We start from the raw sequence: 72,089 nt of genomic DNA, 5'->3' as shown, positions 1-72,089 counted from the left end.
CTTACTTCTGGGAGTTGGTTGCTTCCAACGTTGTTTACTCTTCACCACAGGCTAGGGACAAAGCCGTAAAATCTATTGAGTTTTGGGGTTTAAGCAGAGGGTCTATAAGTTCTTTATATGCAATTTTGTTCTCCTCTATACCAGTACCACCAATGCAATTTGCTGCTTATGTTGTTCTCTCAACCGAGCCTGTTTCACAGATGGCTATTGTTCAAGAAGATGCTGCTTCTTCTTCTGCTGGTAATGTGATGGGCGAAAAAAATTCAAGTATGCTTGAAGTATCATCAGAAAGAAATGTGCACTTGAAGGATGAATTATCTCACATGATTGAGAATCTACCTTATGAAGTTCTTGAAATGGATTTGATGGCACCTGAGCGGGTAACTTGCTGAATAAGGACTCTGGTTTTTTCTTTGATTTATAACTTTGCAGCCTTTAGGAATTTGTTTATTGCAATAAGCTTACATTTTTTTTAATTACTAATAAGCTTACATCTTCTATATGCAGGTAAATGTATATCTTGCTTGGTCTTTGTTGCTATCGCATTTATGGTCATTACCATCGTTATCAGCTGCAAGGGAGCAATTGGTCCAATATGTACAAGATTCGGCTAGTTCAGTGATACTAGATTGTCTCTTTCAGCATATTCCCTTAGAATTATGCACTGCACAGAGTCTGAAAAAGAAAGATGCTGATCTTCCTGCTGAGGCATTGGAGGCTGCTGAGGCAGCAAAAACTGCTATTTCAACGGGTTCATTGTTATTTAGTGTGGAACCGCTATGGCCTGTTACAACTGAGAAAATGGCTTCTCTTTCTGGAGCATTATTCGGTCTGATGCTTCGTGTTCTTCCTGCGTATGTTCGAGGCTGGTTTACCGACTTGCGTGACCGTTCAGCTTCATCTTCAATTGAAACTTTTACAAGATTGTGGTGCAGTCCTCCCCTAATTGTGAATGAATTATCACAGGTATGTGCTGTTTGATAGCAAATTTTATTTCATTGGAAAGTGACTCTTTTGTCCCCTTGTCATGATAGTTCAAGCTAAATATACTTTCAATTGCATTTTCTTGAATTCATTTGATTCAATATTCAATAAAAAAAGAAAAATAATAATAGGAAATAAATAAAAAATCGAAAAAACAATTGAGGAGATGGAATACTTCGATTAAGAGGAAGAAAGAGAGAACTAAACTTCTTGGCATCTAAGGCCATTACGTAACATTTTTGGACTCATAAGTTTGAATGCAAAAATGGTTGCTTCCATAGTATGTACCATATTTGAGTTGCCAAAGTTGGATAAGATAGAAGAGTGTATTCTATTCAAGTAAAATCACCTTTTTGAATCTTAAAACATTATTTAATTGGCGATATCATGTATGTAATTCACGATTTTGTTGATATAAGTGGAACAAAATCCACAAATTTTGCAGAATCCAATTCCCCATTGAATTGTCTCAAGATAAGGGACTATTTTGACATTGTAAGTTTTAGGAGCTTATCCCATGTTTAAATGAATGAAGGAATCTTTTTAGATCTGTTTTCCCCCCAAAAAAATACCCTTAATCTCTTACTGATCCTATAAAACACAAGCAGCAGCGTATCATAAAACAAAAAAAGTATTTTTTATATTTGATGCTTAATTTCATGGTTTTGTTGTCAAATCTATGGATTCTCAAGACCTTCTTCTAAACAGTTTATATTAATTAAAGATTTTGCATGGTGACAAATCAACTGGGAAAAGAAAAGCAAAAGTTGAATATGGGCTGGTTTGGTAATTTACAATAGTTGTTGGAATGCTTTGCTGATAAAATTTCACTGTTGCAGATAAAGACTGCCAATTTTGCTGATGAGAATTTCTCAGTCAGCGTAAGCAAATCAGCAAATGAGGTAGTGGCTACATATACAAAGGATGAGACAGGAATGGATCTAGTCATTCGTCTTCCTGCATCCTATCCTTTACGCCCTGTGGATGTTGACTGTATGAGAAGCCTTGGCATTAGCGAAGTGAAGCAAAGGAAATGGTTGATGTCTATGATGTTGTTTGTTCGTAATCAGGTACTTGCTAAGGATTTTTTATATTTTTTCTCTTATTTTCATCTTTTTGCTTTCTACCGGGGAGTGTTGATTTCTAAAGTTGTTCACCGGGTCTGATTATTAGTATCATACGATACGACAATCTAACTTTAAGTCACCCATCCATCTAGTGGAACCTAAGGATAAATAGAGAAAATTTATTCCGGAAGTGGCAGTGAATTGTTCAAATCAACAAAAACTTCTAGGTGTCTAAGTTTAACAGATAGGGGGTGATAGGGAGGAAAAGGAGGCTGTTTCACATACATGTGACTATAGAAATGGGAGAGGGAAGGAAGAAAATAGTACTAGCTCTAACATGGCAGTAAAAGGAAGTTTTGGTCCGGTCAGAGGAAAGACATTCTATATAATCATATCTTTAGAATTACTTGGATGCATGGTATATATACACATATTACACCTAGTTACCATCTATGTTACACCTAATCTCGTACAATATATGCACCCTACTTCCATTTTTTCTTGTGAAGTGGATGTTTCTGCACCTTGAACCCGTGACCAGTTGGTCAGTAAAGGAGAAACTTTACTGCCATGGAACCAATTGAATTAAAAGGTTAAGCTAAATAGTTAAAGGCCCAATTCCTATTAATATATGACACCCTTGCACACGAAAGCCAACTGGGCTTGAAGCTTGAACAACACAGGCCCATCTACCATGTGTTGAAACTAAATCAACAAATGGGGTTGCCAGGAATCGAACACTTGATCATCAACAAATGGGGTTGCTAGGAATCGAACCCTTGATCATCAACAAATGGGGTTGCCAGGAATCGAACCCTTGATCACTTGGTCAAAGAGGTTGTGATACCATGTCATAGAACCAATTGAAATAAAAGCTTAAGCTAATAGTTAAAGGCCCAATTCATATTAGTATCTGACATTTACCATTAAACCAAGGTTTGCACTCCTATATGATAACTTCATATATGTTAATGTGTTTCATTTGTTTTACATTGATATGTTGCACGGAAATAAGAAATAAGAACTATCCCCAACCGAAAGCTTAAAGCATAATGTTCTTGGATGTTACTTTGTGAGAAAATGTGATTAGTTATCAACATTATTGTAGCAAAAAAACTTAAAATAAGAAAAAGTTTATATTGCATCCTGGTCACTTCTTAATCTGCAATTACAGCAGATGCCTGAAAAGGCTTGTGTTCTCATGTAGTACAGATCCTGCTGTCAATTTGAGTTTGTGCTGTTAAATCTATATGAATTGAATTTCCAGTGAATAAATTTTGCTAAAATAAAATGAAAATTCTTTTTAGCTATTAATTTTCTGTGTTGTTGTTACGGGTGTTAACAAGCTGAACCGAGACCAAACCTAGGTAGGCTCGGCCCGGCTCAAGAATTGGTGAGGTCGAGCTCGAGAGGACCAAAAATAGGCTTGGCTCGAGTCTCGGCTCGAGACTCGTGAATGGCTCGATTCAGATGTACTCAAATTTATCTGTTTTAACATTTTATTATTTAATTCAGCCTTCTATCGAAGGAAACACCAAATTTAAACTTCATAAACGAAATTTAACATATAATATTACAACAAATTTAAATGATATAATTATAAAATAAAAAATTAATGATATATATATAGTAAGTAGGTCGAGCGTGTTCACGAGCTCTCGAGTTGAACCCGAGGATGCTTAGGCTCAGGCTAGTTAATGTTTGACCTAATCCCGAACTCGAACCGACCCGAGCTTGAATAGTTTGCGAACTACCCTGGCTCATTAACACCCCTAGTTGTTGTTACCTGGCTTCTGAACAAGAATATAGCAGCTTCAAATGCTCAACATGATTCAGTTGCTTGCTTTACAAAAGGGTACTGGGTTTGAGTTGACCATAATATTTTGTTGTGTCATGATGCAGAACGGAGCACTAGCTGAAGCTATACGAATATGGAAGAGAAATTTCGACAAAGAATTTGAAGGTGTTGAGGAGTGTCCTATATGTTACAGTGTCATCCACACTACAAATCACAGTCTTCCTCGTCTTGCATGCCGGACTTGCAAGCACAAGTTCCACGCTGCCTGCCTGTACAAGTGGTTCTCAACCTCACATAAATCATCATGCCCACTGTGCCAGTCTCCATTTTGAACTGTGCATAAAACTCGTTCTTTATGGCCTGACTTCTATTCCGAGAGGTCCAAGTGGTTCGGGAAATATATATTTTGTGTCTCGCCCTTACACAGGTTATCCGATGGACATGTTATCAGCATCAAACAAACATTGATCTGAGCTGTAGTGTAGCCGACTCCGCACCTCTCTTGGCAACAGATGCAGAGGTATAACTTATAAGCTGATGCTAACTTCGTGTTTTGCTGATGCGCAACTGCTATTCGTTTCAATACTTAGATGTTGCTGAATTTAGCAATCTGCTGAAAAAGTTCTATCTGTGTAACGGCTTTCAACCTTTCGACCTCTGCAATATCAGTTGTAGCAAGAGGATGAAACGGGCTGATATGAACAATGAAATTTTTGTGCAATGTTGAAGATTCGGCATTGGACAAGGGAGTTGGTCTTATCTGCTTCAATTCGTCGGAGATAGAAGCTGCCTGGGTTTCCTAAGGCGTCTTTGCGGTTTGTCACATTCGCAACGGACTTGTTAAAGGAGCTAATGAAGGGTAGAAGATTGATTAATGTACCTACAATAAACTGATCCGGTCAGATGGATTATGGCATTTTTGATTCGTTTTGAGAAGAAAATAGAATGTTTCATATCTATACAATATGTATTATTTGCTGTAAAATATCAAAACAAAATTTTGTGCAACTGATCCATTGAGGAAGAGCGAAAAAAAACCCGGAAAATGCTAACGTGAAATGGAAAATGGTTGGGGTGTGGTAGAAATACTTGTGTACCATGGAAAGAATGTCATTATTTATGAAACATTTAGATGTCGAGACTTAAAGATGTGAAGGTCTCATTTGATTTATTCAATAATTTGCTACCCTTGATGAATGTTGTTTGCTTTATCGAAAGAAGCATATCTCGTGATAAAAAAACAAAGGATAAGATGCAAAAATACGTTTAATAGTTACCGCTAGGAGCAATTTTACTTAAAATGGTTTACTCCTCGTAGTCAAGAGTAATTTTATTCCTAATGTTGACAAGTTGGATTAATTTCAGATATTATTGTAAAATGCAGATATTTTGTTTTTTATTCTATAGCCGAATTCTAAAAAAAAGAAATCATATTTTTTTTATTTAATAATAGAATAAAGATTAATATTTTTTAAATTCGGTGAAATATTTGAATTTTTTTTTTGTCAAATTCGTATAAAATATAATATTTTTTTATTTCTTTTCACGTCTGTTACTAATGATTGATGAATTATTTCTGAAATTAACCCAACTTGTCAATGTTAGGGGTAAAATTGTTCTTGGCTATCAACGTTAGACTTAAAATGATACAATTTTAGAGGTTAGAGATGAAATTGTTCCTGACTGTAAATGTTGGAGGTATTTTTACATCTTATCCTAAAAAAACAAACAAAAAGAAGAGTTGGACAAATAAGTTATATTGGTACTTTGGTATTTAATAAGGAGGTGCCTTCTATGGTTATTTTGTTTTTTACAAAGTAAAGTTTACTTTATTTTTTTCACCATTAGATGATGATGGACTTTAACAAAGTAAGTTCATCCAATGGTGGTAAAAACAAAGTAAGACTTACTTTGTCAAAAACAAAGTAACCATAGCCTAACCAATATTAAAAAAAAAAGAATCAATTTGGAAGACCAGAGCAGTTTTATAATACATCATTTGCTTCCTGAATTTGTTCAAGAAGCTTAATTGGTCCCCTGAACTTTCAAAAAAGTCCTGATAGCTCCTGAACTTGCATAAAATGTTCAGATAGTTCTCTGAACTTACATAAAATGTGATCAATTGATCATTCGATCACAAAAAAGTAAGTTAAATATGAAAGATGTATTCCATGCATCTTAAAATGTTATTACATAATTCAAAAATAGATTAAAAAGGAAGTTATCACTTGCTCAACTATAAAACTTGTCTTCTCTAATATTAGAACCGCATACCCCGATTTTGATCAGGGTACTTTTTTAGGACTCGTGCAATACATCTTCCGCATTTAACTTATTTTTTTGCAACCGAGTGATTAATTGATTACATTTTGTGCAAGTTAGAGGGCTTACGTAACATTTTATGCAAACTGAAGGGACTATTAGGATACTTTGAAAGTTCAGAGGGTCAATCAAACTTTTTGGATAAGTTCAGGGAGCAAATGATGTATTAAGCCAATTTTATCCCTGACATGATAAATAATGCGATTATGCTATATACGTTTGTAATTTGATTAATTTTATTCATAATTATAATCATACATTGTGCTGTTATTGTTATATCTACTCCACTTATACGTTATGTTAACATTCATTATCAAATCTGCAGATCAAATACAAAATTTTTTATTTAAAAAATATTTAAAAAGATATCCGTATCAAAGAAATGTTGATCAAATACAATCTTTTTTTTATTAAAAAAGATATCCATATTTACACGTGTTTCTGATTTGGTGTAGGATATGAGATAGTTTTTCTTTTAAATAATTTTTTTTATATGTGTTTTTGAGCCATTACTAATGAATGATAATAATAATACACATATGAAGTAGATATATGAGATTCATGACTTCATATGGTGTTTTGTTAATAATAGTTGAAAATTGGTCTAATTTTTAAACATGAAAAGTAAAATTCACTAGATTTTCTAATATTACTGGTAAAATTGGAATATTATAAATGTTAAGGGTAAAATCATTTAGATAGTATGTTCTTAGATGTCAATGATAAACATTACACTTCATCTCATTTGAAAGAAATTTTTAATGCCCTCTATTTTTTCGTGAATTTAAGTTTCTTAACTTTTTTTTAATGGAGCTAACTGAATTGTTACAAATTACAATGAGTGAAAATGAGCTGTTTAGAGTTTTTAATGTACTTATTTGAAAGATTAAAAATTAGTAGATTGGAGGCTTATATAATTAAAAAATAAAGACTAAAAAAACAAATTTATTTTTGATAATTCTTTAAATTATAGTTGCGGTTTCAGACTTTTATATATATATATATATATATATATATATATATATATATATATATATATATATATAATTAATTAATACTACATCCGTTCCATAATATACAAATTAAGAAATACAATTAATGTAGAACCTAATTAATAAATTTTATATTGGTTAATTTAAAAAAAAATTCTCTCATATAATGGTTGGGCAATAAGCATTGGAATGTGAAAAAACACATAGATCAAGACAAAATATTTAATGCTTAGACCAAAAAACTAAACTAAAAATTTTTGGAAAACCAAAACGACTTATATTTTGGGGAAAAAATCACATTCTAAAACGACTTATATAATGGGATGGAGGGAGTATATTTTTTCTTGGAATCCAATCCTTCGTTTTTTTTTATTGAAGTTTGAATAGAACTAAAATAACCAAATGCTTATTTAGACAAAAATTTAATTTTAAAACGACTTATATAATGAGATGAAGGGAGTATATTTTTTTTTATTGAAGTTTGAATAGAACTAAAATAACCAAATGCTTATTTAGATAAAAATTTAATTTTAAAATGACCGAGTTTAATGAAATTGATATTGGTATCAGCCTGGTCCAAATCCGTTAAAACTCGTCAAAAAACCTATTTTTGGGCGGACTGGACCGACCCGGGCCGACTTATCTTATTAATGTTAAGGCCTAATATATCTGCAACCTCACAAATTGTCCAAAAACGGTAACTGACTTCTGAACTTTAAATTATTACAACTAACTCTCTCAACTTGTTTATTTGGAACAAATAACCACTCAAATAGGTTAATATTTGTGATTTTCAGAATTTTTTTTTTTTTTTTACCATTGTGTTAATATATCAGTAGATTAGTTAGATGTAGTAACTGATATTTTGGAAATCTTTTATTTCTGATGTAATATTAAGTTGAATGTTTTTTTTTTTAGATTTAGGGGTTATTTATTCCAGTACAGTTTTGGGACAACTTGAGGAGACCGTGAATGTATTACGCCTAATGTTAATTATAAAATTTATATAATTACATGTTAAATGTAAATTGATTTTTTTTTTTTTTGTTAAAATTATATATTATCTTAAATGGATTTATATGGACTGAACTTGAAATTTGAAGTTTAAACTCAAGCGTAGTCAAATCCGAACTTGTCTAAATTAACAGTCCGCTCAACTGAACAGGCGGAACTTGAGTTGGGATTCTTAGATGAAAGTCCACTTGTCCTAGACTGAACCCAGTGCATGAACACGTCTACATATTTAACAGAAATATAATGTTCATTTTGGTAACAAAAAGTACAACATTTCTCTTTATTTGTAATTGTGAAACCATAACTTATTTAAATGGGTAAATATTAATCTCTTATTTTGAAAAACAAATTATAAACTCTATGTTCTTGTCATTGTTAAGAGTTTTATCCGTTATATCCAGCATAAATAGTTAGACAGAAAAAAACAACAACGTCATTTTGTATTCCCTATGAAAGCTAAAATATATTTAATTAAAAATCTAAAAAAACAGATAAAATGATTAACAGTGAAATGATAGAAACTTTATAATAATATGTTTTTTAAAATAAGAAGACTAAAAGATGTCGCATAAAAAGATGAAAACTAACTAATAAATTATTTAGGTGAAAAATGAAAAAAAAGAAACAAGAATAAAATTATGCTGAAAACTAAATACAAGAAATCTGAAATGTTTTGCAGAATAAAATCTCAGATAAGTCGGGTAAATTACACCCATAGCCACTGAACTTTGCTTTTTTTAACAGTATGAACACTAAATTTCAAAACTTAATATAACAGCCACTCAACTTTACACTTTTTTAACATTCCCACTAAGCTTTAACTAATTCCTCAAAATGATCCTTAACAACCTCCAAATGAAAGTATTTAAGAATTAAAGTTATCCAGAACAACATTTACCATAAAACCACATTTTCTATTTTATAAAATCACTATTTTTGGAACTTTCTCTCTAAAAATTCACTTTCTCTCCTAACCAAACAACATCTAAATAACCTCAAAACAAAAATTTTCAAGAATTAAAGTTGTTTAGAATATAATTAATTCCTAGAATTTTTCGTTTTGAAGCCGCTAACGGTCATTTTGAGGCGTTGAGTGGTCACATGTGTTAAAAAGTATAAAATTGAGTGGCTTTTATGTTAAGTTTTGAAGTTCAGTGGTCATACCATTAAAAAAAGCAAAGTTTCGTAGCCACGGGTGTATATTACCCAAAAAGAAGCATGAAAAATCAAATAAATCCCTATAAAAGAAGCATGAACAATCAAAATTCAAGCATGGAACTTGGATCACAGTTCCAGAATTCTTAAACACAGTTAATAAATCATGTATTACAATTCATACTGTTAAGAATTTCGGTTTCTAAAACATTAAATTTGAAAAACTAACACCTCATTTCTGAAAAAAAGTGAAAGAAGGTTATTTCTGAAAAGTGAGATTATTTTCTACAATCAAAATACATATCCTACCTCATCTACATGTTCAAAAGTTGAGGCTATGAAAAACTCAAAATTATCAAGTCAATCAATTTTCCGATTTCCGATTTATGATCTCAGATTTCCGTATATATAAATAACAAGATGTATTGTTATCTCATCAGAGGAACTAAACACCTCATTTCAGCTCCGTTTCCATTGGCTAAGTAATAAATTTTCTTCCAATTCTCGTCGGAGAATGCTTCTCGCCGTACTAATCTTTGCCTGCACATAACAACATTCACTTTCAATAAATCATTTTCCTCACAATAAATCAGCTTTCAGAAAATGAGAATATACATGGATAACATAGTCCACTTGGGAGGGTATAGTTAGTATTTTCTAACTCCTATAGAGGTAGTGAGCACCGAGCCGTGCTCAATTTTACGGGTAATTCAGGTATGTTGCAGGGTATTTCTAGAACGAGGAAAGCTTTGGCTCTACTCTTTGATTAGAGAACAACTTAGGTTCTGAGTAGGACTGAGCTCGGAGCTTGAAGATTGTTGAACTGGAGATTCTTCACAGACAGTATTATCACGACAAAAAGCTCTATGGCGACATGCTTTTAGTTGAAGCCTTAATGTTAAAATGGGTGAGAAAACAACTTGACAAAATTTCAAATAGTTACTCCGGGAAAAAGCTAATATTTGACCTTGTACTAGGCACAATTTGTCACTTTGATCCCTTAATACTTAAATCTCGGCGCAGTTCGCCTCTAATTGTCATAAATATAATTAGCCATTGACAGAAATTTTGGACAGTTCTGTATTACCCGTGTTCCTACACAATAGGAGAAAATAGTTTGACCCCTTGCTGATGGGTATAAATCTCTCAAGGGTCAAGTTTCTATCAAGGATCAAAATTCAGGAAAAGTTGAAATTCAGTGGCTAAATATATCGATATTAAAGTACAATGATCAAAGTGACAAACTGTGCCGAGTATTAGGGCTAAATTATACCATTTACCGTAATCTATACCTTATCATCGCTTAAAAATAAATCATTGCTTTGAGAGCAATCATAAAGTTAGCTATATTTTCATTACTAATAGATAACCCAGTAATCGCAATATTTCATTTACATACCTAAGGTAATAATGACAGACAGTAGCTGCTTCATCTAAAGTGTAGCGGGGCAAGTTGACACGAGCATCCGCAGGAACATCTGGCAAGTGTTGCCGCAGCTTTCCAATGGCTGTAGAATGAGAGAAAGCACCCACCATCATCTCATTATGCATCATCGACCTAAAAGCATTTACCTGCAAAGTGAAATAGCTTTTTCAAACAATGAAATGTACTAACAGTTGTACTATCGGACACAAGAATCCAAAAGTCAACCAAATAATAACACAGGTAAGCAGTTATACTAACCGTTGCAAGTTCTCTTGCATGAATTGGTCGACAAGAACGAATAGTTACTGGCTCTTCATACTCGCTGAACGTAAACCAGTTATTATACTGGACAAAAGTCGCAGAAAAAAAAATCAGGAATTAGATGCTTGCAATAGAACACTAAAAATGAAATCCTCCAACAAACTTAACAATTCAAAATTGAGGAATTATTTCAGCATCCATCTTACCTGGTCAACTGCAATGAGCACTGGAATATCCTTCACAAGTGACAATTCTTTTCTTAACCGAACTACCACTCCAACTGCTGCATGCGTGTGCTTGATTCCTATTTGAATCAAGTCATATAACGTTGATCCTTCGGGAATTTCCATGGAATCAACACCTTTCAGCCACCCCACACCAGCACCTTCTCCAAGTGGAATAGGATCGAATATATGACATGGTAATTGCTTTAACTTGGAATCATTGTATTTCAGAAAATCCTGGAAAAAAAATTGAACTATGTGACAAATAGACAACAACAAATGCTTATCGCGAAACTTAATTACATAGTAAAGATATGATCACTTCCTCTTCATAGTTAAGTCCTATGTTGCACGGACTGTCTTTAGTAGCGTTTCTGCAACTTGTGGCCCTATCCGTTTCGTGTCCATGTCTGTTTTCGTTTGTATGTTATTTTATGAAGATTATGTTTTAGAAATTGCGTTTCTTTTGTCAGTTTCTGTGTCCGTGCAAGATAAGTATAAGCCTAGGGTTATTCAAATCTGACAATCCAATAGTAAAGCAAACAACAGCTCTATAGATTATCATGAATTTCCTAATAGTGAAGAGGTTTGAAATTCTTGCCTTGAGAATATTTTCTGCCTGAACAGGTGTGTCCCAAAGACCAGTCTCTGGATTTTTGTAGAAAAAGCCACCATGAGTCCATTCCCGTCCTCTCGGTACATAAAGCACCAGCCAACCCTCATCACGAGCCCAATGAACAAGCATTGCAAGCGCAATACTCTTCCCACAGCTAACAGGACCATCCAATACAATTTGCCTTTTCACTTTTGGAGCTGAAAATTGAGCAAATAGTCAAAATTCAACAAGGCTGAGACATCAATACACAGAGAGAACAAAATACCTATTAATTAGAAGTACAAACTACCAAAAAAGCGAAACGATTAAGAAAAACAAGCACACCTTTAGCATTAGAAGAAACCAAGGGAGGATCAACAATTCGCCTAAAATTGTCTCGAAGATCCAAAAAACTCTGCCTAACAAGCAGAGCTCTACGCATAGATTCTTCAAATTCTTTCACCATTCCCGTCGGCAATCCCTCTGGTAATGCCCCATTCAGCACATCCTCACTTAATAAATAAAAAATCATTTTCAAAACAAGAAAGAAATCATAGACAAGTTAATTAAAATAGAGCAACGCCACAAAAAATACCTCAATTTAAAATAGGTGCAGGCATCTTTACGAGTGAGCTGAGAAAGAGAAGCAGTGGCAGTAAAAAGAGGACGATTATTAGGACCAACATCGAGTGAACGGTTTTTCTCATCCTCAGCTAGACGGCGGGCTCGCATAGCCCCTTCGTCGGTGAGGGTAGGATTAAGATCATCGGCGGCGGCAGAATGTTCATCATTGGATTTCTTAGATTTCTTAGTGGGTTTCTGATCAGATTTCTTGGCTTTAGAGACGGGGGATTTGGTAGAGAAGAAGAAGATGTGATTGTAATCGAAAGAAGAAATTGAAGAAATAGGTTTTGGAGTCGATAGGAGATTGATTTGGGGTTTCCTGAGTGCGGCTCGAAGAATGTGAGCGAACATGTCTCCTCTTCGTCGTAGAGACGAAGTGAGAGAGAGGTTTTGGGTTTTTAGTTGAGTGACTGATGCGGACACTGTAAAAAAGCTCTCTCAATGTAAATTTCACTGATTCTTATTCCAATTTTCAGAATTGTATTAGATTAAAGGCATAACACCCATTTAGGTCCGTGAACTAAGGTTTTAAAATCAATTAGAACTTTAAACTATCAAAATCATCAATCGAGTCTTTGAACTAATCCAAAATCATCAATTGAGTCCCCATTTTAAACAAAAATCATCAATTGAGGCCTCGTCGAAAATCATTCGGATGAATAATTTTAGACCTTTTCCCGAACTCATTTTGAACCAACACAAATACTATTAAAATCTATATTAAATAATCACGATTTCTGATTTTAGATTAGGATGAGGGACTCAATTGGTGATTTTTTCTTAGTTCAAGGATATGATTGGTGATTTTGATAGTTTAGGGTTTTAATTGACTTTGAAGCTTTAGTTTGGGGACCTAAAAGAGTATTATGCCTAGACTAAATTCATTTTAAATACGCTTAATGCATATTTACATAGTTAAATTTGTCAAGTTTTATCTATTGATACCTTTACGGGTGTATATAGGTTCGGTTTAAACCGCATATCGAACCAAATTGATTAAATTTTTCAGTTCATTTTTTTTTACATTTCGATTTGGCATCGATATTAATTTTAAGTGTATTTCAGTATTCAGTTCGGTTTGATAAAAAAATGTAAAAAAACCGAACCGCACTGAATTACACATATTTTACGTTCTTATATATACATACATACATACATACATATATATATATATATATATTTGATTTACAAGTTTTTTTTTTATTATTGAAAGTATTTCAATTTTTGTTTATTGAGGTAAATTTAATGAGAAAATGTAATGGTTTTTATTTGTTATTTTTAACTTTATTTGGTTTATTCAATTTAAACCGAACTGAATATTTTGGTTCAGGTTTAACTATTATTCAGTTCGGTGCTGGTTTATTTTGATCATTTCGGTGTTCGGTTTTTTCGGTTTAGTTTGGTTTGGTTCGGTTTTGCACCGATGCACACCCCTACCCTTAACTTTTAAAAACACACACTTATAGTTGATTTTAAAAACCTATCAGACATGGGTATTGAAGGCATAACGGACCACCAAAACTTTTTAGAGAGAGAGAGGCTCCTCCTTCTCTCTACTTATCTTCTTTTTTTTCCTTTTCTTCTTCTTCTCAGATCCTGTCATTGCTGATATCATCATAGTCACTTTCTCCGGTCTAGCTTCCTAAACAGGTCTAGTTAGAGAAGGAACATTTACATTCTAATCTTCGTTTTTAGTTTCAAATTTATCTTTTCTCGTTAGTTTGAAATCTATATACCTTCTTAAACTTCCATTTCCGTCAGATCTACAATTGTTCGCCGTATTTCTATCTTTTAGTCTTTTTTCAGTCTTAGCAAGAGTAGAAAAGGTTCATCTTATCCGTGGATCTATAGATCTGCGTGGTTGAAAAAACAGAAAGGACTCAGATCTGAACGTCCGGAAAAACCTAAATGATAAAGCATGGATTACAGCGGTCTTTCAACGGAATTTGACTTACGAGAAGAATATGATTTCTATGTTTGTTGTATTTGTACCTTTTATGGCTTTTATTGCTCTTTGTAGTCCATTTTTTCCCTTTGTGGATGTTGTAGCCTGTATGAGTTTATTTTCGTGTTGTATTTGTACCTTTCAAATTAATGAAATGAGATATGACATTTTTATAAAAAAAAAACATATCACACCTCTAATTGGTTTTAAAAACCTATTGCACACCTATAGTTGGCTTATTCGGACCTCATGTACACAAAATCGTTGATCTGTCATCTTTGACTGATGAGGTGGCATATGCGTCTTATAGAAAAAAAGGAAACGTGTTAGTTCGTTTCGTTCTGTATGCCACCCATTTGTTAAAGATTAACGATTTTGTGTACAAGAGGTCAGAATGAGCCAAATATAGGTGTGCGATAGGTTATTTTAAAAGTTCAGTGTGTTAAGATAAAATTTGCCAAGTTTAAGGGTGTAAATATACATTAAGCCATTTTATATATAGATGGACGAAGCTTCAAACTTACTCGTGTAATTTTTGAAAAAGTGTAAATTTACATTTTCAACGTATGAAATAGCAAAAATTTACAGCTAACGTTTTCAAATAAGATCAATTTTAATTATATAAAATTTGAATGGATTGGTTTGATAATTATTTTATTGTTTTTTAAAGAATTATTTTATTGTTATATCAGATTTCCAAACAAGTTTATCAATAACCTAAAAAAGTCTTATGCTTTTTGACAAGTTGTTTATAATTGTAGTTCAAGAGATAAAGAATAAAATTACATACATCAAACATTACACTTTGATTCCTATAAAAGGTTTGATTCAAGTTGTCGAAAAGGAATAAGTCCATAGTAGGCACTCTATAACAGGACATACTATTGAAATACAGTCTTATCTGTAACAACACTCTACTTGATGAACTTGTCTTGGGTGGTTACAACGTCTACTTGATGAACTTGACTTTATTCAAACAAAAGCAATGACGTTATGGTATGATAATAAAACAACCATCTATATTACAAACAATTATGTGTTTAATGAGAAAACCAAACATATAAAAGTTGACTGTTATTTTACGCATGCATTTGAATCATTATAGCCCGGGTGGCTTCTAACAAATGTTGATTCTTACGTTCAGCCACACCATTTTGTTAAGGGGTGACAACACACGATGTTTGATGAATAATTTCACGCTTTGAGTGGTACGACTAAAAAGTGCCAGATTGTCACTTTGCAAAATGCAAATATTCTTACTAAATTGATTTTTAATTTCAATATGAAAGTAACAAAAGACAATGAATAAATCGGTATGATGCTTTAAAGGATAAAGCCAAGTTACTCTAGAAGTCACCCACAAAGATCACAAAATATTGATAACCAAGTTTAGACACAATGGACATGGACCCCACACGTCAAGTGTGACCTAAATCGAAAACAGACTCAACACGGTTATTTATTAAAGAGGAAACACTCTGTGGTGTTTATCAATCTCACAAGCTTCACATTCCAAAGTAGATTCCCGTTGAAGACTAGGACACATTTTCTGCAACGTAAGAAAAGACGGATGACTAAACTGATAATGAACTTGTAGTAGGGAAGAGCTTCTGCATGCAATCGGTTTTGGCACCAGGAGTCAAGAACATACAAGCTATTCACCAGATTCCCTCTACCAATAGTATGTTTTATACCAATATCTTGAAAGAGGCAATAAGTGGGAAAGAAAACAGCACAACGATTAAGAGCTTTGGTGAGTTGACTAACATATAGTAAATTAACTAAAATTGAGACAAACACAAATAGAGGATAAGTAAATTTTGGAGGTTGGATGAGTTGTTCCATGTCCAATTATAGGAGTTCTAGCCCCATTGGCTAAAGTAACAGATGGTAGATTGGCAGAAGCATGAAAAGAAGAAAGAATACATGTGTTGCCAGTCATATGTAGCACCAGAATCAATAACCCAACTGCAGGATGATGTGGAGAGGCAAACAACATGATTACCTATGTCATCCAAAGCCGTGGTGGAAGACTAGGGAACACCATGATGATGCTGAAGGCGAGCATATCCATCAATTGAAATTGTGACGGTGGGAGCATAGGATTGCGGGATGGTAGGATACCATTATGAGTAGCCACATTTGCAAATTTCTTCGAACTGTTCTGCCCAGGGTGACCATATAGCTTCCAACAATAATTCTTGATATGTCTATCACCTCTATAGCGATGGCATATCCTAGGATTCCGAGATGTATGATTACCAGTTGAAATCTGAGAACCTCCCTTAACCCCCTGATTCACATTACTCACAAAAGCCATTGTCTCTTGAGATACCATATCGAAAGTATTTTCACCATCCTTATAAATAGGAAGAAGCCGACTATAAAGATCAGAGAAATGGAAGTTTCCCACAACCAAGAACAAATATATGATCATCATCATCTTGGATACTTTTAACGTCGGCTGCAATGGGAAATCGAGTTCGCTTCTCCTCACAAATTTGTTTACAATCATTGTAATACTAGAAGAAGGTGTGATCCTTTTTTTCAGGACGATATTATAAGGACCACAAATTGTGAACATGAGTCAAACCCTATTTACTAGCATGCATAGACTCCATATATTCCCACATTTCTTTGACCGTATAATAGTGAGTCACAATATAATCATGGTGGAATATAACGTATTCTGAATCATATCAAATAGTTTATAATATGTAATCATCCACTTCTTTCTGTTTCCATCCTCGTCTCGAGGTGGAGGATTACTAGTCAAGTGATATGCCAAATCAACACTGTTCACATACCCAATAATAGTACGTTTCTACTGAGTAAAATCCTTAACACTAGTCAATTTTCGATCAATAATTTTAGCATTATCAATAGTAACTTCAGTCATAACCTTCTTAGCCTTTTCGCCAGACATGCTTATTTGAATAAATAAATAGCAATTCTCTAATCACAATGTCCACAGAAGTAGAAAATTCAACAAGGAACAGAGCAACTCAACGCAGGAGTAGAAATGAAAATCACCAACTAGCGAAACTAACCAGACAGATAAGCCAGAATAAGTGACACAACAACAACAACAGATGAAAGACAGCGACGAACAGATCTTTCACGCGCTGTCACGCGCCGGCGAGTGGGGCGGCACGTTGGACTTTAGGCGGAATGTGTGGCGGACTGGCGGTGGTTCTTGTCACTGGACTCCGGAGGAGCACTAGTTGATGGTAGAAGAACCTTATGGAGTGGGAGCTGAGATAAACGGAGGTGTTGAAACTCTTAAACATAGACCACCATTCTTGACACACAGTTCTGAGAACCGATTCTCAGAAGAAGAAAAAATTGAAAAAAATTCACAAAGCCAAAAAATCTTGCTCTAATACCATGTAATTTAAGAGAGAAAGAATAAAATTACATACATCAACATTACACTTTGATTCCTATTTATGCACACCTAACTACACACATCAATACTACTGATAAGGAGACAGGGTAAGAGAACCCATGTTGGGACTCTATAATACGACAAACAAGTATTTTTGTAAAAACAATCTATTCTGTAAGAATAATTATGTTACTAACACAATAAATATTTTAGTCATAGCTCAAATTTTCCTTTATCGTTTTTAGAGAAGTGCAAATTTACCATTAACAATCGGGGGAAAAACACAAGAATACAAGAAAAATGAAAAAAAAAATCCTGAAAAACAAAAAAAACAACACATTTCTCTTGTTCTTACTGTTGAGTGATTTCCGCAAGTGCACGGTATACGCTTGTAGTAATAAAAGATATCGAACCCACAGGGAACGCTTTTTAACTAAAAACTTATTTAATTCAGTTTTATTTACGTCTTTAGGTTTAACTAAAGAAAATCGTTAAATTGATTGTATTGCTTTGGATAAATTAGGATTAGATAAGAATATTATATTGAACTTAGAGAACAATTCTGACTTGAGATTTTGATTACAAGATAGATGCTTCCGTAGTTGGAATAAATAGAAGGTATAAAACTTATTTTCATTAAGCAAAGAAAACAACTATAACTTTGGTAAGATTATGAACATGTAATAATACAAGAATTTATGCAATTAAATGGCTTTGAACCGTAGAAATCTCTCTGGATCGGAGCAGATTTCTACCTTAATCAAATTAGTATTTTATATCCGATAAGCCGCGCTAACGATCATATCATCCATAAAAACTAATTCTTTCAAGTGTTCATCAAAGTTTCTATATAAATATGATTGTATAAAACGTTTTAATAAAAACATCAATTTATCATTTTGAAAATCATTTTGTCAGAACAATATCAAAATAATCAACAAGAAGAATGTATTGAATAAAATAAATATATCATTAATGAATTGTGAATCTTCACAAGTTAATAGAGAAGAAGAAACATGGATAGCATTTTAACGAAAACTTTGAGATCCAGGTTGTCAATCTTTCCCTCAAACTCCGTAGGCTTGTCAGACCTCTTTGCGTTTCAGCCGTTAGTTCTTCTCGCTGAATCTTCGGAATAGAGACCGCTAGGTCCACTACTAGAGTGAAAACTTGTCTCTGATCAACTTTGAAACGAAACTAATACTACTGTGTTTATAACTAATCTAATAACAACTTGTGTACATCAAGTTTGTTTACACAGAAATGAAATCTAACTTTATGACTCTTTCTGAATCAGAAACTCAACATAATAACTCTCTCATTTCTCTAACTTTTCTAACTTAGCCAACAACATTGATTTCTGAAATGGATCACTTATTTATAGTTGGTGAAGGGTTGTAATTGAAGGGTCATGTCCGCTGGTGAAGGGTCGCTTTTATCCAAACGAACAGACGCGTTTTTGGGAATTAAACATGTGAAATATGTGCAGAATTCTTCGCTGTCTCATATGAGATTCCAAGAATCTCAGTCGCGACAGGGGGTGAAGGGGCGAGCTGAAGACTTCGAATTTCCGGCGACTGGTGATCGTATGTCGCGACTGAGATTTTAAAAATCTCAGTCGCGACAGGGGCTTTCTTCCCCGTCTCTCGGCTGCTTCTTGTCTTCTTGAGTCAGTCTCCTGATTGATACGTATTCTTGGCACGTAATTTAGGTTTTTCCTCCGTTTTAGCTCCGTTTTAGCTCCTATTTGGATTTAACCAAATAATTAAGTACCTTGCATTAAAGAAGTAAATAAAGACGTAAAAGTACTCTAAATGAATATAATTAGCACGATTTCAATGTAAATTTAATGTATTTATATATGATATTTTAGGTATATTTTGGGTTTAACAAACTCCCACACTTAAGCTTTTGCTAGTCCCGAGCAAAATTTCACTGAATTTATTCTTTAATCAATCTCTTTATAAAATAGAACATATATCCATATATTCCTTTTTAAATTAGTTAAACTGAAAAGAAAAACTTTTCATGGTAAATTTATACGCAAAGTATCAAACTAGCTAGTGTAAAAGAGATATATCATTCGTCTTGTATCTCAATTTTTATATGAAGTATTCGGGACGGTGTAAGCACGCATGTTTTTGAATCTTTCGTCTCAAGACATTTCAAAGCACAAAATTTCCTTTCCCAAACCTAAACTATTACAAATATAGATTTATTAAGGACTTAGGTTTGATATATTTACTTAGTCATGCCCGTGATAAGGGTGGTGTCGTCCGTGACTTTATATGAATTAATTTGCTTTTGTGTTCGTTTAAGAGGTACCGACCATGCCATGGGTGGACGCAATCGTTACTTAAAACTTTAAACACATTTAATTTTGCTTTAATTTCTAACGTTCCTTTCATACCTCGACCGTGATAAGGGTGGTCGCAATCGTGGCCAAAAGTAAACGGTACTTAATGTTCTTCCCTTTCATACCTCAATTGTGATAAGGTTGGCCTCAATCGTGGCCAAAAGTTAAGAATACGACTACTTGATTTAATTAACACGAGTTATAAAAATTAAAATTATAAATTGGGAAAAGAAAAATAGCACATTCATCCTATATTGACTTGAAATTCAACATGTATTATGGCTAAAGTTTCCTTAAAAACTTCAATCGGTTTTTAATGTAAGACGAAAATTATACCGAGCTAAAAAGCTAAAGTTGTTAGTTTGATTTATGCCTATAAACCTAATTGAAAATTGAAAATAAGATTTATATTTATCATGAATTCATGATATAAAATAGAGATTTGAAACTAAAGAAATTTTACTTATATACATTTACTCGAGACGTTTTTTAGAAAACCGTATCGGAGATTTGTAAAAACATTTGTAAAAAAATATTGCCCGTATAGAAATATTATTTCTATCAATAATGATAACCTTAAAATATGCTTAACATTATTTTGAAAGTTAAATTGTTTGAATCATATGAAATATATACTTAACAAAAAATATATGTTTATGAAAAATTGCTATTATTTTTGAAAAATGTTGCACTTTATAAAAAAAATGTTGCAATTGTTTTTGAAAAATGTTGCATATTATACTTTACTTAAAATTGAATAACAATATGCATTTATACTTTAAATAAATACCATTCATTCTCATTCGTTGCATTCATTCGTACTTAAAATTAAAACGAATATGAAATATCTCCTCCCACACTTAATTTGGACCATGTCCTCATTGGTGCAAAAAGCGATAAAACACGAAAAATAGTACGAAATAAACCATACGAATTAGAATTGAAAAATATAGTACGATAACATTCAAACAAAATAATAAAAATAATTGTACCAAACATAATTAAAAATATTGTACCAAATCGAATAAAACAGAATAACAAAAATGAGGTAAAAGATAGAAAGGATAAAACCTATCAAGGTGAACTCGGTGGAGAAGGCGTAGTCTCAACTCCTTGGCGTCGGAAGAAAGATAGCAACCAGTGACGAGTAGATTTGTGCTCACGTCTCAATGTAGTGATATTGGCATCCACCGTGTTTATCCTCGAACTCATTTCGGTATTGTTGGCAACGACTTCATCTAACCGCAAATTCATGTGACGATTATGCTCGTTCATTTGTGTCAAAACACGTTGCCAACCAACTTGCTCTTCAACATTCGGTTCCACATTTGCTTGCTCTTGACCATGAACATCAACATTCTCCTCCTCCTCCTCTTCATCAAAGTCCTCATTATCCTCTTCATCATCATCTTGGGCACCTAAACCTTGAGAACTTGAAGCTTCACCACCCAAAGTAGCAAAAACACGTCTTGTACGATCTTCATAGGAGATAAATGCGGGTGGTCCCAATTTCTTCAATAAATTGGCTCTTTGAAGTGCCGTAATATCCAAGGAAGGTAAACCAACATGAGGCATATTTTGATAATCCGCTAATTCACCCCGAGCACCCAAAACAATGCCTGTAATTAAATTACCCATTGGCACTTGCTTATTGCGGGACTTGGAAGCTCGAACTAAATTAGTAAATATCATCTCAATACTATCAACGGTCAAATTCTTAAAAATACTATCCAACACAAACAAATCACGGACTTGCACCTTTGAACTTTCAACCCGACCAAATAAAGAAAAGGATAAAAACTTGTGAAAGAAAAAGATACAATTATCCTTAAGTAACTTACTAGAAGTGTTCTTCGGATGAAAAACATCTAGGCCGGTTAAAGTGTGCCAAACCGTGTGTGTATTAAAAGTCTTTGGTTTGGAATAAAAATTCCGAGTAGGAAAACCAAACCATCGGTTCGTTGCCGCATACCCGACTTCAAAACGAGTCCCATTATTTCGAAAAGAGATAATACCTTTCTTCTTATCACAAGTTAGAGTGACCAAAAATTCCAAAATATGCGATTTATTACTAGGAAAACGCATACTAGCAAATCTTGTCCAACCAAGAACGGATAGATATTCATCAATACGGTCGGTAAAAGAAAATATGTTTACCGTTTCAGTGTCAAGGAAAGGCATGTCGACGAACACCACTTTGCTATTAGAAAAACGGCAAAATTTTCGTCCTTCGGCCTCCATCGCAATATCGAACGGTGCGCCATGTTGAATACGTAATCTAGTGACCTCGGAGGCTTTGGTGTTGTTAGCAACTGTCTTTTGTCTAGGCATTTTTTTGTTTGTGAAATTTGGTGAAAGAGATGAAGAAATTTGAAAGAATGAAAGGAAGAGTAAAAGATAATGGTGGTGATTTAGGGAAGAAGAAGATGAATAGGGTAAAGATTTATGGGGAAGGTGAGTGAATCTTTGTGTTGGGAAGAGTAAAAGATGAGTGATTGGTGAAAATAGAGGTGATATAAATAGGTGTGAGTAATAGGTATTGATTAGGATAGAGTAATAGGTAATGAATTAGAGTAGGAATATGATTAAATGCAAAAAACCATCCAAATCCCGTCACTCAAGTCGCGACAGCAAGCTTGCTAGGGGGCGGATTTTTCCTGAAAGTTGCTCTTTTGCTGTCTCAACTGAGATTTCAGAATCTCAACTGAGATTCTGGAATTTTTGGGTAAAAATTGGACTGTTTTTGACAATTTGAACATGACTAATTCAATTCCTCTTGAAATTAAGTGACATTAATGCAAATTTTAATTCCTGAAACTGAGATAAACAAAACTGAAACATTAAATTAAAGGAAAACCAAAGGTTGTTCCTTAAATAAAAGAAATGAATTAAAGAATTAATGCACTTTATTAATCATAATTAAAGGAAATACAATAAAATACCTTATTACATATGTACAGAAAAACATCTATGCATAAAAACAACAAACATATACTCACTATTTACAAACAAACTATATAAACTCAAATTGTATCCCTATGAATTGGAATACGACGAACAGTGGCCCGGTCAATCTTCGCTTGAATGAAGATTTCTCTTTCTGTAGGAGAAAGAAATTTTGGACCAGAACGAAACTCTCTTTTCACAAGTCCCTCATTTTCCAGAAACTCGTAATTCATTATGGGAAATGGTTCCTTATCAGTCCAAGGAACAGAAACTGATCCTTTGGTTCCTAGGATTATCCCACATATAATATTCTCAAACCCAATTGTCGGATTCTTCGAACGGGAAGCGGCAACTAATCCCTCCATCAAATTTTTTGAGGAATTAACTGTGTTACCTTGGAAAATATCACCTAGCACATATAAATCAGTATCCTGGACGACACTGCTTCTGACTCGACCAAATAGACTATCACAGAGAAATTTGTGCAAAAACAGCATGGAGTTAGAATTTATTGATTTGTTGTAGGCAAGACGTGGATTGAATCGCCAAAATCCTGTCAACATTCTCCATATATCTGTAAAAGTCATATCTCTGCCAGGATGATGCGGAGTGGTGTCCCGTGGTGGAAAACCAAACCAATTATGAAGTTCAGGATATCCAAAAGTGAACATCTTCCCTTCACAATGAAAACTGAGACGAACACGCCTCTTATTGACGAACCGAACGGTAGACAGAAACTCTAGAACCCAATTCCCAATTATAGGAAACTTCATAGAAGCAAACTTGGTCCATCCCAAATTTGTCAGATAACGATTTATGTCATCGCTTATCCCGAGTTCTTCGTTCAGGGACTCATCCAGATACAGCATGCCACATAATTGTGCATATCTAAACTGCAAATAACGTTTCCCCTCATCATGATTGTAGATTGGAAACCATGCTCCATAGCGAGAAGAGATATCAACTCTCTTGCTTCGAGCAGAAGTGTTCTTCCTAACATTTTTCAGAGATTTGGTCATGTTTGTGAGATAAGATGGTGTCTGTAGGATTTAAGAAAGAAAGAAATTCAGAATTCTGAAAGATGAAATGAAATGGAATAATTCTGAGCCTACAGGAATATATAAGATAGATACATGAAAGGTTGTGTCTGTTTAAAAATAAAAGATGCCAAAATGATACCTCTTGGATTTAACTGACAGAATTTTTGAAATCAGATGTCTGTAATCCCTTACAGTTATTTCAAAATGTTAAAATTCAGAAAATCTCAACTGAGATTTTCCAAATCCTGAAACATGGAGAATCTCAACTGAGATTTCTGGATATATATTTTCAAAAACACTTAACACTTAATGAAAATTTTCAAAACATGACTAGATTAGAATTTTAATTTTACAAAACTTATTTGTACACAAATTCAAAAATAAAAGTAAATAAAAAAAATAAAAAATAAAAACAAAAATAAATTAACCTAAAAATAAAAATAAATAAATTAAAAAGAAAGAAAAATAAAAATTATGAACATATAATAAGAAAAACTAAAAATTTAAAAATATGAAAACTAAATAAATTAATTTTCATAGAATTCGTCCACGAATTCAATTGCTTGAATTGGAGCTCATTCGTAATAAATTTTGCATCAATTACAATTAACCTTAAATCGATCGCCATTGGACTTTTCTAGCTCTAAAGCTCCATAATCAAACGTTTTAACAACCAAATATGGTCCACTCCATCTAGACTTGAGCTTACCTGGAAATAACTTTAATCTGAAATTAAAAAGTAAAACTTTATCCCCAACATTAAAGCTTTTAATTTTGATTCTGGCATCATGCCATTTTTTAACTTTTTCCTTATAAACTCTTGCATTTTGCGTAAGACAAATAGCGTAATTCATCCAACTCGTTTAAGTCGAACAAACGCTTCTTTCCTGCGCTTTGCAAATCATAATTAAGGGTTTTTATAGCCCAATATGATTTATGTTCTAACTCTACCGGCAAATGACAAGCTTTACCGTAGACTAATCTATAAGGTGTCATTCCTATAGGTGTTTTAAATGCAGTACGGTACGCCCATAACGCATCGTTAAGTTTATGTGCCCAGTCTCTTCTAGAAGACGAAACTGTTTTCTCAAGTATCCATTTGAGTTCTCTATTTGATATTTCCGCTTGACCATTCGTTTGAGGATGGTATGTCGTAGATACACGGTGGTGTACTCCGTATTTTCTCATAAGTGACTCAAAGCTTCTATTTACGAAATGAGTACCTCCATCGCTTACCATAACTCTAAGGACTCCAAATCGACAGAATATTGCATTCAAAAACTTAACAACTACTTTAGAATCATTTGTCGGGGTTGCAATTGCTTCAACCCACTTTGAAACATAATCTACGGCTACTAATATATAATTTTTGCCAAAAGAAGTAGGAAAAGGACCCATGAAATCGATTCCCCACACGTTGAAGATTTCAACTTCCAACATGTTCGTGAGAGGCATCTCATCTTTCCTTCCTAAATTCCCGGCTCTTTGACACTTATCACAATGGATAATAAATGAATGGACGTCTTTAAACAGAGTAGGCCAAAAGAATCCGCATTCTAATATTCTAGCTACTGTTTTGCTTACGCTGTTATGACCTCCATAAGAGCTTGCATGACATTCCAACATTATAGAGTTATATTCAAACGCATTAACACATCTCCTAAGCATTCCATCACCGCATGTTTTGAACAAAAATGGATCTTCCCAAAAATATTTCTTAACTTCCGAAAAGAATTTCTTCCTTTCCTGAGAATTTAATCCATCTGGCACAACATGTGCAGCTAAGTAATTGGCTATATCCGCATACCATGGTGCTATGACACTTTGTACTTGCATGAGATATTCATCGGGGAAATCATCTCGAATGCCTAATGTTTCACCGATGGGACCGTTTTCATCTTCAAGTCTTGATAGATGATCGGCGACAAGGTTTTCAACTCCCTTTTTATCTTTAATCTCTATGTCAAATTCTTGCAATAATAAGACCCATCTAATAAGACGTGGTTTTGCATCTTTCTTAGCAAATAAATATCTTAAAGCTGCATGATCTGTATAAATGATGACTTTAGATCCTAACAGGTATGATCTAAACTTATCACATGCAAAAACTACCGCTAGCATTTCTTTTTCAGTTGTGGTGTAATTTAACTGTGCACCGGACAATGTGTGACTCGCATAATATATAACATGAAGTTTCTTATCCTTCCTTTGACCTAATACACACCCTACAGCTAAGTCACTTGCATCGCACATAATTTAGAAAGGTAAATTCCAATCGGGTTTCGATATTATAGGTGTACTGACTAAAGCTGTTTTCAATATATTGAAAGCTTGTAAACAATCCTCATTAAAATCAAAAGTTGAATCTTTCATAAGCAAATTAGTAAGTGGTTTGGAGATTACAGAAAAGTTTTTTATAAACCTTCTATAAAAGCCTGCATGACCTAAAAATGATCTTACTCCCTTAACAGTAGTTGGTGGGGGTAATTTTTCTATAACTGAAGTCTTTGCTCTATCCACTTCTAAACCTTTTTCAGATATCTTATGACCTAAAACAATTCCTTCGTCTACCATGAAATGACATTTTCCCAATTTAATACTAAATTCGTTTCTTCACATCTAGACAGTACTTTATCTAAGTTCTGTAAACATGCATCGAAAGAATCTCCATAAACTGAAAAATCATCCATGAAAACTTCCATTATATCTTCAATGAAATCATTAAATATTGCTGTCATACATCGTTGAAACGTTGCTGGTGCATTACATAGACCAAATGGCATTCTCCTATATGCAAATGTTCCATAAGGACACGTGAAGGTTGTTTTGTCTTGGTCATCCGGGTAAATGTAAATTTGAAAGAATCCAGAATAACCGTCTAGGAAACAATAAAATGCATGATCGGCTATCCTTTCGATCATTTGATCAATGAAAGGTAGAGGAAAATGATCTTTCCTAGTTGCTTTGTTTAGGTTCCTATAGTCTATACAAACCCTCCAACCGGTGGTGGTTCGCGTAGGTATTAATTCACCTTCGTCATTCCTTACAACAGTTATGCCTCCCTTTTTAGGTACACAATGGATTGGACTAACCCATTCACTATCCGAGATCAGATAAATGATTCCATTGTCAAGAAGTTTAGTAATCTCATTTTTGACTACTTCTTTCATGTTCGGATTTAATCGTCTTTGCCTATCCGCTTTAGGTGGCTTATCTTCTTCTAAGTGAATTCTATGCATTACGATACTAGGATTAATTCCTTTTAAGTCTGAAATTTGCCATCCCATACTTCCTATCCTATTTCTAACAACTTCTTTCAATTTTTCTTCTTGATCATTTGTTAATTTGTTAGAGATAATTATAGGTAGAGAATCGCATTCGCCTAAGAAAGCGTACCTCAAATGACTGGGTAATTCTTTAAGTTCTAATTTAGGGGGTATTACAATCGAAGGCGGAACTGGTCCATCTTCTCGAATCAAAGGCTCTGGGTCCTTATCTTCTAATTCCTCACCCATTATACGTTTTATTATTTCTTCTCTTTGAATAACGTCATTGACACATTCTTCAACTAAATCAAGTTTCATACAAGCGAATTCCTCCATAGGATATTTCATCGCTTTGTTCATATTAAACTCGATCTTATCTTCTCCTATCCTCAAAACTACTTTCCCTTCCGACACATCTACTAGAGCACGTCCTGTGTTCATAAACGGTCTACTAAAAATTAGTGGACAATTAACGTCATATGCAAAATCCAATATAACAAAATCGGTAGGAAAAATAAATTTATCGACTTTGACTAAAACATCTTCAATTATACCATATGGTCTCTTAGTGGTTTGATCCGCTAATTGCAAAACCATATTGGTACGTTTGATATCTTCTTCTAAACCTAACTTGTTAAAAATAGACAATGGCATTAAGTTTATACTTGCTCCTAAATCACAAAGACAACTTGAGAATTCAATATCTCCCAACTTACACAGAATAGTAAAACATCCGGGATCTTTGAGTTTAGTGGGCAAATTACTTGACACTATTGAACTACAATCTTCAGTTAATGAAATGGATGAAATTCCTTCCCAACTGATTTTCTTTGAAATTAAATCCTTTAAAAACTTACCATAGTTAGGAATTTGCGTAATTGCATCCATGAACGTCAAATTAATGTGCAAATTTTTAAGTTTGTCTAAAAACGTTAAAAGTTGTTTGTCATAGTCCTTATTTCGGACTTTGTGCGGAAAAGGTGGTTTGGGTACAAATGGTTTTATACCTAAGTCAATTGGTGAACTTTTTGTGTTTAAGATATCTTCTTTGGGCTTTGGTAAATCAGTTCCTGGTAATGTTGCATTTCCGGGCATTTCCAGACCTAGATAATTTTTCCCTGAACGAAGAGTGATAGCCTTTACCTGCTCTTTCAGATTTTCTTCCGTATGGCTGGGAAGACTTCCCTCTTTTTGGGATGGAATTGATTTAGCAAGTTGACTAATTTGGACCTCCAAATTATAGATGCTAGATGAGTGGTTTTTAATAAGCTGATCGAATTTATTTTCGATCCGTTTAAAACCATCGTCGTGATTACTTATTTTTCCACTGATAGCATCTATGAATTTGTCGATTTTAGAAGATAAAGTGCTAATCGTATCTCTTGACTGATTTTGATAATTACTAGTACGATTTTGATTAGCACTTGCATTATTATTATCTTTCCAGTTAAAGTTAGGATGATTCTGTTGAAACACCTTTCTATAAGATTTTGATTTGACAAAATCATTTAAGTTTAATCAATGATTAAGAGACAATTAAATTTAAGTGCTTTGATTTAATTGTACTAATCCGTTTGTTCAATATTGAGTATAAATGCAAAAAGAAATAAAGATTAAGACAGGACAAAGTCAGCATGAGAACACAACACAAGCTGAGTGAAGAGCAACTCAGCATAAGAGAAGATAAGTCATCTTCAGAACAACAGCTTCAGAATAAAGCTAATCAAAGAAGCTGAGTTAAACGAAGCTCAGCACATAAGAAGTCTGCTCCAAGAAATAGATTCTACAGAACGAAGCTGACCATGGAAGCTGAGTGGAAAAAGAAATCAGTATGAGTATTGGTGAAAATCAAAGACAATAACTATCGAAGTAAAGCTGGGTGATCTTCAAGACAGCTTGAAGGATCCGTTAACTAAAAGACAACTTCGACAACTGTCTGCACCAATAATAGAAGCCTTGAATTACGCAAAAGCCAAATTCCAAGATGCATGGGTCAACTGTCCGATGCTGTAAGACAAACTGCCGCAAGAAGACAAAGTCTGTAGGAAGAAGGCAAATTTGACGTCTGAAGAATTCAGAAGACAGGATTGGCCTGCACATCTGAAGATGACCAGAGGTTTGTCCCCCCAAAAAAGAGACGTTTTAGACTCAACGGACAAATCAATTTCAAATGATCTATTCCTCTCATTTCAACTATAAAAGGGACAAAGATATCATTTGGAAGATTGCCGATTTCACAGAAAATTACAAGTGAGAAAGATACAAATTCAAAGCACTCAAAACAAAAGAGAAAGCTTACACCAATCTTCTATTCTTTGTGTAAATGCTAGATTGATTGTCTGTAATCATCTAAAGTGTTCTTTATTTTAAAAGGAATAAGTTTGTAATCAATTGTAATATTGAGAGTGTGCGTGCTGAGTACTCGGTCTTAAGTACTTAGTGGTAGAGAAATCTAAGTGCTGGGTTGTAGCGCTTAGTAGGAGTTGAGTAGACGAATAGAGGAAGGTACTCTTGCATATTCAACTGCCTGTAATCGGTTTGTGCTCTACCCTTAAAGAGCTCAGTATTGGATTCTAAAAGCCCGGAGGATTCTGGGGACTGGACGTAGGCGGAGAGGCCGAACCAGGATAAGTGATACTGAGTAATTTCTAACTCTCTCAAATATATATATATATATATATATATATATATATAAGTGCTTGTGTTGCTTGTTATATTTACTCAGCATATAAACTGTTTGAAACTGACACTAAGTAAATTGGAGTGCTGAGTTGGAAGCTGACCACAAGTGTCAATTCCCAACTCTCTAGTGAAACAGTCTTAGTCAGCATCTGACTAAAGTTGTCTTGCATTAAAATCAGCCAAGCTGACCAAAGCTGAGTTAATAAACTCACCAAAATTATTAAGTCAGCAAGATTAATTAACGAAAAAGTTATATTAGTTCCTAACCCCCCCCCCCCTTGGAACTAATCACACTGGACCAACAGATTCCTCCATCCAGAATTATAAGTAGAGGAATAAGGATTATTAGTTTGGTTTTGCCCTTGGACAAAATTTACCTGTTCGATCTCACTCATATTTTCATAATCCACATCCGTTTGGATTGGATTACCATTGGTATTGCACGGTGCCATAAACCTATCAATTCTGTGCGATAAGGCAGAAAATTGGGCTTGTAACATTGCGACTGGATCAAGTTCCACTATACCTTTAACTGATGATGTGGTCGAGGATGATGGTTTCGCCACCGGTACATGTCCATGTTCCGCGGCCCACATACTACTGTTGATTGCCATTTCCTCTAAAAGTTCTCTTGCTTGGGCTGATGTTTTCTTCATAAATAGCCCTCCCGACATGGCATCTAATGAGCTTCTAGTTGTAGGATTTAGTCCATTGTAAAATGTTCGCATTAAAAGTTCAGCGGGTAATTGGTGGTGTGGGCATAAACGTTGAAGTTCTTTAAAACGTTCCCAAGTCTCATAAAGAGTCTCATTATCATTTTGGGAAAAAGATGTTAACTCTTTTATGACTCTTGCGGTTTTTGCTAAAGGAAAATATTTTGATAAAAATGCTTGGGCTAATTGTTTCCAAGTTGCAAACGTTGCGCCTGGCATCGAAGTTAACCACTCTTTGGCTCTATCCTTCAAAGTGAAAGGAAAAAGTCGAAGTTTGATTGCTTCGGCAATCACATCTGGGATTTTAAAAGTGTCACAAATTTCAAGGAAATTTGTCAGATGGGTGTTAGGATTTTCGTTAGGTAACCCGTAAAATGTTACATTATTTTGCAACATATTAAGCAAAGTTGGCTTAATTTCAAATTGGATTGCGGTAATTCTAGGTCTAACGATACTATTGGTTACACCGGCCACACCTGGCCTAGCGTAATCCATAAGTGTTGGTGGGTCTGCCATTTTTTCTGGCTCAGAGTTTGTTTTTACTGGAGTCTTATTTTTGTTTTTCTTGTTTTTCTTGTTCTTTCTAATGGTTTTTTCAATTTCTGGGTCTATAGGGTCTGGTACAATGCCCGAACTTCGAGAACTGCGCATGAACCTGAAATCTTGCACAAACCGAAACTACCTTCAAAACAGAATTTGAAAAATAAATAAATTAGTAAATTAAAATTAATAAATTATAATCTCGGAATGCGAATACAGTGATCCGAGCCCTTGCTGAAGAGGTCTGATGCTTTGGACGTTCGTCTCTGCGTCGGGAAGGGTCCCTGTGGGCACTCCGACGATCAAGACAGTTAGTAGCTCAAGAGTGTATATTAATCAAATGTGTGAGAGTTAGAAAGAGTTACCCGCCCTTCACTTCCCAGATGAGCTGTGTATTTATAGAGGGTGCTTGGGCCTTGGGGCCTCTTGGGCCTTGGGGCCCTTATTCATATCCCGAATCATGTAGTCCCCCCACCGACGAGTCAATTCTAGTATTTAATGCGAGAAGATTTGAGATTGCAACTGTTTCTTGCCTAGATAATGGTGGACAACTGTGAGAAGAGCTCGTCGGTTTAAATGAAGAGACCTCTGGGATTGCTGCATGCGTTTTTTGTTTGTAGCGCCGCATTAATTGCGTCTGTAATTAATGCCTCCGCATGCGCCGTAATATTTCTCGAAAATATGCGCGGTGCCGGCGCCCTTTACCCTTTTGCTATAAATAATAGAAGAGGTAAGTAGAAAGCTTCTTATTTCTTCCTCAAATTTTTCTTTGGGAGAGTATTTGCCGTCGTTTTTTTATTTCTGTGGGTTCTGCCTTCCTCCTGCGATCATGCCGGCCCACCTTCTTTTGTTCGTGCTCTGCATATTTGGTGGTCATTTGACTATCATTGTTCTTCGGGAGATTCCTTACGTCAGTTTGTTGTAACTCTTTTCTAAGGTTAGTCGTATAATTTCTTGGCTTTGGCTTTGTGTTTTTTTGTTTTATTTCGTCTTTTCTGGGGAGGGGTATTATGTCAAAGGGTTCTTCACGGGGAGCCCTAAGCAGACTGCCGCCAGTTACCCTTGGTGATTTCACGTTTCGCGGACGCGAGAAGTATCGCGAAAAAGGCGAGCGGAAAAAGAGAGTGAAACTAGCGCAGTGGCCGGTGGGGCGAAGAAAAGAAAGAAATCTGTCGCTCGTCCGCCGCCTACCGTCGAGCGGCCTGCCGGAGGCGTTGCTGCCGGCGTTCTAGAGGTGGTAGTGGTTGTGTCGGAGGGTCTGATTACCAAGGAGCGGCCCCTTGCCGCGATTTACGATGAAATGCGCGAGAGGGTGTGGACTCGATCTCCTGGGACTTCCAATATCGACGGTAAGCGCTTTGAGAGAGCCGAGCGTCCTAAAAGACCAGAATCCTTGTCGGTGGAGGATGCGTATAGTATAATCATCTCGGCGGACCTACCGGCGATATCTGCGGTGTATCGACTCGGGAAACCCTATGAATTGGTTGCGCTGGGCGAAGAAAATCGAGCTCACTCTGTGGGTGGTGCAAATGAGCTCATCGTTTACGAGGAGCAGTTTGAATCGGGGATGCGGCTGCCGCTCCTTCCCTTTTTTGTAGAAGTGCTGAAGGAATACGATTTGTGCCTCGGGCAAATACATCCGAACGGATGGAGAATGATGGTGGCCTTCTATTCTTTGTGTCGATCTATCGGGTATCGAGCAACAGGTTTGGTTTTTCGTGAGTTTTTTAAACCAAGCAAAGGGCACCGATCTCAACATGTTACGTTCTCCCACCAGAAGTTCAAAGTGATCGGTGGTTTGAAAGATAAAGTATCTGAATACCGGCACCGCTATTTCCTGGTGAGGAAACTCGATGGAGACTTCCTTTTAGGGTGGTATGGAACGAAGACCCCATGGATTCTAGTCGATGGCTGAAAACCCGCCCGAAGCTGCCATCCGAGGAGAATCTAGTGAAATACCTAAAAGATCTCCCGTCAGATAAGGATCATAAGCAGGATGTAGATGAGTTAGTTCGTCATTTTCTGGCCGTCGGTTATTACATCTGGAACCAATGGCGGATGGCTCAACTTTCGGGGTGGTCGGTTGCGGATTTTGAGAAATGGAAACGGGGATATAACTTCAAGGCTGGAGAATTGGCGGAACTGGAGGCGATCTCGGTGAATGTTGCCGTTGTAGGTGAGGGGCTGGGGTTTTAACTTGCTTTGTGAATTTCGTCGCACATAATGCTCTGTTGTGTATTAGGAATGCCTTAGTGTACTTTTTCCTTCTGTATTTGCAGGTCCAGGAAATCCCCGCGTCAGCATGGACTTTGACCCCAACGAATTCAGTGTTGGTCTGGAGACCGCTGATGAGGCGTTCGGAGGAGCTTCGGGTTCATTGGCCTCATTTTTCTCACTCGAGGATGCGAACCAGGTGGTGCAGAGTATGGGAGGGGTCCTTGATGCGCGAGAAGATGCTGACGGAATAGTCGACGTTCCGCAAGGAATGCCCGTGAATGATCCAGCTGCCCAGGAGCCCGAGGGCGATGTGGAGGTGATCATCGTTGAAGAGGAAAAAGGCGGGAGCCCGAATCATGGGGTGCTTGCGCGAAAGCGAAAAAGGGAGATGGGGAAATCTGTGGAAGAAATTGGGGCCGGGGAAGAGCCTACCGGGAAAAATGCAGCTGGGGCCAGCGAGGGTGCCAGGAAGTCCTATACTGATGGCGGGACCGAGCTGTCTGCTGATGTGCCGGATCGGGTAGGAGATCATCCGGAAATGGTTAAGAGGATGGAAACGAAAATCTCCAAGTTCAGGGACTATATCATGAATTTATCGGTGCATTCTGATATGATGACCTCCGATCTAGCTCGGACGATGGCTCGTGTTGTCAGGGTTCCCGGGGAGCACCAGCGGATGGAGGGAGTTTCAAAAATGAACCTGGGCTTGGAAACCCTATCGGCCCTTGGTGTGGTGGGTTTTCCTATCCGTACTGTTTGCTTAGATTTATCCTTCATGATTGTCGGCTTTAACTTGTGTTATTTTATGTAGGCTATCCAGAATGCAACCAGGGTGTTTGACATGTGCGTTAATGATGATCAAGTCTTTCATGACATGGAACACGGTCTGCGGAGATCTGTTGGCGATCTAGAGGATGCAAATAAGAGATTGGTAGCTATCGGGGAGCTTCTGGAACGTCGTAGGGCCGAGATTACCGTTCTGTCCGAGAAACTGAAAGTAGAGACGGTCGGTCGAGTGGAGCTCTCCAAGAGGTTGACACAGGATGTCGAGGAGATTTGTGCTTATCGGGTGTTGCTCAGGATGGCTATTGGGTGGTCTCGCCGAGTGGCGGAGAATCTGAAGGAGAAGATGGGACAGGCGAAGCTGCTGTCCGTAGAGAACGACTCCCTTAGGCAACAACTGGAAGTTGCACGAAAGGAAGTTGCTGATCTTCGTGCTTTCTCTGGTCAGCGCGAGGAGAAACTTATAAAGCTGGATCGTATGATGCTGATCACCGCTGCTTACTCTGCCGGGTATGAGGTTCCTCCGGAGGTGATCTTCGCTCCGAATGTGTATGACAAGGCTGCCCAGGCGAAGGCTGTCGAATTCTGTGGTCGTTTCAAGAAGAAGTAGTAGGCAGTTGTGTTTTGCTCATTCGCTTTTGCTTTCAAAGATGTAATGATGACCCGTACAATCTGAATCTTTTTTGTGATCTTGTGGTATTTTAATTATGTATTCTGCATGTTGATTTGATTGGAGTTCATTGTGATGTCTTTCACGTCCTCTCTCCTTCTTGCTATAAATAGGAGCCGGATTTTATTGTGGACTTGCAATTTCTCTTTCGTCTCTTCCTTTTCTTATTTAACTGATCTTCTCGGAGAAATGTCGCTTCGGGACGTTGTCGATCCGGCCCGCATGTTGGAGGTGCAAAAGGCAATATTAGCGATGTAACATCCCTAAAACCCTAACATATACATCTTTCCACATTCATATATGTTTTCATGATTGAATACATGCATTTTAGATTCATCTCATTGTCATTAGAAGTTTCGTATTCCTAATGCGATTACCATGCGATTAGGAGGCGATTAGTGTGTCGTTAAGATGTAACGATTGGTTAATTGAGTTTGGACTTAAATGAATGAATGCACATGTCCTTAATTGATTAAATTAGGCTTATGGAGGGCTAGAAGTGAAGTTTAGCAAGTAAGCACCTCACAAAGCATGATGTCACCCAATAGTAAGACAAAGTATGCCTCTTCACTTGTTAAAAGATGTACACAACTCATTCTTTATCTATTCCAGCCACAATTTCGACCAAAGCTTCATCAAACCTTCCTTGTTCATACCCTAACACCCTCCAAACAAAACTCTTCCAATTTCTTCCATTTTCAAGCCAAACAAGTCAAGTTAGGAAGCATACTAGGTGATAGACACAAGTTGAAGGTTAGTATGCAGTTTTAGCTTGTTTTCTATGAGTTGGAAATTCTGAAATACCTAGGTATGATCATAGGATTTGTTGTGGATGAGTTGTGATTGAGTTTGTTGAGTTTTGGTGTTGTTTAAAGTGGTTATAGGCTGTCCAAATGCAAGATATGTATCAAGTGCCCTAAACAGAAATCTAGGGTACTGCTTTCAGTCATTTTGGAGCCTATTTTTCATATTGATATTGTTCGAATTTGAAGATACATAAAGAATAAACTATGTTCCTATATGTGTTATGAAACCCTCTGTAAAATATGGGACTTTAATTCCATATATAGAGGAAGAAAACCTAGATGGATCATGACTGCCTCGAAATTGAATGTCATGTGAGGCAGCCATGTTGATGTAGCATTTTGAGGATCTTAGAGTCCGAATTGGAGAAAGTTTCTTTATACAAAAGTGTTCCTAACTACTTGAAGTATATGTCTGTAAAAGGATTTGGCAATCCATTGTGCTTAGTGTGAGCTAGGTTGAGTGCATTATGGTAGATGCAAAACTGGGTAGTCTGTTTCTTGGCTGGAAACAGGACAGAATCATTTTGCATGCCATATATTGTGTAGAAGTGATATTAATGTGAATTTTGGATATGTTCTACCCATATAAGTCTAGTTTCAGTAGGTTCAAGAATCAGGGAATTTGGATTTATATAGAGAAAGTTATGATAGAATGTGTGCAAGTAGGTCATGTGATGATCTAAGACAAAAGGATTAGATTGCATGAACTTTGTGGCATTGGTGTCTTGTAAATCATATAGCATTCCTTAGTTTATATTTTCATTAAGTTTATATTAAGGCTAATTGGATCAATGTTATGTGACATTAGGAGGGCAAGGTGCAATTGAACGCACACCCGATCGTGTTGAATATATCGAACCAAGTGCGACGGTAAGCATATTGCTTATATATGTGTATGAATGTATTGTGCCTTGTGACTTGTTGAGTGTGAGATGTGGTTGAATCTGATGTGAATGATGTGAATCATGTTTGAGTGTTTGTGATACGCTATGATTGATAAGAAAGTGATATGATTGAGTATGTTGCAGTGTTATGAGTAAATACGGCATGTTGAGCCTTGTGCACATACTGGAACTGGATAATGGTTGGAGTATAAATGAATATGAGCTTGCTTAGATGGATATGTGAAATGGTCCAAGTTGAGAGTGCTATCCGAATATTGTGAGCCGGAAGCACATGTGTTGAGATATATGAGTATGTGAGTTGAGTGTAACTGCTCCGTAGCACAGATGATTGTATTCCGAATTTAGTGAGCCGGAATACAGATTGGGCCCAAGGACCATTTTATATATATTGTCTAAGTACAGCAAGGCCTTTCTAAAATTAGTATTACTATAATAAATGAAACAGGTGAATAAATTCTAACTTGGTACTGATGATATATTTTGATTTGTGCTCTTTACATTACTTTTGTATATACATATATGCGTAATATGTTTATTGAGTAGGCAGCTCACCCCTTGCCAACAGATTTTACAAGTTAGGTGGAGTTCTTCTTACTTAAGGTCGCACCAGCAGTGTCAGTCCATTCTCATCTAGGCATTTTGGAGTCTTGTGATGTACTTTTGTTTTGTAAATCCTCTATGCAGGATAATGACTTAAACATGTATTGTAAATGCTTTCTCTTATGTATAATATGTAAAGTTTATATGAGATTGAAGTTTATATGATTGAGTATTGAAAGCATGTCTATAACTGATATTGTGTGAGATATCATGTGATCCAAGTGAGGGGGTTACAAGCGATGCCACATCCCTACGTCTATTGTCCTCCGTCTGAGGAGCGCGACTTGGAAAGGAAGGTTAGGTATTCGTCCCCTGTTTGGATGAACCGGGACTTGGCCTCTCAACGGAGGAAAGTGGAGAGTGAGAACTCCGTTCCCTATACTGGATCTGTCACCGATTCCTGTGAGGTAGCTATTAGCGCGCTCTCTTCGACAGAAAAGAAAATGTGGTCTCATGAGGGCATCGGGTATCTCCAGCCTGATGAGACTGTCTCTCCGGTGCTCAATCCGCATCCTTCCTGGATAAAAAGGCTTCTGGCTGATGAGATGGAAAGGGTGATTAACTTGCCTCATGAGACGGAGTACCGGCGAGTAGGGCGCCATGCTTCGCCGACACGTCCGTATGGACCGACGTTCGTCGATCCCATCAAACCTCGAAGTATGGTTTTCTTGGAGTTCGCAAGGCAGGGTAGTCTCGGTCCCGTTCCTGCTAATCCTAATCACCGTGTGACACATGTGGGCAAAGCCTGTTTATACCATAGGCAGAACAGCCATAATACCGATGAGTGTGTGGACTGGAGAGCGATGCATCAAGATTTGATGGATGAGGAAGCTATCCCGAACCCTGACTGTCCTCGATCTACCTGAATGTGTTGGGTTTGTGTATGTGTTGTTTCAGCCATAGGTGTATTTGTAATGGCTTTCTTTGTAGCAGGAGTGATCTTGTTGTAGCGTTTTGATATTTTAGTTGACCTTGTTTATGTAGTTTGTGCGTCTACCTGAATCTAGCCACTTTGTTTGTGAAGATTCCCAAAAAAATTTATGCCGACGGTACTACAACATGGAGAAAATTTAATTAGCGAGAAATAGATAATCGTTATTGATATAGGAAACGTCGGATGACGTTGCAAACGTTCGAGGTGCTCGAGAAGCCTCTTGATAACATTTGAATGTTATGTGGAGATGCTCAAATGATAACGTTTGGATGTTATATTCGGATGCTCGAAGAGTCTTATGATAACATTTGAATGTTATATAGAGCGAAGACCGTGATAGAGTTCTGCTCGCTCAAAATTGTTAACAATATGGGATTGTTAGACGATGTAGGAGGCGTTCGATATGCTCGAAGAGCCTTATGATAACATTTGAATGTTTTGTTTGCGGAGAACGCGATAGAGTTCTGCTCGCTCAAAATCGTTAACAATATGGGATTGTTAGACGATGTAGGAGGCGTTCGATACGATCGAAGAGCCTTATAATAATATTTGAATGTTTTGTTGGCGGAGAACGCGATATAGTTCTGCTAGCTCAAAATCGTTAACAATATGGGATTGTTAGACGATGTAGGAGGCGTTCGATATGATCGAAGAGCCTTATGATAACATTTGAATGTTTTGTTTGCGGAGAACGCGATAGAGTTCTGCTCGCTCAAAATCGTTAACAATATAGGATTGTTAGACGATGTAGGAGGCGTTCGATATGATCGAAGAGCCTTATGATAACATTTGAATGTTTTGTTTACGGAGAACGCGATAGAGTCCTGCTCGCTCGAAATCATTAACAATATGGGATTGTTAGACGAAAAGACGAAAACATCTTTATTAATCATAATTCTCGTGTACAAGCTATTGATAATATTTTTTTAATGTTTGGACATTCCAGCTATTGTCGTAGACCGTCCCGTCTAAAGAGGCGATCTTGTAAGCTCCATTGTGGAGAATAGTGTCGATCTTGTACGGCCCTTCCCATGATTGGCCGAGCTTTCCTTGAGCTAATGGGGATTGTGCAGCTGCGGCGTCTCTGAGTACAAGGTCTCCGACTTGAAAAGTGCGGGGGCGAACTCTTCTATCGTGATAGCGCGCGATGTTCTGCTTATGGGCCGTGATATGCAATAGAGCATTAAGGCGCTCCTCTTCTAGTTGGTCGCTGGCGTCCCTGAGCTCCGCGCTATTGTCGACTTCTTCGAAACTGGTTTGTCGGGGGGAGCGAAGGATGACTTCAGATGGCGCCATTGCTTCTGCCCCATAAGCGAGGAAAAAAGGAGTGCGTCCTGTTCCTGTATGAGGGGTGGTGCGGTATGACCATAGGATTGCCGTAATGTGGTCGGGCCATGCCCTGCTTTGGTCGGATAATCGCGCTTTGATTCCTCGAAGGAGCGTTCGGTTGCTTACCTTCGTGAGGCCGTTGCTCTGGGGGTGAGCCACCGATGTGTACCGTCCTTTGATGCCCCAGTCCGCGCAAAAATCGCGAAACTGACTGCAGTCGAACTGCTTCCCATTGTCAGTGATAAAGGAGTGAGGGACCCCGAATCGGTATATGATTGTTCGTTTGAGGAAACTGATGACGTTGTCGGCGGTTATCTTGGCAATTGCTTCAGCTTCGATCCATTTGGTAAAGTGATCGACCGCCACAACAACGAAACGCTTTTGTGCCAAAGCCATCGGGAAAGGGCCGAGCAGGTTGACGCCCCATACCGCGAATGGCCAAGGTGTGATGATACTTTTGAATGGAGCTGCCGGGGCGTGATGAGTATTGGCGTGTAGTTTACATGCCTGACAACTGCGGACTAGACGCATCGCGTCGGAATCCATGGTCTGCCAGTAGAGCCCCTAGAGCCGGGCCTTCTTCGCAATTGTCCGGGCGCCCTGATGCGAGCTACAGATGCCCTGGTGAATTTCCTTAAGACAGTGATCCCCCTCTTCCTCGGATACACAGCGCAACCAAGGATGCGTGGCGGATTTGCGATAAAGTAAGCCATCATGCAATGCATAATGGCAAGAACGTCGGACCACGAGGGATGCCACTGTCCGATCTGCGGGGAGTGTCCCATCCTGAAGATATCTGATAATTGGACTTCTCCATCCTCCTGCCGCAGCATCTGCTGAGTCGATCTGCAGCGAGCTCTCGATGCAAATGGCCGGGGCACCTGCGATCTCGATTAAGGTGAGCGGGTCATTGGACCGTTCGCCTGCTGCAAGAGCGGCGATAGCGTCTGCCTCCTCATTCTCCTCTCGTGGTACTAGTACTAGGTCAAGGGTTACTCCTTTCGTCCTGAGGTCATTGATCAGGGATGTGGCGAGGGCCAGGTACTGGCACATTATTGGGTCATTTGCCTTGTAAGTGCCGTTGACATGGCTGACGACAAGCTTTGAGTCCGAGCATATCGTTAGCTATCCGTTCACTATTGTTTTCGACAGTCGAAGAGCTGCGATCAAGGCCTCATATTCGGCCTGATTATTCGTGGTTGGGAAATCGAGTCGGACGGCGTACTGCATGTGGAGATTGTCGGGTCCTTGAATGGCTATGCCAGCGCCTGCCCATCCTGGAGCGCAGGACCCATCTATGCTCATCGTCCAGATGTCGCCAGTGCGAGCTGTCGTTGTCGTAGGTTTGGTGATAGAACAGCTGGTGAACTCGACAATAAAATCGGACAGTGCCTGAGCCTTGATCGTCGTGCGGGGCTCAAAACATACGTCAAACTGGGAGAGCCGAACGGACCAGTTGGTGATACGACCGGAAACCTCTGGTCTCTGGACGGCCTTTTTTAGCGGATAATTGGTTTTGACCACAACCGTATGCGCTTGGAAATATGGTCTCAGACGCTCTGAAGCTTGAGTGATAGCGAATAGAGCTTTTTCAACCTCGGAGTATCGGATCTCAGCTCCCTTCAACACTTTGCTCAGAAAGTAGATTGGAAAAAGCTCCATCCCCTCCTCTTGAGTTAAAACGACTCCTACTGTTTCATCCGTGATGGTGAAGTATAAGTGAATGTCCTGCTCTGGTTTTGGCACCGAGAGCAGTGGGGGTGTTGCGAGGAAAATTTTTATGGCGTTGAACGCGGCCTGGCAGTCTGTAGACCACCTAAAGGGATGCTCCTTCTTGATTGCTTTATAAAAGGGCAAACAACGCTGTGCCGAGCAGGAGATGAAACGTCCCAAAGCGATGATTCTTCCATTGAGTCTTTGAACCCCTTGCAGGTCGCGCCGTGGTTCCATTGCTAGAATTGCCTCGATTTTTCGGGGTTAGGCTCGATGCCCTTCTTTGATACCACGCAACCCAGGAATTTACCACTGCGAATTCCGAAGAAACATTTTTCCGGGTTTAGCTTGAGGTTATAGGCTCTGAAAATTTTAAACACTTCTGCTAAATCTTGCGGATGGTCGCCCTCTTCGGTGCTTAGGACCACCATGTCATCGATATACACTTGTACCGTCTTGCCAATGAGATGGGCGAACATCTTATCTACCAAGCGCTGGTATGTGGCCCCCGCATTCTTTAATCCGAAAGGCATGACATTGTAACAATATGTGCCTTCGTGCGTAATGAAAGAGGTTTTCTCGGTGTCGGCTGGGTCCAAAGGGATCTGTTGGAAACCAGCGATGGCATCAAACTGAGACAAGATCTTGCGACCAGCAGTTTGATCAAGGAGTTGATCTATGTTAGGCAGCGGGTAAGAATCCTCGGGGCAAGCTTTATTGACATTCGTAAAATCTACACACATGCGGTACTTTCCGCTGGCTTTCTTTACAAGTACAACATTAGAAAGCCAGTTCGGATAGTTGACCTCGCAGATAAACTTTACAGCTAGGAGTTTGTCAATTTCTGCCTTTACTGCTGCATGCTTGTCCTTTGCCTGCACTCGCATCTTCTGCTTCACAGGTTCGACAGAGGGGTCGATGCTCAGTTTGTGTATTGCTTGATCAGGTGAGACCCCCGTGATGTCCTCGGTGCACCAGGCGAACACATCCGAATGCTCTGCCAGGACAGCCTTGATCTCTTCGGCCAACGGGGAAGCGAGTCTCGTCCCCATTTTCACTATCTTGTTATCCCCGAGGATACAGTCATCGACCGGTTCGATGGGCACGGGATTGTAACCCCTCATGTCCATCAGACCATCCTCCAAGTAGAGCGCTGTCCGAGGCTGAGTCGCCTCCCACTGCAATCTTTTGGCCAACATACGATCTCCCTGGATGGTGATCCTTCCCCGCGGAAGGGGCAAAGTCAAGCATAGTCCGGAGATATCCACTGTGGCCCTCAGGGCGGCCAGAAGAGGCCTTCCAATGATGGCATTATAGGCCAGGGGGATATCGACCACCACCCACTCTACTGTATCCTCGATTTCCTCGACCCCTTCGGTGAAGATAGTTGGTAATGCGATAACTCCTTTTACCGGCACTTCGATCTCTGAGAGGCCAACCAAAGGGAAAGTCCCGGCTCGGAGGGCAGTGCGAGTATTCTTTATTGCACGGGTGTTGCCCAGGTGAGCAAGTTCACCGAACTCCCTGTGTCTACCAGTACTCGGTGTGTCTTAAAACCTGCGATGCTGATGGTAACAACAAGAGCCTCCGAATGGCTGGTCTGGAGTGGCGGTTGCACCGTTAGTGTCTGTCCGACCGCCTTCCTTTTACGGGAGCTCTCGGGTGGGGCGAAAAGTGCTGGTGCTCCCCTTATGACGTGTATTCCCCATGGTACCTTGGCCTCTTAGGCTCCTCTGCTCGTCCCGCTTCCCGCTGCTTCGGGCTTTGCTCCCTTTGCCTGCTCGTCTTTGGTGGCGCGCCCTGCTCTGTGATCCGCTCAATCTCCTTTTGTAGTTGATAGCAGTTCTCCGTGGAATGTCCGGAGGATCTGTGATACTTGCAGTACTCCTTTTCTGCCCGGGTTTTGCCCTTGTCGATGGCCGGAACTTGCTGTGTGAATCGGCGAGGTTGACTCTGAATAGTGTAATGCACCTCCTTGCCCCGGGATCGATCTCCCCTGCGCTCTAAGTTGGCGCGCTCGGTTCGGGCCGGAAAAGGCATCGGGGCCTCCTTGCGTACTCGGGCCTCCTCACGTGCCTCCGGGATCGGCCTGCCTTTATCCTGCTTGTGCGTGTCGCCTTTGGCCTTGTCCCTTTCTGTCTCCTCGTAGCCGACGGGCCGGTCACAGTCATCGTATCTGACAAATGTTTGTGCCATGGTCATCAGCTCCTCGAAAGATCTTGGCATCTTTCGGAAACATTTCTGCTTTAGAGGCTCGCAAGTAGTCCCTTTTGCCAAGGCGTCATGGGCCACCTCCAGGTTGAGGCCTTTAACTTGTGAGGCCATGTGATGAAACCTTGAGAGGAAATTGCGCAGAGGCTCGGTTGTTCGCTGCTTGAGCCCGTTGAGGTCCGAACTGATCTTCCTGACCTTCGCTGCTGCGGCAAACCGGGAGAGGAAAAGATCTTTTAGGAGATCAAAAGAATCTATTGATTCCGAGGCAAGTCCTCGATACCACTCCTGTGCGCTCAATGAGAGGGTGGTGGGGAAAACCTTACACATGATGTCCTCATCCTTCGAGTATAAATTGATGGTGCTCATGAACGATGCCACATGGTCGTTGGGGTCCTCGATCCCTGAATATTGGGTCAGTCGAGGAGCTTTCCAGTCGCGCGGGAACCTCGTTTCGATGATCCTTTGCACTAGTGGTGTTTTGCTGGAGGTGATGCTTCCTCCCATCACGCCCCCGAGGGCCCTTTTGTCCAGAAAACGTTGAATCTTTAGTCCTAACAAGTCTTCGCTGTTCGCGACTGCATTCCCCTCTCGCCGCGCTTCGCCCTCACTGGTCGCAACGGCCCCGGCTCCTCTTCCCGCGATGACCACCGGCCCTGCGGCCTACTCTGGCAAAGTTCCCTCTTTCTGCATTTCTGCCGCCTCTTTAAGGTATTGCCAGATTTTGGCGTTCTCCTCCTGCAAACTTCTTTGCTGGTCTATGATCTTCATCTGAGTCGCCGTGTGTACGGCCTGGGTCGTTTGAAAATCTTGGATCGCATTGAGGAGTTGAGTGGTGTTGAAGGTCTCCTCTTCTTCAGGGCTTACCTCTTCCATCAATGGCCCAAGGTTTCTGGGGGAGATTGGAATGTTCGGGATCGTGCCTTCGACGTGCGTCATGGAGCTGGTTGCTCCTGTTTCGGGTACTGCAGTTAGGGCAGAGTCAGTAGGGGTCTGCATTTTGTTTGAAGCTCTGAAGTCACTTGTAGTCCACATTCACCGCACCAAATAATCTAGGAATGCGAATACAGTGATCCGAGCCCTTACTGAAGAGGTCTGATGCTCTGGACGTTCGTCTCTGTGCCGCCGGGAAGGGTTCCTGTGGGCACTCCGACGATCAAGACAGTTAGTAGCTCAAGAGTGTATATTAATCAAATGTGTGAGAGTTAGAAAGAGTTACCCGCCCTTCACTTCCCAGATGAGCTGTGTATTTATAGAGGGTGCTTGGGCCTTGGGGCCTCTTGGGTCTTGGGGCCCTTATTCATATCCCGAATCAAATTATAAAAGTTAAAATAAGTATGTTTAAACCTAGATTCGAAATAAAACACGAAAAATCTAAAATTTTGTTAAAAATTTTGGCGTTCCCCAACAACGGCGCCAAAAACTTGTTGAGCGATTTCCGCAAGTGCACGGCATACGCTTGTAGTAATAAAAGATATCGAACCCACAAGGAACGCTTTTTAACTAAAAACTTATTTAATTCAGTTTTATTCACGTCTTTAGGTTTAACTAAAGAAAATCGTTAAATTGATTGTATTGGTTTGGATAAATTAGGATTAGATAAGAATATTATATTGAACTTAGAGAACAATTCTGTCTTGAGATTTTGATTACAAGACAGATGCTTCCATAGTTGGAATAAATGGAAGGTATAAAACTTATTTTCATTAAGCAAAGAAAACAACTATAACTTTGGTAAGATTATGAACATGTAATAATACAAGAATTTATGCAATTAAATGGCTTTGAACCGTAGAAATCTCTCTGGATCGGAGCAGATTTCTACCTTAATCAAATTAGTATTTTATATCCGATAAGCCGCGCTAACGATCATATCATCCATAAAAACTAATTCTTTCAAGTGTTCAACAAAGTTTCTATATAAATATGATTGTATAAAACGTTTTAATAAAAACACCAATTTATCATTTTGAAAATCATTTTGTCAGAACAATATCAAAATAATAGGAAGAATGTATTGAATAAAATAAATATATCATTAATGAATTGTGAATCTTCACAAGTTAACAGAGAAGAAGAAACATGGATAGCATTTTAACGAAAACTTTGAGATCCGGGTTGTCAATCTTTCGCTCAAACTCCGTAGGCTTGTCAGACCTTTTTGCGCTTCAGCCGTTAGTTCTTCTCGCTGAATCTTCGGAATAGAGACCGCTAGGTCCACTACCAGAATGAAAAACCTTTGAAACTAAACTAATACTACTGTGTTTATAACTAATCTAATAACAACTTGTGTACATCAAGTTTGTTTACACATAAATGAAATCTAACTTTCTGGCTCTTTCTGAATCAGAAACTCAACATAATAACTCTCTGATTTCTCTAACTTTTCTAACTTATCCAACACCATTGATTTCTGAAATGAATCACTTATTTATAGTTGGTGAAGGGTTGTAATTGAAGGGTCGTGTCCGCTGGTGAATGGTCGCTTTTATCCAAACGAACAGACGCGTTTTTTGGAATTAAACATGTGAAATCTGTGCAGAATTCTTTGCTGTCTCATATGAGATTCTGAGAATCTCAGTCGCAATAGGGGGTGAAGGGGCGAGCTGAAGACTTCGAATTTCCGGCGACTGGTGATCGTATGTCGCGACTGAGATTCTGAAAATCTCAGTCGCGACAGGGGCTTTCTTCCCCGTCTCTCGGCTGCTTCTTGTCTTCTTGAGTCAGTCTCCTGATTGATACGTATTCTTGGCACGTAATTTAGGTTTTTCCTCCGATTTAGCTCCGTTTTAGCTCCTATTTGGATTTAACCAAATAATTAAGTACCTTGCATCAAAGAAGTAAATAAAGACGTAAAAGTACTCTAAATGAATATAATTAGCACGATTTCAATGTAAATTTAATGTATTTATATATGATATTTTAGGTATATTTTGGGCTTAACACTTACCATTTTCCCTATTTTTATCGTTTTTCTCATTTTTTTTTGCTTTTCCTTGTATTTTTTCTTTCTCTCGTTTTCTCTTTTTTTCCCCGTTTTTTGTATTTTCTTTTTTTTTTTTGTTTTTCTAGATTTTCTCTTTCTTTTCCCTTTCCCATTATCTCGTTTTTCTCGTTTGTCTTCTATATATTTCCCATTTTCCCTGTTTTTCTTGTTTTCCATTTTTCCGATATTGTTTCTCGTTTTCCCCCTTTTCTGTTTTTACCGTTTTTTCTCATTTTCCTCAGTATTAAAATAATTCAATCCACCATTCAATTGAATTAATCCAATCCAACTAAACTTAATCAATCTATTGCTTATATGTTACAGACAACCTTTAAAATAAAAAATATATGGCTGAGTTGGTTGTATTTAAAGAGTTGGTTGTATTTTTGTACATCCATAACTTTCACAATGCTAGGCTTCTATACTTAAATATTATGAGAAATATCTATATTGACAAAAACCTAACAGGTTTGAGGGGTATTTGTTTCAATTCTATAAAACTGTTGTTTATTATTTTTCTTCAAACAATTGATAAAATAATGTCCGATAAGAAGTAGATTAGAGTACACACTATACAACTGGTTCTTGGAAAAAAATTTGGAAATTGAAGGTGTCGAGCAAGATGTGAAATCTCATGTGGCAGGCTTGCAAAGGTTGTTCTTCGCAACTCATCTGAGAGTTTTGTGGCAACAAAGAATAGTACTATCATGTGAATCATTTACTTACTGAGGGTTTTAGCACGAGGGAAGTCCTTAGTTGGGTAAAAAATGGTGGCCTCAATGATGTCATTATTGAAACGGACTCATAACTCTTAATAAATGCTTTACATTGTTAAGATGTGTCTGTTTCTAGTTTTGGTGTGATTGTATCTGATTGTAAATTCATATTATTAGACTTTGAGAATAGTAATGTATCTTTTATCAAGCGGTCTGTAATCAATGTTGCCGATGAGTTAGCCAAAGCGACTTGTTGTAATGTCAGTTCTGTGGTGTGTTTTCTAAACTTCTCGCAGGCAACTATCAAGTCAGAGATGGAAAAGCAAAGCGTTGAGTTGGTTAAAAAATAAGGCTTTGGAAACATTTGAGGTTAAAATCGAATGCTGCTACGGTAGTTAATCTTAAGGAAGGACCTTTTAGGTCTAATTATGGCTTTATATTAGAAAAATGCAAATCTCTGTTAAGTTCTTTAAATGACGTTAGTGTCAATTTCGTTAGCCGTTCTGCGAATAGTGTAGCCCGTGAACTTGCTTGGACTGCTTACTCTATATCAGGACTGATGGAATGGTTCTTAAGACCTCATGGTTTTATTTGTTCTATATTGTATTCTGATTTTCGTTAATGAAATTTTGTTTTTGTTAAAAAAAATAGATTAGAGCTGTTGAGCAAATAGCTGATTCGGGAGCAAACAACTCTCGTATGTATCAACTCTATTTTGGAGCTTTCAATAATAATAAAAACAACTCCCAAATCTCTCGCAACAAAGCAGAGCCTATACACCACTTTAAGCAATCAAATTTTACCCACTACATCCAATATAGGGATGGCAACCAGAAGGATATCCGTAGGTAATGTCGTTTCCATTCTCGTACCCTTTTATTTGGTAAACTACACGTCCAATCCCAAAACCCTAACATGTATATTTTTTTTTCTCATTCTTATTCCATTAGTTCGTGAATACCCGTGGAAAACAAAAATAAATCAAATAAATTGCAAATCGGAAAAAACATAAATTAAATAAATATTCCACAAATATAATAAATCATTCATAAATTTAACAGAAAAGAAATCCGAACTTTCTAAATAACTCAAATCAGCTAATTAAAACATAATAAAAATAATTAATTCATTTGATACGCTTCATTTTATCCTCCATTTATTATTTCATTCGTGAACTTTCAAAAGAGTAAAAGATACTAATTAGTAAATTACATGGCATATAGCGGATAGTGGGTACCCTAGGAGTATTTACATTCTCGTCCCACCTACCACAGTTTTCTTTTTTACTCTCATTCCCGCCTCTATCCTTTTATAGACTGTTTAAATAGTTCCATTAGAATCGGATGGTACTGGATACCCGCAAAACCTGTATCCATTGCATCCCTAATCATATTCATATACCAAAATTGTTTATAACAAAGATAATAATTTGTTAATTGTAGATAGGGCTATAATAGAGCCGAGCCGAGCCGAGCCGAGCCGAGCTTTGACCTGCTCAAGCTCGACTTGCTATAAAATTTACGAGCCCGAACCCAAGCCGAGCTTTGGCTTACTCAATCTCGGCTCAGCTCATTAGAAAATAAACAAGCTCGAGCCGAATTTTGAACTTGTTTCGAACCCAAAATCCTCTTTGAACTTGGTTCATTAAGAAAGTTATCTAACCATGAATTGAAATTCTGAGTAAATTGTTAACTATATTTATAAAGTTTGCTCGCAAATAGCTCTTTAATTGTGTACATAAACAAGCTCACAAGTAAAATTCATGAATAAATAAACAAGACGCTTACAAATAGTTCGTCTATTAGTCATTTATTATGTTTGTGAAACGAACTCATCTAATAGCAAATGATATAATATGTGAACTACCACAAAACTATGCAGTTTTCTACAAAACTAAAATTTGTTCATAAACGTTCTAATCAAGCCTGCTCGCGAGCTTTCGAGTCGAGCTTTGGCCTGCTCAAGCCCACCTCGTTTACGAACCGAGCCAATAAATCGTGCTCACGAACGGCTCATTTACAAATCGAGCCGAATCGAACTGAGCTTTTATCGAACTGAGTCGAGCCGCTCATGAGCGGCTCGGCTCATTTACAGCCCTAGCCCTAGTTGTAGAGCAAACTGAACTAAAAGTGCTAAGAAGAAAAGAAAAGAAAATACTTCCTGCAAATTCAGCTGGGATAATAACATTAATATATGTACTTTTACACTATTCTAAGCTAAGCCAGCTAAAACATATATTAAAAAATAAAAATATACAAAATAATTTTTTTTTTTACATTTTGTCTATTGAGGAATTAAAAAATTTTCATTACTTTTCTGACTTGGAATTACACAAAAATCATTCTGCTTCTTATTCCGAATTATGCTTATATATCTCTCATATGGATTCTCTACTGGATTACGCATTCCCCATACTCTTTTTTGTTGTTGAACCACCAAAACAGATGCTCTAAGTTTTGAATTTCCTGTTGCAACTATCTCTCCTATCTCTCCTAATTCTTTATCCTCACTCCCCGTCCCGAATTCAGATAATACCTGCAAGTTTTCGTGCTGCTTCCCGACCATAACAAGGTCATATGATTCGTCTATTGCTTCGATAACGTCTATGATACCTTTCCTGTCTGTCACTACCTTCTCCTCGTACGATATGCGGGCGTTCGGGAATAGATTGAACCTGAATTCATCCAAGATTTTAGCATCATATACATGAATTCTTGCTGTTGTCTCCATGTTCGGTAATGAGATCTTGAAATGTAGAACGCTGACTGATACGCAAGGATGTTTCAACATCCGTCTACCGTATGCTAATGCTTCTCTGTCGTCGGCGCCACCGAAGAATAGAACAATTATCTTGTATGATAAGGTTTCTTCGAGTAAAAGTGAAGATTTCTTCGGGTTACTGCGGTCAACAAGGATCCCGACGGAACAGGGTGCTTTGTCGAGGACATTCATATTTAAGTGTCGGTATGAATGAGATGACTCGATCGTTTTGTTGTCTATGGTTTGTGTATGAAAAGGCATGATGATGAAAGTTATTCTCTCTTCTAAAGCAAGTGAGCAAACGTCGTTGTGCATAGTTCGACTAGGTGAAATGCCTTTGTAGCAATTCAATGCGACGTTGCCGCAATTTACGTGCTGAAAGGTTTCGAATGCGGAGAATATTTTTTCCGATTGTGTAGGGTTTTCGGGTGGTTTATCGTGGGGGATGTGGGGAATCAGTAACGAAGATGCACGTCCTGCTAGCTTAATGAGGTGGAGGACAAACAAGCCGACAGGGTCTTGTTTACTCGGGTTAGTAGCACTGAGGAGGGTGACTACGGTATGGACATTTTCTTGGCTATGGATGCAAGCAAGCATCCGTAGTTCTTGATTTCGACCGTGATGTTGTATCGTCCTTCTTTTATAGGCTAGGAACCTCCTTGAAGGATCATACAAAGCTTTGACAAGTGGTGAGATTGCTCCGGTTACAGTCACCACGGAGACAACCATAATGGCAAATGATTCGTCGTTTAAGACCTGCGCATTAATTTAGGAACTAAACAAAGATTTTTGAAGGTATAAAACCAAGAATGGGAAAGAAACAAGTAACAAAGACTTACATTACGTGTCCTCCAATCATTTAGTAAAATGAGCTCAACAATGCCTCGGGAGTTCATGATAAGACCGAGAGAAAAAGCATCTCGAAATGGCATTCTACAGAAGAGAGGCGGTATCATTGTCCCTATCAATTTCGCGCAGAAACCAGCAAGGACAATCAATTGAGTTATGCCTACTGTGTGCCACTTTTGTATGGTATAAACATTTGTCTTCAATCCACATAAGGTGAAAAAGATAGGGGTTAGCAGCACCGATACAAAGCAATCGAGCCTCTCGACTAACGCAGCTCCTAAAGGAGGTCCGTCCGGAATGGCCAAGCCAACTAGGAAAGAAGAGATCAGAGGATCTAAACCAACAATTTCACCCATGAATACACAACCCATCAATGCTATAAGAGCCACAGTAGTATAAATCTCTTTCACAGGTTTTCCTTCTGGTGTATTTCGGACAGCCCATAACGCTGCTGGACGGACCCCAAATGCAATTACACCAAAAAGGCATGCGACTGATATAAAAGACTCAATCGATATTTTGGTCGATCTTGCTACAGCCATTTCTTTCACATAAGTCAATGACATAGTGAACCAAAAGAACAAATCACAAATCATTGCAGAAGAAGTCGCGAGGCGTCCAATCTCCGAGTTAAGAATGTTTAGCTCCGCGAGAAAGGTTGCAACAACCGGGAAAGATGTCAAAGATTGCAGAACTACCAGTCTCTCAAGCAGTTTGCAATTGTTTTTGTTCAACGAGTAGGATTCGCAGAGGTTCATTTTAACCAATCCAGCTATTCCATAAGGAATGCAGAAGGCTAACGTTCCTATAACTACCACCCGCTTACCGGCTCTGAAAAGGATTGAAGGATCTGTCTTCACCCCAATTAGGAAAATAAATAGCATAAAACCAAATACTGACATGGTTTCAAGGACTAATCCTCCCTTCAATGGGAACATCTTTTCTGCGAAATTCAAGTTGTGGCCAAGAACCGAAGGACCAAGTACTACACCGCCCTGATTAATACAAAAAGCATAAAAAATCAGGCTTTATTAAACTCAAATTTTCCCTAATTCCAAAAGAAAACAATTTTCACTGCGTTCCATCAGAATCATATCATATCCCCCAAATTGAAACAGCTTAATTTCCCAACTTCATTCAAAACAATTCATCAGACACTTAACACGCAGCTAGAAAGTACCCAAATCTAATGACATGAAGAGCAAAAAATATTAAGGCTTAATACATCATTTGCCCCGTGAACTTGTCTAAAAAACTTGATTGCCTCCTGAACTTTTAAAGTATCCCAATAGCCTCTCAACTTGCTTACATAATTCACAGAATAGATATATTATAAATAAAGTTCTTACTTGCTCAACACTAACATTTGTCTTCTCTAATATTGGAACCCGTACCCAGACCTTGATTTTTTTTTTTTTCCAAGAGGCGTGCAACCTACCTTCCTCGTTTAACTTACTTTTCTCAACCAGGTTATCAATTGATTACGTTTGATGCAAGTTGAGAGGCAATCTAGAACATTTTATGCAAGTTGAGAAGACTATTGTGACATTTTCAAAGTTCAGGGGCAATCGGGCAAGTTCGGGTGGAGGTGGCAAAGGTTGTATTAGGCCAAATATTAAACTCACATTTTCCCTAAATCCAAAAGAAAACAATTTTCACTGCGTTTCATCAAAATCCTCTCATATCCCCAAAATTGAAACAACTGAACTTCCCAACTTCATTCAAACAATTCATCAAACACTTAACACGCAGCTTGAAAGTACCCAAATCTAATGACATGAAGAGCAGAAAAACAATAAAAATGATTAAAATTGACTAATTGAACCCTAAAATTGAAACAGCTTAACTTCCCAACTTCATTCAAACAATTCATCGAACACTCAACACGCAGCTAGAAAGTACCCAAATCTAATGACATGAAAAGCAAAAAAAAAAAACAATGGTATATATAATAAAAAATGATCGAAAACGACTAATTGAATAAAATGCAATAAGAGATTGGAATCACAGAATGCATAAATTCAACTTCATCATCATAATTCTTCACCGTATTCATATCCAAACCATGAAAATTCATGAATCCACAATAATAACAACAGAGATTTTCCACGAATTGAATCAAATGTAAAAAAGAGGACTCACAATGATCTGAGATACAATTGAAGGCTGGCCAAAGGGCTTCAAGAAAACGTAAATAAATCGTGTAAAAATTGAAATGATTGAAAGCTGTAAGAGTAACAGAGGCACAGAAAAAGAAAGAGGATCATCTCCAAGCCAGATACCCTTTGAATTAACCCTACCAACAACCTCGCATACGAAAGCGGAACCCATTCCAGCCCCATTTGAGATGCTAAATGGAGCAGACGTGGAATTGTTTGAATTGGACATTGATAAACACAAGCAGAGGAGGATTTTAGATGTTGTGATACAGAGGTTGAGGGTAGAGAGAAAGGGGGAAAAAGAGAAAGAAAGAGAAAATGAAGAAAGCTAAACATTTTACAGAAATTGAAAAAATGGATGGCTGAGAGAAGAAGGAGAAGGAACGAGAAGATGGAAAAACAGAATGGAATGAATATATCACCGTTTATATTCAAATTTGGATCTTCTCCATTCTTCCCACCATGTACGTTATGGAATATAACCAAATCTTAGTTTTGATACCTAATTTAATTCTAATTTTTGCTTCTTACATTTTATTTTGGGTATTGCTATATACCGCCCCCTAATTCCGGTTCACCGCACCCTTTTGACCATATTGCCCTTTTCATTTTTTTTCTTCCAAAACCTTAAAAACTCTCTCTCCCTTTCTCTCCCGAGCACAAATCCCGGATTTTCCAAAAATGGATCCAAGCATTCCCGAAGATAATGATTTCGAACACGAACTAATATTACGATTATTAAAAACGTAATTTTTTAATTTTGAATTTTTTTTCGTTGGTTTTTGCCTGAACGGGTGGCGCATACTGCCCGTTCCTTAGGCCGAACGGATGAACTACCCGTTCGGCCTAAGGAACGGACAGTATGCGCCACCCGATCCACCCATGGAACGGGTGGTATGCGCCACCCGTTCCACCTACGGAACGGACAGTACGTGATGCCCGTTTCCGCCTATGGTGAAACGGGCATCCTGCCCGTTCAGGCAAAATTGGGCAGAAATTGCCCCGGACTATTTTTGCAGGTGAGAAATTGCCCCGAAGTATTTTTTTTTAATTTTAATGTCAATTATGCTAATATATTATGCATTTTTTGTATATTCAGGTACCGATAGAAAATTGGAAACCCGATAACATTGATTATAGTTCGCGTTTCATAACGGACACTGTTTTCCCTTCGTGTCAGGATGCTATTGATTGGGCAAAAAAGATAGCTATTCAGAATGGATTTGAGATTGTAATATCTTCGCACAAACATGGGGGAAAACAGAAGCTGTTGCGATGTTCACGGGGTGAACGATATAGAGGTGTTGTGAAAATTGATGAAGATCCTGCAATTAGAAAAAATAAAACTAAAGTGTGCCGCTGTAAATTTCAGATTAAAGCCTATCAACATGCAGACCTTTCTGGATGGGGGATACAGGCTAAGGTTGGGTTAACTGGAATGCATAACCATACAATGCGTATGTATCCAGAGGGAAGTCGGCAAATGAGCGGACTCAGTATCGCATCTAAACAAATTGTGCGTGATATGACTTCAGCTCAAGCAAAGCCCTGTGCTATTTTAGCATCAGTTAAAGAAAAACACCCAGAGGACAACTCAGTAATTAAACACATATATAATTACAGGGACAAAATGAGGAGGGACGGGTTTGAAGGTAGAGACTTGGCTAGTCAATTCTACCATATTGTTGTGGAGAACAAATATGTCAATTACACACAGGCTGATTCAGGTGTGATAACGCATGTGTTCATGGCACATCTAGAGTCAGTTGATATGTTCAGGACTTACCACTGGTACATCGACATTGATTCAACATACAAAACAAACAAGTACAAAATGCCGTTTGTTGAGATTGTGGGGATGACGCCATGTAATAACAACTTCAAGATAGCGTATGCTATTGTTAAAGACGAGACCGAATGGAGCTATCATTGGATTTTGCAAAGGCTGAAGATTTTGATTGGGTTTGATCTTAACCCGACCGTTATTGTTAGTGACAGGGAGCTTGGGTTATTAAAGCCGATCCAAGAAGTTTTTCCATAAGCAGCGCACTTGCTATGCACTTGGCATATAAATAAGGATGTGGAAGATCGGGTGTATAGAATTTTGGGAGATAAAGGTCTTGCCTCTAAATTCAAGAATGGCAGATGGAGAACAATATTACAATCATTAACCATTGAGGAGTACGAGACCAATCTTAGCATGATGAAGGATAAGATGAGCAGGTACAAAAATCTTATCTCGTATGTTGAGGATACGTGGTTGGTGCATAAGGAGAAGTTTGTTGTTGCTTGGACAAAGGAGTTCCTACATTTTGGCAACACAACTTCTTGTCGAGTGGAGAGCGAACATGATAGTTTAAAGCAATGGCTCAATACGGCAACTGGCTCCCTTGACACGGTATGGCAGAAGGTTCACAAGCAGATTGAATCACAAGCAACCAATATAAGGTATTTGCAATTTCTTCTACTGCAATTTAGGAATTTGCATTTATGGTTGTATCATTTCACTAACTAATAATAATTTTGTCTTCGTATCAGGTACATGCTTGAGCAGTCCCGGCTTCGTCAAGCAGTCACTTTCGCCGGCCGCCCATTAAACCAACTTGTATTCAAAGTCTCTCACTACTGTCTGGAGTTGCTGAATGAAGAGTTAGAGCGCATGAGAGGGTTGAGCCATGAAGTGGACGTGCGTTGCGGTTGTGTATTGAGAACCTCGCATCAGATACCATGTGCATGCGAGCTGAAACGAGCTTGTGATCTGGACTAAATGATCAGTACTGAGAGTGTTCACGTGTTTTGGAGAACACTTTTAATCAATCATGGTCACACTGATGAAAATGCAGGGCGTAATGATCTGAACGAGGATCAGCGATATTTTCAGTCCTTAGTGGACCAGGTCTCTAAAGGTGACCCATCCTTAATGCGTAATATTTCAATGCTTATCCATGATCAACTACACCCTGATCAAGCTCAGTACACCGAACCCGATGTCAAAATTCACGTGCGAGGGCGACCTAAGGTGAGCAAATCCACAAAATGTATGTCGAGTTCTTGGGAATACAATGAAACTCGTCGTGGACGGGCTCATTCTACTAGTTCATCTAGGAGTCGTGGTAGAAGTGGCAGAATTAGCTCTTCATCCTCGGTACATAATGGTGCCTCATCAGGTAATGTTTATCTGATAAACCTAACTTTTTTTTGTAAATGTTTTGCAATATATAGTTCATTTACACTAATATACATGAATGCAGATGGAAAAACGTATTATGGTTTTGACTTCGTACATTCCGATAAAATAGTTGGCATAATTAAACCATATGTCGAATCATACTACGACGTTGTAGGTGATGGAAATTGTGGTTTTCGTATGGTAGCAACTTACATTTTTGGTAGCGAAGAAGCGTGGCAAAAAGTTAGGCATCACATTCGAAATGAAGTAATTGCTAACCGTTGTCTGTATGAAAGAGTGTTTGTTGATACTGTTGATGCAGCTATTCATAGGGTAAGTTGGGACGGTGCAGGTTGTACGCCGGATTATTGGATGCTCGTTTGGGATGACTTGTGGCCGGTTGCTACAATGTACAATGCTGCTGTCATGTTATTTGGCTTCTCGGGTGGGGACACATTAGCGTTGTGTGGTACTATCTTACCATTATATGCCGCATCCACTGCTACAAGACCAGCACGTGAGATTTGTATAGCTCATTTAGGGAATCACTGTCATCACTACATACGTTTAAATTTATCGCCTAACTTTCCGGTGCCCCCTATAATATACTGGTGGTTTCGGCACCGAAGTCAAATCGTTGTAGGATGGGAGCGCTTCTATTAGGATAGAGTGGCACAGTGGACCAGATTGGCCAAACTTAGGGGATATTAGTATTTGGTATTGTATGGTTTTGTAATGTTACAGGTGAATTCTGATGAATTATGTATAGTTCTGTATGGTTCTGTAATGTTATAGGTGAATTCTGATGAATTCTGTGTGGTTTTGTATGGTTCTGTAATGTTACAGGTGAATTCTGATGAATTCTGTATGGTTATGTATGGTTCTGTAATGTTACAGGTGAATTCATTGTGTATGGTTATGTATGGTTTTGTAATGTTACAGGTGAATTTTGATGAATTCTGTGTGGTTTTTTTATGGTTCTGTAATGTTACAGGTGAATTCTGATGAATTATGTATGGTTTTGTATGGTTCTGTAATGTTACATGTGAATTCTCATGAATTCTGTATGGTTTTGTATGGTTCTGTAATGTTACAGGTGAATTCTGATGAATTCTGTATGGTTCTGTATGGTTCTGTAATGTTACAGGTGAATTCTGATGAATTCTGTGTGGTTTTGTATGGTTCTGTAATGTTACAGGTGAATTTTGATGAATTATGTGTGGTTTTGTATGGTTCTGTAATGTTACAGGTGAATTCTGATGAATTCTGTATGGTTCTGTATGGTTCTATAATGTTACAGGTGAATTCTGATGAATTCCGTATGGTTTTGTAATGTTACAGGTGAATTCTGATGAATTCTGTATGGTTTTGTATGGTTCTGTAATGTTACAGGTGAATTCTGATAAATTCTGTGTGGTTTTGTATGGTTCTGTAATGTTACAGGTGAATTCTGATGAATTCTGTGTGGTTTTGTATGGTTCTGTAATGTTACAGGTGAATTCTGATGAATTCTGTGTGGTTCTGTAATATTTCAACGGCTGTATTCGAACGGAATCGTTCCAACGGCCATATTCCAACGGCCACATTCCAACTGTTATATTCGAACAGGTTCATTCCAACGGATATATTCCAACGGCTATATTTTCCATCTATAAAATTAAACAATTTTTCTACTTCAGTTATCCACATTCACTCTTTAAGTTCATTTCAACGAAAACTCTCAACTATCAATGGCTTCATCTGATTTTACCAATGTGTTCCCTAATTTTCCTCCCGAGAAAAGCATAGTGTCAACTTTGAGTAAGTCTGATTGCACGGCGAAGATGCTTGATTACCAATACTATGCAATCCGTGTATATGGAGAGACATTTGTTAGTCCAGCAATGTTTCATCCTGAAACTCCATTTATGTTTTGCTTTAAGCTTCCGTCTGCTGGTGAGTTTCCAATATACTCACTACACATGGTATGGTTCTTATGTTATATGCATTACATGCCATTTGAATTCGCTCTAGAGGAATGGTTGAACAGTTTGAATGAAGGAAATATTCCTAGTCATATTCAAACATTTCTGAAATGGTTTATGCCTATTGATGACTGGAAAGCTATGTTCGCCAGACTATTGCGTGATAATCAGAGGGGAATTATCCCTAGAAAAAATTTCAACTCCATCATCTTTTTAAGATGGACATAGTCTGAAATTTCTCATGAGGTTCATCGAACTTATCCTTACTCGGTCGTGCAAAATTGGGATCGCTATAAATTAGAGGTTCGAGTACTACAGAGTATCAGCGCTTCAAAGAACGATTACCTTCCAGGACGGGCTTGGCCAAGAAATAGAGGAAATGTTCCATGGAACATTTTTCCTGTGGAATATGAGACGAATATTGCAGAGGAGAAAGAGATATACCTTGCAATACAGTCAGGTGTAGAAGTGGCATCTTCACCAAACATTGACGAGTACGAAGAAGATAGTGACTAATGTAATATTTTATGTCGTGGTAATGTATTTTTTTCAGTTTATGTCGTTGTAATGTATTTTTTTCAGTTTATGTCGTGGTAATGTATTTTTAAATTTTTAATAATAATAATGATTTGGTATTAATGACATTGCAATAATAATAAAGCGTACCAAAAAAAACAAAAATATCAAAATACCAAATTCAGTCATAATAGTACTAAAATACTTCGAAATACAGTCATAACACACTTGGCCAAATGCCAAGCACCCATAATCTGCTCTAATGACTGCCTATATACAATCGTAGCATCCTCATCCAGATGACTCATGTGATCCAAAACAGCTTCACCCCAGGTAGCTAATCGACTAACCCACTGTCAAAAGTAACGAACAAAAAACAGAGTTAATATCACTTCACACTTCAGTAAATATCATTTCACATTTGTAGATCAGTAAAGAAAAACCAAAAATAACTTACAATCTCACTGTTCGAGCGAGTATAAACAGTCAGTCCGGGTGCAACAATCTCCGGAAGTAGACGAGGGTGTGAGTGACGGGCGTACCAATGCATGTACTGATCCTCACAATCTGATGGAGTACGTGCTGGAGTGAATACAGACAATCTAAGGATGGCCGACTGGGGAAAAGAGTCCCAAATACCCTGCACCATCACAGCTGGAACATCTACACGATACTTCAAACTGGCCCACAGACGCACAGCCTTAAAAGGCTGCAATATCGGTCTGTGAATGGTCTGCACATGTCCAAGCTGTCGAAGGCATCTCCCCGGCATATACGGCTTGATCACATCCCGATACTGTATCCATCCAGTGTATAGCGTCCTCAGGGTCCCCGTAATGGCATCAGGGCCATACGGCATCCACATCACCTACAGATGTATAAAATTACATTAACAAATACAAGTAATACAAATTTGTTTTAATTGAACAGTATTTAACAAATACAAGTAATACCTCATCTGCCGTCAATATATCAATCCGGGCACGAAATGCTCTCAGCCGCTCATCGCGCTTCTCCAGCGATATAGATGGCCACATGGAAGCCCTAGGAAGATCCGGGTCAACTGTAACTGCCTCTCGATGCGGCCTGAAGCAAGGAAAGTACTCATAAATCCATGACTGGAGCAATGTCAGACAACCCGTCATCTGCCCGCAATCTCCTCTGCTAGAAATACCAAGATGACGGTATAGATATGCTAGTGCAGCTGATCCCTAACTCAGCCCGCATCATCCCAAACAAATCCATCACGCAATCATTAAGCTCGTCAATACTCGCATCAGCAGTCACCATGGCACCATCTACGGGAATGCGCAATATCTCCCACACATCATGCATCAAAATGGTCATCTCGTCGAACGGCATGTGAAATGATGACGTGTCTGGCTGCCACCGCTCGTCAAATGTCGTGATCAAAGTAGCATCTATGTGACTGTGCATGATACCAGGTAGATGGAACATGCCAGATGCCTCCATAAGCAACTGAATCGTCCTGGAAGAACCACTGTACCATAATCTCAGCTTCGAGCAATACCCTGATCTGGTATGACACCTAAGGACGCCCCTATCCTGACCGCCCCAAATAGCACATGCAACATGTCCCAGAAAGCTTGGGATCATAGCACCATCAAATGGACCCCCGGGGACAGGATCCTTCACAACCCAGTCATCATCTGTAGCACTCTTCGAGCGCTTGCTGCTACCTGAAATTACAGTAAACGGTTTACATTAAATTTTTGGTATATTTTCTAATAATCACGAATAAAACAAATAAATATAAGCACATTTTTAAATTACTCTTACCAGAAGACGATGCTGCGGTAGAAGCAAATCGTCCATCTCGACCCCTCGTCACGACGCCACGAGGTACGGAGAAAGTATCAGAACTAGGACGAGACATAGTGTCATCTCCGTGCATCTCTACATCAGCTGCCTCATCCTGTCCTCCGACACGCTCCTCCTGTGCTGCATATGCCCTCTGGGCGTCCGCCATCAACCGCCGCTGCTCTGTCCGGTCCCTCTGAGCAGAGGCAGTAACCACACGTGAGGTCTTATGTCTGCAGCCAGAACCCGCCTCAACAACATCATCCTGTAAAATTATTTATTTATTATATTTAATTTTCCATTTTCCTTAATTTTTTATGTGTTCGGGTCTGCCTACATCGGTCCGGGCTAAATTTTTTTTTAAAAAGGCACAAAGCGGCCCGGTTTTGGCCTGGGCGGGTGGTTTACACCACCTGACCACAGGCCAAACGGGTGCGGCGCACCAGTCGGCCATAGGGCCGACTGGTGCGCCGCAAACGTTTGACCTCTCGGTCAAACGGATGCGCCGCGCGGCTCTCCTTCTGGTGGGCCGCGCGGCGCACTCGACCCACCATAAGGTGGGACGGGTAACGATCCCATCCCACCTTACGGTGGATCGGGTGCGTCGCGCGGCCCACCAGAAGGAGAGCCGCGCGGCGATTCCCTGCTCCACCTTTGGTGGATCGGATAGTTCGTCCGTTCCACCAAAGGTGGAGCAGGGAAATCGCACCCGTTTGGTGCGATTCCGGATTTTTTTTGCCTCCGATTTCGGAGGCAAAAATCATGATTACGTTAAATTTTTTAATGTAAAACACTTACTGTAATACCCATGAATCATTTGCCCTTGCCTATCCTTGGTGCCATGTCGTTTTAGCTCGGTTTTTTGAAAATGCTATTCCGGTAGAGAGGATTTGAGAAAGTGAACTTTTGTTGTTTGAAAAAGTGACAAGGGAAATATTGTCAATAGGGTGCGGTGAACCGGAATTCGGGTGCGGTATATAGCAGCTCACTTTTATTTTTGGCATAATATATCACTAGCTCCCTGAATTTTGCAAGTGTCTCACCAGCTTCATAAACTTGGTTATTTCGTATCATCAGTTCTCTAAACTTATCCATAAAAGTAGATTAGCTTCCTGAACTTTGCAAGTGTCTCACCAACTCCTCAAACTTGCTTATTCTGTAACAATTAAATGCAAAAACCATAATACTAACTCTCGATCTTCATCCATTCAATCTCTCAAAAATGCAACGCTAACTCTTATAATAGATTGAAAGGTAGTAGATGCGAAAAAATTACCTCTCGAATAGATGAAGACGTATTTTTAGAATTTAGGTTTAATAAGTTTTTGTATTTAGTTGTTATAGAATAGGCAAGTTTAGGGAGTTGGTGAAACACTTGCAAAGTTCATAGAGCTAATCTACTTTTATGGAAAAGTTTAGGGAGCTGGTGATACGACATAAGCAAGTTTAGAGAGTTGGTGAGACACTTGTAAAATTTAGGGAGTCAATCTACTATTTTGGACAAGTTCAGGGAACTGGTAATGTATTAAACCTTTTGTTTTTCTTTCTATTTTCAGTTAATATATACACATTGTTCAAAATCAAACCAAGACCGTCTTCACCGCCTAGGCCCCGTCTAGACGTTCGAAATCAAAAATTTGCTTCGATTTTCTCCGATTAGTTTCTCTAGACGTTTTGTTACGATTTTTAATCGCATGGCTCACCTAGGCCGCCTCAACGCTGCCTAGACCGCCGCTTAAGCGATGATGAACAAAAGTCTTTTTTTATTATGAATTTAATTTAATTTTATTGTAATTCACTTTAGAGTTCTTTCAATAATATTATTGTTGAAATGTTAATGTTTGTCCATTTTTAAAAATATATGTTGCAAATATACATGTTTTTTTATATTATTACTTTTAGATATTATAATATATATTTTAATTGAATTTATATAACAATATATGTTTTTTTAAGAACATATAACAATATATTAATATATGTTCATTAACAAATAAAAAAAATATAAAACTACAAATATGATTAATCCTGACTAATTTCTGAATAATCTTCGAAGATCTTGTATGTCCAATTAGCGCCTAGAGTTTTTTACAACCTTGTATATATAACATACACAGTAGTTTTCACCTGGTCAGTGACTGACCAAGTGAATTTGATCAGTCACCGTTAGATTTAGGAGGTGTAAATCTATGCCACACGATTGTTTTAATCTTCACCATATGATTTTAACAATCCTAGATCTAAGGGTGACTGACCAAATTCACTTGGTCAGTCACTGACCAGGTGAAAATCACTGATAACAACATACATACTATGAGCAAGATTGGTTCACGTTGGGTTAACGTAAAGAATCCAAAAAGGGTAACAAGTAGAAATGAAAGGAATAACCTGGAATTATCCAGTGTGTTTGTTTCGCTTCTAGAAAAGGAATTAGATATCTCTCATTCTCCTTGTGGTTGTTTGGTTCAAAAGAGGGAGTCAACCAAAGTTGTTGATTCTTTTTATTGGCAATCGTTATACTTACATGTTTTGTATTAATAAATTAATCACATGTAACTATATGAACTAAAATTAATTATTTCAACTATTAAAATTAAAAAACAGTGATAGATGGAAGTATATCATCTGGTGGGAGTATTAAGATTTGACATTACCAATTGTATCTTGTATATCTCGAGTTGATAGTCCTGATGAATTGGTGAGACTTCTTTATTGATCCACGTGTTAGAAGCAATTATCTTCTATCATGGCTTTTGATCCGAGCATATTGATTCATACACATAGTAGTATGTGTTAGCGATATTTTCAAAAATATCCCAATTTTCAATCTTGATACGCTAATGGATTACAAATTGTTAAAATATAAGAGTGGAGCGTGCTAGAAAAGTTAATTCTCGAAGGATATAATGGTAATTAGAAATAAAATAAATGATTTGCATCTAAACTTGATTTCTATAAACGAAGTGATTGGACGACGGCTGCAAGGACTGAAAATAAAAACGTCCCTCTTGGATTCCCGGTTAGGTCAACTGATTACTCGTTTTTTTAAGGCTAGTAAAATAAAATCAACAAACACATATACGTTTTTTTTTTTAAAAATTAATTTTTATTGATTTTTTGTAATTATTTTCAATTATTTTTTGTTACAAATATGGAAAATAAAGCAGAAAAATTACAATTTGGAAGTGTAATTAAACGAGTAAATTACTTGCCAAAAATATGCATAAATAAACAAATATTAATAAACTTGACGTCATGGCTGAGGATTGGTCGTTGGCATCATTGAAGAGCTCGTGTATGAAAGTTTGAAAACTGTTGAACTTTCTGATGATTCTAGGCGTGACATGAGAGAAATAAATTGTTGAAGGACTAAAACAGATATTTGCCAATTAAATGAGAAAATCAGCCACTATACTTGTGAAAATCAAGTTTTAGGTGGTCACTTTCAACATTAATGTTAGCGGCTACAGATGGTTGTTTTGAGTGAAACGAAAAGTTCGATTTTCAATCAAATAAACACCAAAAGCTTGATTATGAGAGGATTAATCGTTTAGAATCACTGAATCACATATAAAAATTATTTATAAGCAGAGAATGGCTCGAAATTGGGGTTTGAATTGGAGGATCTCAGATTGACGAAAATGGCTTGAAGTTGAGAAAGAAGACAACAATGATGAAAATTGATTTGGACAAAATTAGCTTGAATGAGGATTGGGTAATGTTTACCTAGACTAAATTATTGTAAACTATGGGATCTGTCTTTGCAAATCGGTCAAACCACAGGGTTCAATTTTGTATTTTTCCCTTACAAGAAAGATCACTTAAAAGTGTTTAATCAAACCTCAAATTAACATGGGACCAAAAAAAGGATTAGTTAAGAGTCTAATTTTGTAGCTAAAATCAATTTGGTTCATTAAGTTTTAGGCAAAATTACAATATCACAATCAGTTACTGAAAATCTTTGAATGCCATTATACAAAAAAGCCCTCAATCCTCATTCCCCAGTATACCAATTTAAGGCATGAAAGGGAAGACAAACTCACTTCTTGGCATAAGAAATTGCCATAGGATTCTGAGGAGTGATTTTGAAGCCCTGAAGAGCCTGCATTGCCATGGAAGACTGCACATCATCCTCAAATTCGACAAATGCAATACCCGGTTTTGCTTCAATCATTCGAACTTCCCTGAATCCTGGATATTGTTGGAACAGAACTTGTAACATCATGCTAGTAGTTTCGTGCGGCAAATTCTGTATAAACAATATATTGTTTGGTGGAGCTGTTTCTTGTTCTCCCCGGTTTCCTTGTCGGAAAGAGGCCTACATGAGATGGATAAAAAAAAATTCATAAGAATGACGGATGAATATTTCAGTTGAATCAACATCCAGAAGATAACAGTGCATTCAAATTAGATAGAATCTATGTTGCACAGTAACGGACACCGGGAAACATTATTTCTAAAAAAATATAGCTAGGAAACCGAAACAGAAATGGAAACACTAGTGAAGTAGAGTCTCCGTGCAACATCAGATAAAATTTCAAATGGTATCTATTATGGAAAGGTTAGTCATAATTAGATCTTCTTTAAGACATTCAAATGGCAACAGGACTGTTCTTTCAGTTCTCAGAAACTATCCTTATACCAAAATCAAATTTTGTTAAACGAGCAATCGGTAGTTAGGTACCCTCCAAAGTGATATTAGTTAACAATCTCTTTGTAAGCACCAAGCACCTCCCAATGTTTAATAATCAACTAAAATATCTACCATTTAATTAAAAAAAAAAAACTTTGTACTACACACTTTAATAGAAAATCATGTATTTTAGTAAGATTTAAGATATATTTTAGTTTACTTTGTTTTAGAATTATAGTAAACTAGTTCAATTCCCATTAAACACATTAATATATTTTAAGACTTCGTTATTATATTAAAGTCATATTCTTCATTAAATAATTAAAAAAGGAATCTTTATAAACTAAAACTCTATGAACAAAAAAAATGTTATATCTTGAAAGTTTTATGAATAGTAAATAATAGCTATTTCAATATGATACATATATCTACCCCATTAACATTAAAGAGACATTGTTTCTAGAGGGATTAAAGAGTAATGAAGGACAATCAAGTAAATATACATAAATGTAAACCAAACTCACCGGCCCTCTGTGAACTTCAGTAGGTGTACCATTAGCTGCAGCAGATTGTTGAACTTCTTCAGCGCGTCTCTTTTTTTCAGCTGGAATAAGATTGTACGTCAAATCAATGATATGCTTTAAGTAATATGATCTAGGGAATAACATATCAGTCGATCATTTATTATTTCAGGAAGCAAGTTACATCGTACTTGTTAATTAAATCACCTGAGTAATGTTGCTTATATATGCTACATTAGCCAGCATTAGTAGCGTCTTGATTGAAAGAAACTTGCATTTAAATATCCAGTTCATAACTATGTAACTAACCAAACCCGTTGACACTCACAACGCATTACAGAGATCAAGTGTATACGTTTGTCATCAATCATCAACCTATTACTAAGTATTAAATATGTTATCTGCGCATTTTCTTATCAGTTATTTTGAATCCAAACATTCTTGACTTGAAATGTACAATTAACAATACTGATTCACAAACTAAGATTACCAAACAAACAGTCGAGGAACTGAGATGCGTTAATAGTAGTAATTTAAAGGATAAAGTGAAATAGTAACAAATAAGATTCTTCTGCTCACCTTTTTCTTCTTGTTTCTTCTTCTTTTTTGCATTCGGATCATAGACTCCTTCTGCCTCTGTAAGGCAATCAGACTTTGTTTTTGCATACTGTATGCGCTGAAAGGATTCAATTGTATATAACATTACATAAACATTTCATGTGTTGTAAAAAATATATTTGGAAATAGATATGAGTAGTTAAATCTTAATTGAAGGCATTGCTCATAACATATGAAATTGGATAAACTGTCTATCTACAGCTATGCCAAACCCATTGCATTGGAAAACTTTACGTACCTCAATACTCTAGTCCAAAACAAAATTAATTGACACTTTCGTGCAATTTTCTAGTTTTGAATTTTTTTGTAACAAATCACATTCCCTTAACCAAATGACAGAGAAGTATAATATTAACTCATTTTCCATTTCCTACTACAAAAGAAGTTGTAAAATTTAAAAACACAACAGCCTCTCTGCAAGACAAACTCTTCCACAAAAACAAGACACAATGTAGACAAATGGTACGACATAGAAATGTTATAACATAATATCATTGGATGAGTAAAGTAAAGAAAAGAAGATTAGTTCAGAGTAAAATCATGAGGCATGGCAGTAATCTATGAGTAAGCTAAGAAAACTAAATGAATTTACAGAATCGTAATACACTCGTCCAATTCGCAGGAGGGAAACTAAAAAGCACAGGGTATATATTTGGGCTACTGAACAGGTTTAAATGCTTTACACAAATAACAAGTTAATGTTTGTGCTACCTTGACATACCATAGGTTTGTCATAAAATGGAAAACCCTGCATTTGCCGCACTGCATTACTAGCAGCCATCACTTCACTGAAACAAACCCATGCTTGCCCTCGAAGCCTGGGCGTCTTCAAGGCAACAACATCCAAAATCCTTCCATATTGGGAGAACAAGCAATATAGCGATCTCTTCAATTCTGTCAAAGAACAAAGTGCACATTGCATCATTCTTACCAAATTACTTCGACACAGTAAGATTTCGAAATACAGAGAGAAAATGTTTACACATCTCTATAACAGACATTAAAACAAAAACCAGAAGGCGAAATATTTTCACAAAAGAGTTCTATACTAGGGTATATCAAGTCAAATACCTAAAATACAAACTAAATTGAGAATTTCAACAACAAAAACCACTACATATCAGGGAAACATGGAATTGAAATCAAAGTTACATGAAATAGCAAAATCTCTAAAAAAAAATCAACTAAAGAAGAAGAATGAGAGAGATTACCTTCTTTCTTGACCTTCTCATTGAGATTCTTAATGTATATAGTTTGGTTGGGAGGAATATCCGCTGTTAGCATCGTGTCTAAGAACACAGAGCACCACCGGAGTAGAGGAAGGAAATAAAGAGCAGTGAGATAAAATGGAGAAGACAATCTGAAGTTGTTGAGCCCTAGGCCCCTTACCTCTCTCTCTCTCTCTATATCTTTGGGCCTAAAACCACCAATTTGTGTCGGCCTAAAACGTATTTTCCCTTTTCTGAGTCGAATACATGAATATCATAATTAATATAAAATTACAACTAACTCATATCATCAAACTTAATTCTTAATATATCATTATTCTCTATATATTATGATTTTATACTATAATTTAAAAATTCTGGATTCCAATTCATAAATTATAAACCCTAAAAAATATATTCTAGACTTCTAGTTTATAAATTCTAATCTTTAAAGTATATTAAAAGTACTGATTTTACTAATTTGACATAATCCAAAATTATAATTTGACATAGTTGTAAATAGTTTTTCAAAGATGAATTTCTGTGCAGTTTTCCCTTTTCTTTTCTCAAGGGAAAATTACACAGAAATTCATCTTTTAACAGCTATTTACAACCATATCAATTCATAATTTTTTTTTAAAAGTCAAACTAGTAAAATCAGTACTTTTAATATATTTTAAAAATTATAATTTATAAATTAAAAGTCTATAATATATTTTCTAGGATTTATGATTTATGAATTGGAGTTTAGAATTTTTAAACTATGGTATAAAATCATAATATATAGAGAATAATGACATATTAAGAATTAAGTTTGGTGATATGACTTAGTTGTAATTTTACTCCTAACGTTAGGGGTCAAGAGCAATTTTAACTCTAACATTGTCAAGTTGGATCAATTAAAGAAATAATTCATCAAATTGCCTTCTCGGCCATGAATCTTATTATCTACACTTGACACGTGCGTCATTTTATCAGTAACAAATCACAAACTATGTTGAGATGTGAAAAAAAAAATATATAATGTGTTTATACGAATTGGACAAAAAAATTCAAAAAAACTCACCGAATTTATAAATATTAATCTCCAATTCTATTATTACATTATAAAAAACCTGAAATCTTTTTTTTAGAACTAACTGATATGCAGTTGGTGCAGAATAAGGAACGAAATATATGTATTTTATAATAGTGTCTGAAATTGACACAAATTATCAACTTAGGGATAAAATTGGTCTTGGCTACCAACATTAGGGTTAAAGTTGCACCATTTTAGATGTTAGGGGTACAATTGCTCCTGAACCAAAACGTTAGGGTATTTTTGCATCTTAACCCTATATTTTTTAGAGTTAAAATTTATAAATTAAATTGGGTATAAAATTTATAGATTGGACTATAAAAACATACCTATTTTGTGATATATAAAAAAATTATGATATATTTATAATTAATTTTTGTAATATAATGTAATTTTTGAAATTCATCTAATCACGAAAAAGTAATGTTTTTATTATTAAAATATCAAATACACTAATAATTTCGGATATCGGTTTAGTTATTTATATTTTTAGTTGAACTTGCTGATGTGGTATGTTGACTTCACATTGGCTAGTCATAATTATCGACTGTATATTTTAGTGGGAGACTACTAAAAGGTTGTACACTTTTGTGTGCAAAATTAAATATTGTACACCAAAGTATGAAATAGGACAAATGTTGTACACCATGCATGTAATTTACCCGAAATCAATCTGCTAAGAAGTTTGTTAGCTTAGGTCGGGCTCTTCTAATTCAATAAATATGTTAGTCAAATTAAATTTGCTCATTAAGAATGGAATGTCTAATTGATTAGGGGTTAATTACAATCTTACCTGATTAATTCATTAATACAGAAGAATTAGGTTGGGAGCAGTAGCCGACGACTATAACTAGTCAAGTACATGTTTTTAGAATTATCTTTCTTTCATATCTTAAGAATGCCTCTAATTGGAATTCGTTTTTATTTGTTATTTGATTTTACTTTATTTATACAATTTCATTTAATTATTTAATTTTCTAATATTGATGATTCAAACCCCCTTTTACTTTTATTGTTTTTATATCTAGTTATCTTGGAATTAAATCGCTATTAAATCGCTACTAATCTCCTTAGAGTCGACCCTTACTTATCTTGTTTACAATATTTATTTGTTTTGGAGAAGGTCAGAAATTATTTTTTGTGGATGCGACATTGATCATCCTTTAACATGTTTGTGCATTTATTCGTATGCAAAACATGTACGCCACATCTAATTATGTGGCCTTTTCTTTGTTGTGCTCAAAATTTTTTTCGTATATCTTATGATATAAAATACCTTACGTTCTCCCTAATTGGACAACATCCTACTATGTGTATTTCTAAAAAGGTTGTAAGTGTAGGTAAAACTGGAAGGGTAGGAGTTGACACCCATTACAAGAAGAACATTGGTTTAGAAAGAAAAAAGTTTTAAAAGATAGAAAGAGTAGTAATTGTATATTCTCATTGATTCTCGATGCTTAATACAATTGCATTACATATATGGATGGGTAGTACTAGGTGACATCACATGTTCATGTAGTACAATTCCACCGCTGGAATAACAAACTCTACAACAATTCACTAAATGACAAAACAGGGCAAATATACCAAATAACATAAATAAGGCAATAAGGCAATTAACTAGCTTTAACGGACTCTAATACATAATTCACATATTAGTCCTTCTACTTCTATGATGATATGTGACAATACCTCCCTTTTAGCACACTTTAGACCCCAGGAATGATAAAAAAAAAAACCCCAAAAATTGCTGAGGTATCACAGAAGTGTCTTCCCAAGTAGAATCTAAAGCTAAGAGGCCATTCCACTGGATGAGCAATCGAGGTACTACGACATCATTGATGATAATATTGTGACTATTCAAAACCTTCAATGGTTGAACGGAAACATGACCATCATCAAGAGGAGGGAGAAGGGTCAAAGAGGGAGACTGGGATTCTAGCCGGTGTTTAAGGAGTGACACGTGGAAGACATGGTGAACTTTACAACCTTATGAAAGCTTGAGGTGATATGCGACTTTGCCTACTGGGTTAATTAATAATCATGGTTAAGGGTGCAAATCAGCCGAACCGAGACCGAACAAAGGCATGCTCAGCTCGGCTCGAGAAGTGTAGAGACCGGGCTCGGCTCAAGCTCGAAGCTATTCGAGTCTGGAATTTTGGAGCTCAACTTGAGCTCGATATCGGTTTGGCTCGAACTCGAAACTCGTCGAGCGGCTCATTTTGAATATAATTTTTTTGAAACATTTTGAATATACTTAATTGTACCTGGTTAATATTTTATTATCTAAAACCAACCTTCTAATAAAGGAATGCCAAATTTAAACTCTAAAAAAACAAATATAACATATAATTTACAACAAATTTAAAGAAATTAATAAGATTAAATAAATATATAATCTAATAAATTCAAATTTTATGGGCAGCTAAAGGGCAAATTGAATGTTGGACTAAACATTTATGTGTGGTTCAAAGTTACTAATTAAAAAAACTAATAAAAGATTAAATGAACTGGTGTTTAGAAAAGAAATTAGTCGCTTTTTCTCCGATCTTGGAGCTCCTTTATTTCTACGATATTGGAGTTTCTCTTTCTCCGATCTTGGAGGCTTTCTCTGTTGGGGCTCTTTACCACCATCGTTGATCTGTTTTCCTCTTACTGCGCTATGGATTCTGAGATGGAGAATCTGTCTCTGATGTCGAATGAAACCGATGAAGCCCTTGACTTTGCGGATGAGCTTCCGTCTTCCGATTCGCACAATCAGGGTCTTTCGCTCGTTGGTAAGTTTCTTTCAACTAAACCTATTAATTACATGGCTATGAAGACTAGGCTTGCAGATTTATGGCGTCCTGGACGGGGAATCGCAATTTCTGAATTGGATTCTAATCTTTATGTGTTCGAATTCTTTCACTGTGTTGATAAAAACCGTGTTCTCGAAGGGGGTCTGTGGTCGTTTGATAACCATTTATTGGTTCTGAATGATTGGAAGATTGGATTACCACCTGAGGCGATTCCACTAGATTTTGCCGATTTCTGGATACAAGTATATGATCTACCACCGGGGTCAATGTCGGAAACTATCGGCAATCAGATTGGTGATTATATTGGGAAGTTTATTGAGTATGATGCTCTAAATAATTCCAATATTCGCCGTTTATATATGAGAATTCGAGTTCGAATTGATATTAGGCTTCCTCTTAAGATAGTCAAGAAAATAAAGAAATCTCAAACAGAGTTCTCATTCATTGCTTTCAAGTATGAAAGGTTAGCAAATTTCTGTTATCTGTGTGGCTTGTTGGGGCACAATGATAGAGTCTGTGAGATGAATTTCAAGGTTGATACAATTGGTTTGAAAAAGGAATGGGGTGAATGGCTTAAAGCACCTTTACGCAGGGGGTTTGAACCGACTATTTCCAAATGGCTAAGAGAGCCAGGTAGTAGTATCAAATTACAATCAGGGGAGACTAATGGGCCTGTGTTCAAAAATCCAAACTTTTATTCTCAGAATTCGGGAGGACTTAAGGTTATAGGTAAACAACGTATTGAGGAGTATAAGGAGAATGAGGTGAATTCCATAAAGGAAGGGAC

At 37.3% G+C, this 72,089-nt stretch overlaps 4 protein-coding genes and 1 non-coding gene across 6 annotated transcripts in view; 2 read left to right on the top strand and 3 right to left on the bottom strand.

Moving 5' to 3' along the window:
- Positions 1 to 5,028, top strand: part of LOC136200682 (E3 ubiquitin-protein ligase listerin) — a 20,078-nt gene extending 15,050 nt beyond the window's left edge. The window contains exons 13-17 of one of the 2 annotated variants that reach the window (XR_010673438.1): positions 1 to 380; positions 508 to 966; positions 1,824 to 2,054; positions 3,954 to 4,369; positions 4,519 to 5,028. The exon at positions 1 to 380 is cut by the window's left edge and continues 657 nt beyond it. Coding sequence is in view for 1 of the 2 variants with exons in the window: in XM_065991104.1 (XP_065847176.1) it covers positions 1 to 380; positions 508 to 966; positions 1,824 to 2,054; positions 3,954 to 4,181 (1,298 nt within the window). In the remaining variant the exon portion in view is untranslated. Of the gene's footprint in view, positions 381 to 507; positions 967 to 1,823; positions 2,055 to 3,953 lie in introns of both variants that reach the window. The other variant, XM_065991104.1, reaches the window with a different exon arrangement.
- Positions 5,029 to 9,418: 4,390 nt separating this feature from the next.
- Positions 9,419 to 12,892, bottom strand: LOC136201484 (uncharacterized). The gene is made up of 7 exons (XM_065992160.1): positions 12,434 to 12,892; positions 12,184 to 12,350; positions 11,845 to 12,056; positions 11,226 to 11,480; positions 11,017 to 11,103; positions 10,732 to 10,904; positions 9,419 to 9,872 (listed from the first exon to the last, which is right to left on the bottom strand). The coding sequence occupies exons 1-7, from the start codon at positions 12,811 to 12,813 to the stop codon at positions 9,761 to 9,763; spliced, it is 1,386 nt and encodes a 461-aa protein (XP_065848232.1). The 5' UTR covers positions 12,814 to 12,892; the 3' UTR covers positions 9,419 to 9,760.
- A 17,937-nt stretch (positions 12,893 to 30,829) lies between these two features.
- LOC136201691 (small nucleolar RNA R71) lies at positions 30,830 to 30,936 on the top strand. The gene has a single exon (XR_010674034.1). It is a non-coding gene; the product is annotated as a small nucleolar RNA R71 (small nucleolar RNA).
- An 18,439-nt stretch (positions 30,937 to 49,375) lies between these two features.
- Positions 49,376 to 53,417, bottom strand: LOC136235012 (cation/H(+) antiporter 15-like). The gene is made up of 3 exons (XM_066024528.1): positions 52,960 to 53,417; positions 50,808 to 51,812; positions 49,376 to 50,724 (listed from the first exon to the last, which is right to left on the bottom strand). The coding sequence occupies exons 1-3, from the start codon at positions 53,203 to 53,205 to the stop codon at positions 49,492 to 49,494; spliced, it is 2,484 nt and encodes an 827-aa protein (XP_065880600.1). The 5' UTR covers positions 53,206 to 53,417; the 3' UTR covers positions 49,376 to 49,491.
- A 10,903-nt stretch (positions 53,418 to 64,320) lies between these two features.
- LOC136234808 (U2 small nuclear ribonucleoprotein B'' 2-like) lies at positions 64,321 to 67,607 on the bottom strand. Its single transcript, XM_066024290.1, has 5 exons — positions 67,430 to 67,607; positions 66,940 to 67,112; positions 66,180 to 66,276; positions 65,604 to 65,683; positions 64,321 to 64,764 (listed from the first exon to the last, which is right to left on the bottom strand). The coding sequence occupies exons 1-5, from the start codon at positions 67,500 to 67,502 to the stop codon at positions 64,486 to 64,488; spliced, it is 702 nt and encodes a 233-aa protein (XP_065880362.1). The 5' UTR covers positions 67,503 to 67,607; the 3' UTR covers positions 64,321 to 64,485.
- Between the last annotated feature and the right edge of the window lie 4,482 nt (positions 67,608 to 72,089).

This window comes from Euphorbia lathyris, chromosome 7 (assembly GCF_963576675.1).
Source record: "Euphorbia lathyris chromosome 7, ddEupLath1.1, whole genome shotgun sequence".
NCBI lineage: Eukaryota > Viridiplantae > Streptophyta > Magnoliopsida > Malpighiales > Euphorbiaceae > Euphorbia > Euphorbia lathyris.
The sequence above is the reverse complement of the archived record's forward strand: the minus strand, read 5'-3'. Positions and strand labels throughout refer to the sequence as shown.

Excerpts from the sequence above, each read along its gene's own strand:
- LOC136201484 (XM_065992160.1), bottom strand. The coding sequence starts at position 12,813 with ATGTTCGCTCACATTCTTCGAGCCGCACTCAGGAAACCCCAAATCAAT. Across the intron at positions 12,351-12,433 it reads TGCACCTATTTTAAATTGAG|TGAGGATGTGCTGAATGGGG; the intron begins GTATTTTTTGTG and ends TTATTTATTAAG. Across the intron at positions 10,905-11,016 it reads ATGCAAGAGAACTTGCAACG|GTAAATGCTTTTAGGTCGAT; the intron begins GTTAGTATAACT and ends TTCACTTTGCAG.
- LOC136235012 (XM_066024528.1), bottom strand. The coding sequence starts at position 53,205 with ATGTCCAATTCAAACAATTCCACGTCTGCTCCATTTAGCATCTCAAAT. Across the intron at positions 51,813-52,959 it reads CAATTGTATCTCAGATCATT|GGCGGTGTAGTACTTGGTCC; the intron begins GTGAGTCCTCTT and ends TGTATTAATCAG. Across the intron at positions 50,725-50,807 it reads ATGATTGGAGGACACGTAAT|GTCTTAAACGACGAATCATT; the intron begins GTAAGTCTTTGT and ends ATTAATGCGCAG.
- LOC136234808 (XM_066024290.1), bottom strand. The coding sequence starts at position 67,502 with ATGCTAACAGCGGATATTCCTCCCAACCAAACTATATACATTAAGAAT. Across the intron at positions 65,684-66,179 it reads GAAGAAACAAGAAGAAAAAG|CTGAAAAAAAGAGACGCGCT; the intron begins GTGAGCAGAAGA and ends ATCTTATTCCAG. Across the intron at positions 64,765-65,603 it reads CTGAAGTTCACAGAGGGCCG|GCCTCTTTCCGACAAGGAAA; the intron begins GTGAGTTTGGTT and ends CATCTCATGTAG.